This window comes from Orbicella franksi, chromosome 15, assembly GCF_964199315.1.
Source record: "Orbicella franksi chromosome 15, jaOrbFran1.1, whole genome shotgun sequence".
NCBI classification, from domain to species: domain Eukaryota; kingdom Metazoa; phylum Cnidaria; class Anthozoa; order Scleractinia; family Merulinidae; genus Orbicella; species Orbicella franksi.
Genome location: NC_138159.1, coordinates 18,327,025 through 18,397,846, shown reverse-complemented (window position 1 = coordinate 18,397,846; position 70,822 = coordinate 18,327,025). Strand labels below are relative to the sequence as shown.

Here is a 70,822-nt window from a genome sequence, read left to right as displayed (position 1 = left end):
AGGAGTTCCTGTCGCGGAAAGGATTCGTCCATCGTGACCTAGCGGCGAGAAATGTTCTCGTTTGTGAAGGCAAGCTAGTGAAAATAGCCGACTTTGGTTTGCCGCGTAAAGTCTATGTTGCCAGAAAACTGCCAATGAAATGGTTGTCACCGGAAGTCATTCACGATCAAGTGTTCACGACAGAGAGCGACGTGTAAGTTTTAAAATATCACGTGAGGGAGTCGTCGAGATTCCTAATCAGCAGGTGCAGTCAAACCCAATGGATCATTTCCGAGTTACCTTGTGTTTCCCTTTCGAAACCAAATCCTCGTTTTAAGTCTTTTATGTGAAAATAAGTTTGATTTAAAATGAAAACGAATCTGTAGCAGAACACAACTTCATATGAATGGTTTCGCATGATCACTCGTTTTGACACAGAGGCAAAAGGCAAATCTGAAATGGCCTATTAAGTCAAAGGTTGAATGAGGATTGCATGATTTAGGTGCCCAAATAAGATTAATTAAGGTAATTCCTCTGAAATAAAAGTGACAACAGATTTTTGTTCAACCTTTGTCCACTGAATATTTGTCATATGATAACTCCAATTTTGAAATGAAAAAGGGGGGTGCCCCTGCTCATTAAGGAGCAGTGAGGCATTGAAAATGCCTCATTTTGGCATTACTTAATGCTTATTATAAGAACGCATTCCCAGTAATTGTAACATCTTTGTGAGCCCGGACTCATAAGAACACGCATTAAACTACAGTCAATACATTGTGTCGGACACAAATAAACGTTTTAAGATTGATTCAGACAGAAAGTTAAATCCTTGGTTAAAAATTTGAACCAAATTTCTTGACGTGGTTACCGACTGCCAAATAGAAAAGACCACCGTGTATCTGCCATTTTTCTTATTTATTCAATTTATAGCAATAGAAATTAGATCAGTCTTTCCTCACGCAAAGCTTATGATCAGTTGATTACAATGAGTGGAAAAAAATTGGGGTGCCCGTGCTCGTTGGTGAGCTAGAGCCATTTTTCAACTGACAGAGCTCAATATCAAGGCAAATCCGTCATGTTTTCAATGTGCGTGTGCACGAGCGCGCGCTAATGACGCCATAAATTATGCGCGGTAAGGATGCGCAATGCAAATGTGAGGAATTACATTAAAGGCGTTTTACCTACTCGCGGTTGCAGTTAATTATGTTTGTGGTAATTTGGTAACAAAATTAATTCGAGATGTTTTAGGCTTCACAGTCTTGAGGAAGATGTGGAACTAATTCCATTTTATTATCATTCGCTTTTTTTTATTTGCTATTGTTCAGAATGACAATGATATTGCGGTTCAGAAGGAGCCCAGGAGCTCCTGGGTTGGTCAGGATAGAAAATATATTCAGGAAAATTTTCGAAGTTAGGCAAGCTACTAAGCTTGATCGATGGCTCAGTCTTTTCCTACCTCCTTTTAGGTATTTACAAATGTCTATGTTATTTATCTCAACAGATGGGCGTATGGTATTCTACTTTGGGAGATTTTCACAATCGGTGCGTGCATCATGTCCACTTAATTTGACTAGCCATTGTGTTATATACGCAATCTCCTTTGGCTTCATAGCTAAGTTAGTAGAGTAACACACCTGCGATCGTGGCAAGAATCAGTTCATCACTCCATGTTCCTCTCGACTCCAGTTCAGAGGGCTATAAGTAATTATATCACTTCATTTATGCTCACGTGTCAAGCATATTCAGTAAACTAACCTGCATGACCTGATATATAAAGAGTAAATTAACGCACGATTAGACTATAGCAACCAGTGCAATAAGCTTCATCTTACATTGGGATAGTTTCCAATTTTCCAAGCCTGCCACTCAAACTGCCGGGAACAGTTGTAATCCAAGCTTGCTAGAGGCTAACCAGTTGCATATGTACAAGCATGACGGAGGAATTGAAATCGGTGCTATCGATCACAAATGTAGCTAGTGGAAAGGAGAGTGGACTTGGGGTCGGGACCTCTGGGCTATAATACTACCACCGCTCTAAACGACATGCTCTCGCTGCCCCATAAACTGATCTTCTTCTTTGATCTCCTTCTTTCTTTGTATCTAGGCGAGGTGCCATATCCTAACATTACTGACGAAAACCTCTCGGGGGTTCTCAAAGCGGGATACAGAATGGATCAACCACAGATGTGCTCGGATGAGATGTAAGCTTCCTTTCTATGTAACACCGTTTTTTTCATGAAATGATAACTGACACCTGCTACTCTTTTTCCCAGGTATGAACTGATGCGACAGTGTTGGAAACAAAAATCCGCTGAAAGGCCTTCATTCACTGTCATCCGGGAACAACTTCAACGGATGATGTTACACCATTGTCCTGATTTGGATATGGCTGACGCAAGGTATAGTTACGCACCCTGCTATGACGCTGACAGTGACAAAGAAATGGAGCTGGAAAGCACTTTGTAACTTACATGTTGATTTTCATGCACGATTTTGTGGCATGCTGAAAAGTCGGCATTTGTACGTTTCTCAGCTGTAAAAGTAAATTCATAACTTGCTCTGTAAGATGATATGATTTTTGCTGGCTATGATGTCAAAACATACGCCATATTGGATTTGCCATCTTAGATTTCACCACTTTCCAATGTAGTCAAGAAAATGATTGAATAGAATGTAAAAAGAGACATCTATAGCCTTATTTTATTTCATAATTTTCATCCGTTACAAATGAATATTCATCTACTTTGAATTGATCAAAGAACTTTACTCATATAAAGTAACAGCAACGATTGGTATATGTTCTTCTTATTGTTATTGTCTCCAGAAATTATCGTGGGCTCTAGCGTTTCTCACTGGAGTTGCTGCCTTTATAACAATTAAAAACCAGCTAATAAATCAGGCTTTATCATATTAAACTTGAACTGAACTGAGCTAAACTGTAATTTCATTGTTTTTTCTATACACTTACGATTGCTCTCTCCCGAACTTAGTTCCGGAACTAAGTTTATGTTAAAGGGAAAGAATGACAAAAAGTAATGATAATTTACAACAAAGTAACAAAAGATACAAATTAACAATAGAAAAACTTAAGGTAATCGAAAAGAAAGTAACAGTGTAATGCGCACATACATAAGTAATGAAAATACAATTATTAATAAACTTTGTTAATTTGGAAAATTTATGTGTCAGTTGGGAGATTTCAGTATAAGCTAATATAGTTATCTTCACATTGAGTAACACATCAAGGTGTAGTTCCTTTATTTTATTTCGGAATTTAGATCTGATTAGTAATTTCACGGAAAGTGGGATGGAATTCCAGACTGAGACGCCAATAGGCCCCTTGCACGATCCGATCACATGGTACAAAATCACACATGCTGGGACGCATCTTGCATAGTGGGACTCCCAAAACAAAGCAACTCGTACCAGTTCACCTTGACCTGCCCTTGGTTTGGAAGTCCCACTGTGCAACTTGCGTCCCAGCATGTCTGATTTTGTACCATGTGACCAGATCGTGACGGGCCAATATCCTAGCAAGGCACTTGTGACTGCTGAGACTGTCTTTGAGCTCTTTGCGGCCATGTTTTTGCGAACACGGTCAGATAAACTTGTACACGGTATTATTATATGGCTGTGTCTCACAAGGACTGGGAACTACCGAGTTCACGAATTTGATTGGCTGAAATCGGTATTGAAAGCGGTCTAGATTTTCCCATCCAGACCAACATCTAAAGTTGCAAACTAAAATGCAAAAATATTGACTATTTTCTTGTAACAACATTTATTTATGGAAGTGCCAAAAAAGCTGATGGGAAAAAAAAGAAAAGAGGACGAGCAAACTTTGGCAGAATTTCAATCTCTTTTTAGAGTCTCTTTAGAGAGAAACCAACTAGCCTGCGAGCGCAGACGTATTTCCGGCTGTCACTTGGTTCCGCCGAAAAAAAACGTCTGCAAACCCGAGCCAGGAACGATTTCTGTGACGTAGGAATTTTAAGCCAATCACAGTTTAGCTCAAGTAGCCCCAGGACTACTGCGCGAGGTATTCGCTGTGAGGAGCACTCGAGTTTCATTCTATCATGGAATCTAATTGGCCAAGGAGAAACAAAAGTCATTACGTCACAGAAATCGTTTTCTGGTTCGGCTTCGCAGACGTTATTTTCGGCGGAACCAAGTGACAGCCGGGAAAACGCCTGCGTTCGCAGGCTAGAAACCAACCAGCCAAACATCAAAGTCGAAATACCCCATCACGAAGGCGTAAGGCAACACACAAAATCCCAGAAACCCAGAGATATTTCTGTGGCCTTTAACACTGTTCACAATTCCAGTTTCTTTCTCAGTGTCGCTTGGATTAAGTAGTTTCACTCAGTTCTCGACTTCTCGAAAACAAGACTGTACTGAACATCCGTTCAATTGAAATATGCCAAATAAACAGACTCAAACTTCTCGCTTCCAAGCTTGTGTTTAATATGTACCAAGTTCCATGAGAATCCTGTTTTTTTCTCCTGTAAAAGATACCAATTCGTACACAACACAGTATCTCCCTGCTTCATATAGCTGGTTTTCACATGACGTCACTAAAACTCGAACTACAAAACTGTTGATCTTCCTGAGATTTTACTTAAATGATGTAGCTGAAAACTAATATTCATACAAATTTTCGCTCCGAATGGGTTCTTGGTTTTGTGATACACTACGCTTCAACTTCTACGCTTTTGCGTGACGCTGCATTTACATGACGGCCTAGAGAGCTGTCATGATGGGGAACTTGGCTATCTGAACGGTTCATGTCTTATTATTTTAATGCTTTAGAGTTCTTCGAGGGATAAATTCACGCTTTTGTAGCAAAACTCAGTGACAGATGTTTCTGTTGGTTTCCGGCCGCCATGTTGGTGCCCATACGGATGAGCACCAGCATGGCGCCTCCATACAAATCTCTATAAATTTGGGTAAAAAATTTCTCCGCATATCTCGCATAAGAAAAATTGCTGTGACCAGAATTTTTGCGAGAGACTTTGCATATTTACCATCTTTCATTTCCAAGATTCTGGACTTTATCTATTGACCGGTTTTGATTTTTATTTTGATCTATTTTGAATTGCGTGACACTGAAAACCAGCAATTGTTTTCGGCTTAGTACCCTAAAAGGCATTACAAAAGCTCCCGCTTTGGACCGTTTGAGGCTGAACATCCTAAGGGCTACTAAATCCTCATTTTTTAACCCCTAAAAGGTACGACGGGCATCCCCGCCCCGGGGGGGGGGGGGGGCGTGGACAGGGAATCCAAACTGCTCCTTGCTCGCCTCGTGTAGGCAGGGTGTTTTCTCTCTATGTCTGCGTGAAAAAATGGAAACTATAGTCAAACCTGCGCAAACACCTCTCCATAAAGGGCCACCTCTCTGCAACGGCCACATTTTTCGTTCCGGCGGACGGTCACTCTCATTAGGGAGCTTAAGCAACCACGACGACGGCGCGAAGGACGACGCCTAGTAAAAAATGAATTTATATTTTACCCGCGAAATTCGCAATTGTCTAGATCTGCTCGGTAGGCCAATGGCTCTAACAACATGTTTAAGCTAAATATGCAACGACGGCGTTCAGTTCTAAATGGAAACACCAAAACTTAGCCGTCTTCGTCCACGTTCCGTAGACGACGCAGAACTTGGTCATTTCACGTTGTTGTTTTGCAAAGGACGTCAAAGAAATATACAAAGATTTAAAACGCACGTGCACAGCTATTGTTCAGCTCATTAAACCTTTTGTTTTGTGGCGTTCTTGTTGCCGTCGTCGTCGTGGTTTGCTTAAGCTCCCTAATATTTTAATCTCTCTACAACGGCCACCTCTCCACAACAGCAACAGCCACTAAAACGCGTCCCAACTGCCAAAAAAGCCTCGTCACAACGGCCAGTTAATCAACAACTGACGAACAGTGTCTACAAAACCTCATTTTTTATTGGACATGGTCACGAAACTTGATCCATACCGCACGTCTTTGGTCTCTATTTCTGTTTGGTTTCTGGCCTATTGATATAGATTTGATTGTGTTACAAATTTACATGTTACACTAAGCCTTTTTTTGAGATAAAAATGTTGAAACCCAAGAAAATAACGGTGTCATATTTCACCCACACTGATACCGCTCCATAACGGTGACTTTCCTCTGTCCCCAAGGTGGCCGTTGTAGAAAGTTTCGACTTTATTACCGTTAATAGAAAAACACACCCTTCCTATTGAACTTTAAAATACAGGTATATTGCTCGTGTTTTTGGTATAGAAATGCACCAAGGACATGACTGGGATGGAAAAAGAAGGCCTAGGAGGCATTAGTCTTAAATGGGTACGTGTTGAGAATTTACGTACATATTCACTCCTGTTACCGGTTCTTTTTTAAACCTATATAAACTATACAGTCGAACCTCCACTGACGGTCACCTCTCCACAGTGGACTCCTCTCTACAACAGACACAATTTTTTTTTTGTCCCGGTGGACAGTCCATACATTCGCTCTTATTTTTGTCTCTGAAATGCGCAAAATAATGTTACAATACATGATGCCTAACTATTTTATACCGCCTAATTATGGGTGGAAAGCTCGCTAAGTCAATAATTGTAAATTCCCAAGTTAAAAAAAAGGAAAAGTTTAGCTCTTCTGAGTGTCCGATTTTTGGAAAGCGCCCATATTGTTGTCTGTATAGTTTAGCGGAAAGCAACAGGTGTGAATATGTATGTAAACTCACTCCGCGTATCTAAGATCTGATGCCCTCTAGGCCTCCTTTGTCCTTTTTGTATCCCAGCCCTATCACCGTGCATTTCTAATCAAAAAGCACGGACGACAAACATGTATTTTAAAGGTGAAGAGGAAAGGTGTTTGCACAACTTTTGTGAACGCGGTAATACTTTCCATTAATCTACGTAGACATGTCGTGATAGCAGGACCCGCACACGGCTCTGTGATTCGTCGAGTTCTGTCCTCTTGAGGAATTAAACAAACCCCCCCTTCCCCCTACATCCTTCAATTTCGTCCAAAAATGTTTATTTAGGCTGACAGTGCGAACCACGTTACTTGCACGAGCAAACAGTTTCACTCGCCGCCATCTTCACCCACTTAGCAAGTGGCCGTTTGTCACGCAATCCACATTTGCCGGATGGTCTGAACTGGGACCACCAAACAAAGTCAAGTACTAACTCAACTAACGCCATGACAGTTATTCGGACTGGCCAACAGAACGGCGAAGTCTTGAGCGAAGTCTGGAAACTTTGTAAAAAAGAAATCTGGACAGCGTAGTGCGATTGATGAAGAAGCCTTTGTGGTTTTCTGTCTTGCTGCTTACGTTTTGTAAGTGGCCGCGGACGACTGTTGGAACACTGACTCCAAGAAAAATGATGTCGGGTAAGAAATACAAAGGTTGAATTATCTTGCCGTGTTATACCACAACGTTTCGACAGTTGATCATGAGGTTTCGCCAACTGCTCGCGCTTTGTTATCGGCATTACCTGGTCTCAGACCAGCATTTCAAAAAATGCTGCGATGAGACGGTTTTTTTTTAAAGTGAAGTGTACCTGTTTTACATTAAATGGTTGTGTTCGAATATTTACGCCAAACACGATGATGCAACTGTAATCGATTGTTTACTCAAACTTCACGTTTCAAAATGGTTTTTTTTTACTTGAAGTCAAGTTCGGCATAAAACTGCCGATATTGAACGAATAATGTGTGGTACAGTTGTAATCTTCAAAAAGAAACATACAGTAGGCGGAAGGAAAATCAGTTTCGGGCGATATGCACGTGCCGGTGATCGAAATAAATTTGCATAACATTGCAATGTACCAAAAGCAGCGTCTAGTTTCATTTAACTGCAAATGTTTGCGAAAGTTAATCATGTTGTCAATCTAAAAGGAAAAAGAAAACAGATTACAGGTATCCTTATTGACGAAAATTTAGGTTTCCATTCGCTCATTTTTGTTCTTGACGAAGGCAGCTGGCCAAGTTCCATGTTGGTTTCGCGAATGACGAATTTACAAAAATTTACCACACGTTTATGTCTCTCGACGAGTCAGTTTTTTCGGGCCGCGGTAGAGACTTTCACACAACATAACATAGAGTATGGGCTTTCAGAAAATTCTAGTTTCAACTTCAAATTCAATGTACCAGTGGGCTTTTGATGGTATTGAAATTAGCTAAAATTAGCTCTTTCGCTCACGAGCTTCGATGAAGGTACTTGTATCGGCCTAAAATATTATTACACTTAGAGCTTTTGCTAATCAAATTAATGCTTTAGAAACAGCAAGACAAGCACTATGAGCTACCCAAATTATATTGATAGATATCATCGCGTTGATCTGTACGAGCGAAAAGAAAATGCACAATTTTCGGCCATTTTCGGCGGCGTCAGGCAGCTAAAATGGCGATTTTCGAACTTTCCTCGATTTCGAAAAAACTAAAGCGCTTCAGGACCTTTGAATGGTATTTTCGAAAACAACTCACTATAAACGTTATTTGGGCAAAATATGAAGAAATCCGAAATTTCGCGACTGTCATGTCATTCTCGGTATTTACAGGAATTGGCTCTTAAGATCCCAGGGTAGGCGCGATGGCGGTAAAGACCACATAAATTGTAGATAAATTGACGGTACTACCTTGGGCTGTCACCTTGTAGTGGTGGTGAGGCTTGGGTGTCTCAATGACCCTAAGAGCTGTGTCGGCTGGGACTCTAGTCCCTGGCAGTTTTAACCATGCCGGATTGGTCGAGGGGTAGAGACCAGACAAAGAACAGCCCTTGGTCCTCCAGGTTGGGGGTTGGGCGGTGGGTCAATCACCCGCCCCCTTAAAACAAAGCAGATTACAGAAACCTTAAAACACTCGAAGGCAACCTTCTCTTGGGGCCAATGTGGTACCTTGCTTAGGTAGGCAAAGTATGACGCCCTTGAGCCAAAGCCGAGAGGATGCTCAGGAGCTGAACAAACCACTAATGACCCCAAGGACTCAGATTAGAATAGGGAACTGGAATGTGAGAACAATGAATACTGCAGGAAAGTCCGCACAAGTTGCAAGAGTGATGAATCAGATGAAGATCCAAATTATGGGAATAAGTGAGTGCCGATGGACAAAGAAAAAAAAAAAAACCTCAGTGAGGGCGTGCGAAAGAGAAGATGGAAATTCATCGGTCACATCATGAGGAAAGAACCAAATAATGACTGCAGAACTGCATTAACCTGGACCCCAGGAGGGCGGTGAAAACGGGGTAGACCAAAGACAACATGGAGGAGGACAGCAGAGAGAGAAAGGGAAAAAGCTGGATGGAAGAACTGGAGTGAGGTACAAATCGCAGCGGCTGACAGAGCTGGTTGGCGAGATTGTGTTGAGGACTTATGTGCCACATGACACGAAGAAGATAGGTAACAGGTAACAGGTAACCCTCGGTAGAGAGAATATTGACCCTGGACCAAAGCCTGTTCCGCGGCCCTGTCCAATCAAGACATCACGAGCTGTTGTGCTAAGTAGCGGACTTGGAAATGCTTGTATAAAACGCTCGTATTCAGCGTAATAATCGGGGCTTTTTGGAAATGAAACATTTGCGGCAAGGGTGCAAGGACATTAGATCGTAAACTGTGGGTGAATAAAATGCCCGCCGGATGGATTTTCTGTGCGCAAACCGCTTTTGCGTGGACAACGGTCGAATTCGTAGTGTGCAGCCTTGGCCCCGTCTTATGAAGGGAATAACAGTGATAGCAAGTAAGCCACTAATCTTACGTGTAAAATGTTGATCTTTCGGAATATTTAGCGTTCTAGTTGGACCATTTTTCGTTCTCCATACAATCCCTTATAAAGCGTTTAAATTCTCAACGGCTCCTCGCGTAGCCTAACACCGTGTCAGTTCAGACGAACCAGGAATCTTTCCGCCCTGGACTCACACAACGCGCGCGTGACGCTTTCATGAATAAATACGTACGCGTCCGAGAATTGATTTATGTTTCGCTTTTCTCGAGACGTGAACTTGGGACGCCTGTGTAAAGACAAGACCCAGATTCCAAAGCAAAACTACTACAATTATTAGTTGAGTAAGGCGCGACGGAGCTTTGGTGACGAAGTTTTGACCTTAAAATTACGGTGATTCCACGGGCATTTTTCCTCGTTTGCAGTGGTAACAATGCCTCATATCGAAAAATCCAGGAGTGACAGGAGTTGCTGGTGGTACAAAAATGGGTTGAAATAAAATTCCTTGGAAATTGATTCAGTGTTGTCGGTTTCATTGAAGGGGCGTAATAAACTGAAAATTAACAGCATTGAATATTAAAGCACGATAGTCTTACTCTTGCCTCGTTATCGAATTTCATTTATTCTGAGTCACTTGGAGAGTAAATTAGGCCACGACAGCTGCCACTTTCATTGGACGAGCGCAAAACAAAAACTGTATTTTAACGTAAGTTTGTATGACGAACAATAGTTATTAACATTTTTTCAGAGTATTGATTATGTTTCAGTGCTCTCTACTTAGGAAATGTTACCACAAGGAGGGGGGGGGGGGTGAATAGGGGTACATAAATCCTCCGATCCACCAACATTTTCGTTCAAACCCGAGATCGCATTTTTTGAAAACTTTCTGTGGCGTAACTTCACCGCAACAGTAGTATGTAAGACTATTTTTCCCTCCCGCTTTTGGGGTATGTGCGTCCCTTGTTCTGAACTAGACCGGAGGACATTGCAATATTTTGGAAATTATGGGACGATAACTCAAGTCCTAATCTTAAGACAATGGATAACTGATCTAACAGATTTGTCACTTGGTTTTGTGTGAGAAAGAAACAGGAGTGTAACAGTTCATCGGTACATAAACTGTTAAATGTGAATGCCATTGTGAAGTTCGCAAAAATTGTAAAGAATTCCACATACTGGATAAGGATCACACAATTCCAATAACAACGTCAAATCCGAGTTTAAATAATGAGTTTCGTTCGAAAAAAGAAATAAAGTCAATGAAACTTGAACGTACCGACCAAAGATCTATGATCAAAACTTCGTCGAGGATCCATGATCTGAACTTCAAGAGATGTATAGTCCGGAATCCGCGCTGAAATTCACAGCTGATCCACGATCCGCCGTATTTTAGAAATCCGCGAATCCGCTCAATTTATCGCGTAAGTCCGCAATCCGTGCGCTTTTAAAGGCCAAATCTGTCGATCGGCCAACCTATTCACCCCCTCCACAAGATAGTCATACGCTACAAAATTTTAATTGGTAGTTTGCGAAATGTTGTTAGTCACTTTAACACATGGTACTAAAAAAAGTTTGCGAAATGTTAATTTGCACGTTGACAAATATATATATAGCTTGGTACTTTTCCAAATGGCCCTCTGAGGTGCTTCGCGAAATGGTATTTCATGTTACTTTGCGACGTGTCACTTTATACTCCATGAAATATTCCTTGATAAAGTGGCGGATCTTCGTGTGGTGTTCATTGTTTTCACTATGGGCTGACTTTGGTCGGCATATTTCCTAAAAAACAAGACTTGTTTTGTCTGGAAAAGACACCGCAAGCCTTGTTTTGGAAACAACAACGGCTGAGAAACGTACAGAATGCCAACTTGTCATCATATCCAAAACACTTACATGCAAATCAGCATGTAAGTTACAAAGTAGTACTTTCCATTTGCGTTTCTTTGTCACTGTCAGCGTCATAAAGGGGTGTGTAACTATAGAGTGCGTCAGCCATATCCAAATAAGGACAATGCTGTAACATCATCCGTTCAAGTTGTTCCTGGACGACAGTGAATGAAGGCCTTTCAGCGGGATTTTCTTTCCAACACTGTTGCATCAGGTCATACCTGAGAAAAATAGTGGCAGGTGTCAGTTATCATTTCATGAGAAGAACGGTGCGAGATAAAAAGAACGCTTACATTTCATCCGAGCACATTTGTGGTTTTTCCATTCTGTATCCAGATTTCAGAGCCTCAAAAAGTGCATAATTACTAATGGTAGGATATGGCGTCCCACCTAGATACAAAGAAAGAAAAGATCAGTTTATGGGGCAGCGAGATATCGATAGCATGTTGTTGAGGGCGTTGATAGCGTTGTAATTCGGAGATTCCGAACTCAAGTCCGCTCCCCTTCCACTAGCTACATTTGTGATTGGTAGCCCCGATTTCAATTCCCGGTCATGTTTGTAGATATCTAGTGAGTGGCAGTCCTGGAAACTAGCTTGCTTATTGTAGATCAAAGGTAAGTTCATTGATCATTATAATCACACATTAATATGTCTAATGGCTGGTTTTCACATGACGTCACTAAAATTCGAACTACAAAACTGTTGATCTTCCTGAGATTTTACTTGAATGATGTATAAGAGCAGCTGAAAACTAATATTCATACAAATTTTCGCTCCGAATGGGTTCTTGGTTTTGTGATACACTACGTTTGAATTTCTAGGCTTTTGCGTGACGCGGCATTTACATGACGGCCTAGAGAGCTGTCATGATGGTTAAAAAGGTGACTCATTTCGGGGAACTTGGCTATCTGAACAGTTCATGTCTTAGAAAAAGTATTATTTTAATGTTTTAGAGTTCCTCGAGGGATCAATTCACGCTTTTGTAGCAAAATTCAGTGAAGATGTTTCTCTTGGTTTCCGGCCGCCATCTTGGTGCCCACACGGATGGGCACCAGCATGGCGTCTCCATACAAATCTCTATAAATTTGGGAAAAAAATTTCTCCGCATATCTCGCATAAGAAAAATTGCTGTGACCAGAATTTTGCCGAGAGTCTTTGCATATTTACCTTCTTTCATTTCCCAGATTCTGGACTTTATCTATTAACTGGTTTTGATTTTGATTTTGATCTATTTTGAATTGCAGCAATATGTTATTTTAAAGTAGTTCTACATCCATAGCGATACATGTATAGCGGGTCTTGGAGGAGGGGTGAGTAATATGCCCGACAAGTGATGCAGAAGTGAGATCATTCATAGCCTCTCTAAACTACAGCCAGGTGGAACATGAAGTGATGAACTGATCCAAGCAGTTGTGTTTATTTAAGAAATAGAAAACATGTACGGCTTTTCTATCGAGTTATAGAAATACTCGTGGAAGTTTGGGAGAACAAGAAAAGCTTTGGGAACACAAGCTAATTGGCGAGTGTTTCCACAGATTTTTGAGTTCTCCCAAACTTCCACGAGTGTTCTATTAAACAATTACATTATGAGATCGAGATTTCTATCGCGTGATAGTTGCGGGGGCCGCCCGAGCCAACTACAAAGTAAACAAATTGTGTTTCTTTTTACGTCGAGGAATTTTTTAAAAGAAATAAAAAAGCATACTCTTTGTGTTTCCATCAAGTTTGAGTATAAATCCACTAGCGTTCTATGACGAATGCTGTTCTCTGATTGGCTACGCTACTCAGAATCTATTCTGTTGTAGATAGTGAGTAGCGTAGCAGTTTGCGCTGGTTAACAAAATGACGGCCACTTATTTGCGTTTTGGAAGTGTTTGTGAGGAGGATTTAGATAAAGTTTTGAATGACTAGTAGATTTATACTAAAACAAGTAGATTACTTGCTCTCGATTTCTATCACGTGCTAGAAATCTCGATCTCATAATCTTATTGTTAAATAGAAACACGATTTTAAACCAATCAGCGCGCGTATTTTCTTTGGGCTATTTTCTAAGTAGTATAGTCTTGCATGCGCAAGTGCAACGAAACCTAAACAACTTGTGAATTCTGAAACTCATGATTTTAGGCCAACTTAACAAGGAATTCAATGTATGTATGTATGTCTGTATGTATGTCAAAAGTACATAGATTCTAAAAAGGCGATTCGAAAGAAAGAGATGCTACGCACCAATTGTTAAAATCTCCCAAAGTAGAATACCATACGCCCACCTGTTGAGATAAATGAGATAAACCTTATCAGATGCCCAGTTATTGGTTATTCCCTGAAGGGAATTTTCCATCCCGAGCCAAATATTCATTGTCACGTGACGCAATAGAAAAGAACGGAAGCTCAGACTTTATATGACGCTATATCAGTGACAAATTAACTATTTAATTGACATGTTGGTCAACACTTTGTAACGTCACTTTTGAACTGTGAGCGAATTTTTTACTTTCCCACTACGTTTGTCGTCAAAAAATTTCAAAACAGTAATTGTAGCGGCTAAAAACGCTAGAATATCTTTGATTAGGGCTGCTCCAAATCAGCAAACTCCGAATGTAGCGACTCAGACTTGGATTTGAGTAAAACCGTTGATAAGGAACCTCACCGACTCCCCTCACCTGATACTTTTAAACTTACACGTCACTCTCTGCCGTGAACACTTGATCATGAATGGCCTCTGGTGACATCCATTTGATTGGCAGTTTTCTGGTCTTTGTAGCATGGTACACTTTCTCGGCGTACACGTTACGCGACAATCCAAAGTCAGCTATCTTGACTAGCTTGCCTTCACAAACGAGAACATTTCTCGCCGCCAGGTCACGATGAACGAATCCTTTACGTGACAAAAACTCCTATGTAAAATAGGAAAGGGAAGTTTTGATCACTGCAACAGAAGTTGTTAATGAAAAGGAAAGCAATAATCTGTGAAAAATGCCATCAAAGCATTAATCTTAATATTACAAATTGCAAACATATTGGCCAGTCTCACAGTATGCACGTAACACAGCTCGTACCATTCCCTTCCCTATCTGCCATGCGAACGTCATTAGGTCAGCGGGTGTGAGAGTATCATCGTCATGTAAGTCGTCAGTATCATTGTTGTTACTCTGATGAGAAATATATGTACATCTGTTATTGTCGCTGGTGCACTGAAAAGTAAATAGGACTTATTTAAAGTGATATGACATGAAGTAATTTTATTTGCTTCATGAAATCTTCACGAAATCCTAATTTAGAAATCGAAAAATAAAATTGGATATCGTTGCTTTTTCACAGCATTTTAGCCGTCTGAAAACGGAAAATTTCACTTCCTGTTGGTCAGGAACCCCGTTAGGTGGAGGCTTACGGCTGTCGAAAAGGGTAAAGTTTGACTAGCGGTTACTATGGTAAAGTCAAATGACGTGAAGGTAGTTGAAAGTTCGGCGAGGGTGAGAAAAAAAAAAGCTTTTCAAAATTCTGAAAGAATCTCTGGGAGGCTTATATTTTCGGGGGTTAAACTGCAGCCTACCAGCGAATTTTGAGCGTCAACCTGAAAGTTCTGAAAGGAGACAAATTCAAACCACCTCCTTCTAATCAAATGCATGAGATCAAAACTAATCTACCAGCAGAATGGTACTCTTATTAAGAGTAAGTTCTGAGAATCCAGTGCTATTCACAAAGCGAGAAGGAGTTGAATTCGGCACTACCGAACACGAATCCAAGTAGTAGGAGGGACTGGAGGATTTGCACTCCAGTCCACTACTGGTTACCTCAGTCTCTCTTCTTACATGGAACAAAGAGTGCAACTAATAATTACTTCATGTAAGGTCCCTTCGTTTATGACTCCTTCGGTTTGATGTCGAGGCGCTGCATCTTCCGTCTCTTCAAAAGCTTGTTTGATCTAAAATGTAAAACAAAGCAGCGGAGAGACTTTTATGTTTTTCAGGCGCTCTGTTCTGCACGAGTCTTTAGTCTCACAATGCCTCTCTCCATTTAAAAGTATTGTGGCTACTGAAGAGTTATATGGGCTTGGGCAACGTTATACAAAGAGCTATGACCGGAATGTAGGGGTACCTTGCTGCTGGCGCAAATCTGGGCGGGGGGCTGGTAATGCTTCTACTTAGCTTGCTTATGCTGCCGAAGATTAGGTAAGCAGGAGAAGCTTCAGTATGGTGGAGTAAGGTCCTTAACTTTTGTTTTACAGTCAACGTTATTTCATGGTTTTCTACGTTATACGGTCGAGGCGTTTTCTTGAAATTCACAGCTATAATATTTTGGCTTATAACGAGCGCAGAAAAACGAATTGTTTATGACATCTTGACACTTTTTTCGTAAAAAACTATAAGTAAATAACTAGCTGGGAACGACAGCACAAAGCAATTCGAAGAAGCAAAAAATAGTCTGAGGGACCGGAATTATTTTTCTGCACCCGTTCAACTGTCCCTGAACATTCGAATTTGCTCGTGTTTCCAAATTTTATAGAGAATAAAGTCAAACCTCTCTTGGACACAGAACAAAGTGGCCGTTGTAGAGAGATGGCCTTTAGTTGAGGTTGCACTGTATTGAATTAAATCAATAAACAGTACAGTTTGTGTAAGTAGACCGGTTTTCTAAAACTTACTGACCAAACTAAAAGGGAGGTAAGATTTTTAATTATCTCACATCACCTGCTCTCTTCTTCTTCGGAGGTAGTGAAGTAAGTCCCCATTCTTTGCAAACTCCACTACAAGGAACATGGGACTTGTCATAGTACAGCAGGCCAATAAGTTCAATATGTTCAGGTGATACCCGATTTGTTTCATGAGCTGTATTTCCTCTAGGAATTCTTGCATTTGTTCTTCTGTGGCACCATCTAGTACGGCAAAAATAAAAAAGAATTTTTCACTTCAAGTTTTAAACATAATCGTCACAAATACATGGGCGAGCATCAATTAAAACTGAAACATTAAACAGGATCCCAATTTTGCGCCTATTTCCTGAGATTGCCAAAATGGTTAACTCAAAATATATCACTCATTGCCACTTTATATTTTGCCCATGCCAAGACTTTGAAAGGTCGTTTTGAGAACCTTATCTATATTTATAGGTTATAGAACGCTGGCGTAACCAAATCATACTTTGTAACATTTTCACAGCAACGGTCAGGCCCATCTTCATTTGCTGCTGCTCCTTATCCGTCTTGCTCTGCGAAGGTTTCCTTCCTTTTCCAACCTCCATAGTTTCTTTTAAAAGCCTGCCACTGTATACTTTCCCAAAAGCTCCTTCTCCGATAATCTTATCCAGGGAAATGTCATCAAAAAGCACTTCAAACGGATCAGAGAGTTCTGAATTGGATCTGAAAACATGTATATAAGAATCAAGAGCTCGAGCTTTCAACATAGGAAGTACTTAAGATGGCTAAGAGTAATCATTTATCGGCTAACGCACCCTAGTTTGTATGGTTTTATTCATTCTGCGAAATTTCTCCGAAATTTCCTGCTGTGGAAATACCGGTCTGACAGATTTCCCTGAAACACGAGCTCCAACTAAGGCAAAATATCTATTACCAGTTTGCTAATTTTTTAACAAAATTCCACGGAATAAAACGCCCGAAAATTCACGATAAGCGTTTTTAATTTTGTTGTCATGTTGACGTCATCGATATCGACTCCTCTTGAGCGTGCACAAAATGATAAAGCAGTTCTATTTAAGATAGTATTAATTTTTCTGTACAGTACTTTCTTGATGTTTCTTTGGTTATTTGGCACAAGAATAGGGAATGTAAAATATTTATTTTGCAATTTTTTGTTAATTAATATCTATTGGTATTACTTTTTGTGGTCTAGACCGCAGCATTAAACTTTTTATTGTGTTGCAGCAAGTTTATAGGTCACACAAGTGACCTAAACGTTGCCTACCCTCCTAGTTTTTCCTTGAATAAAACACACGTATTATTAGTTAGAGCCGACCGAGAGTATTCTTTCTAAGTTATACTCACCGACTCTTTCTACAATATCTAAAAGCAAACCATAGTACTGCACTTAAAGATAGCAGAACCAAAAGCGAGCTGCCCGCAATCTTCGCTACCAGTGGCAAAGATGATTCTCCAGCGTTCTGACCATAATAGGTCTGATTGTTGTGAGGAAGATTACTTCCTGAAGAGTCTGAATTCAATAAAGAGCGAAATATGACAACACCATGCATTACTGGAAAAGTTATAAATTTACAAAGTATGTAAATAACATGTAATTAACATGTAAATTATCAAAAAGAGACTGTGAAGAATAATTTACATGATTTTTTCCCTTTTGCATGTTTTGGAGTTTCCATGTAAAAAAACATGTAAATATTTCAGGTGAAACATGAAAATGATGGAGAAAACACTGTAAATTTTTCAAAGCAAAGGGCTAAGATCATGTAAATCACATGTAAACTGTCCCTGCAAATACTGTAAATGGCCTGTATATTTCTTGTGATTTAACCTGGAAAGCCGTAAATAACATGTAAATTTAATAGAGAGAGTTTGCCAAATTACTGTAAATAACATATAAATAAAAAAGGGAGGTTGTAAACAACGTGTAAATAAAAAAAGGGAGGCTGTAAATAACATGAAAATTGAAAAAAGGAGCCTGTAAATAACGTGTAAATCGAAAAAGGGAGCCTGTAAATTACATTTAAATCGAAAAGGGAGATAACTAATTTATTTATTTGACAAAGATATTTTATGCCATTTTTTTTCTTTTAAACTTGAATCAATCTATTTCAAACTTGCTGTTATCATTATTGTTATTATTATTTCAGCGCCGCTTGTGAATTACATTAGAAGCAGTAAACTCATAGCAATATTTCATAAATTATGAATATTCCTTAATGGTAAAGAACACTAATGGTACAAAGTCTGATATAATGATCTCGATGATTAAAAGAAAAAAATTCGACAAACGCTATAGCTTATATCAATTCTTGATAGCCTACAGAAAAGGCTACATAGAAGGCTACAGAAAAGGATACAGAAAAGGGCATTTAGATTGGGATACATTCAACAAGTAACGCCGATCTAACAGATCGTTAAAGAAAGGGATTTGAGGCTGTGGAATAGTCTGGTGGGTACTCCCTCGTATCCCTTGCAGGATGTTCTCCGACCACGTAAGAACAGCACCCTATGCGGTAGGTCCCATCCTTACCAAGTCGACTCATGCACTGTAAATAGATGTCTCTTTGATTTCAAATAGATTGTATTGTAAGTTTTTAGTATATTGGGACAGTTCTTTACTCTATACGTACTTTGTAAGTTTTAATGTCTGTCTAAAACTATGTTACATTTATATATTGATCTCTTGCCTTTACGTCTTAACAACATTCTGACAACCACTTTAAATAACACTTTACGGTGGAACCTCTCCCCTCACGGACACATTTATAGTAAAGGCATTCAGTTCTGCCTCTTTGTTGCCCGTATAAAAGAGGTTTGAGTGTATTCTTAAGGCACAAAGCCACCTTAGAAACTCACTTCCATAATGAAAAGCAAGGAACATACTAGAGCATCAGGATAAGCCGAAATCATTTTAAGGAAAACTATTTAAAAAAAAAGGCGTATACCTTTACATTTGTGAAAATTACAACTCTCTGTAGAGATATTTGTCCCAGGACAATACTTTCCGTTCCATTTAGGCGCTGGATTAGAGCATGTGCGAGCACGTGTCCTGTGTCCCCCTCCACACGTCACGCTGCATGGTTGCCATGACGACCACTGGCTCCAACTGCCATTCACTGATGATTAGACAAAATAATCCATAACATGAAACCCTTAGAAAGTGTATAAACTGTTGACTTTGTTAATTGGTTAAATATGCTCGGCCTATGCTCTGTAAACGGCGTTTTAAGACGTCGTTTCTGTATAAAAGAAAAGCTTTATAGTTTTTATTTAGTATTCCAATCCAATGAACTGGAGAAAACAAGAGCCCCATCAAGGCTGGTGCTTAATACCAGTTCACAGATTTTTAGAACTGACTGAAAGAAATATATTTAGATCAGTTAGTTTGGGACCCAAATGCTAATCATTCTACATAATTTAACATTAGTTAGTGTGAAGTGTGAAGTGACCAACTGGTAACTAACCCTCAACAAAGCGGTAAACAAATATGGTCCATCTATCTCCCACGCTATAATTCCATAAACAGTCGTCGGATTTTCCGTGTCTGTGGTAAGTCATGTCGCCATTCGCCCCACTCCAGCATTGGTGGCGATGTTCCACGCCAAAATACCAGAATCCAATCTCAAAGACTTCAGTAGCACACGCGTGAATTATGCTGGCGAATGAATTGGCCAAATCTGTCTCGTTGACAGAGTACTCTTGGACTAATATTGGTAGAGCGCGTGGATAATTGTCTTTGAAACAACCGACTGGTTCATACGGATGAAGCCCCGACGTATCTGTGTAAAAAGACCAGATCATCAATAATTAGAGAAGTCAGCCTAACCTGCATGGCTGGTGGTTCTTGCTGCGCATTTCACGAGAGGTTCGCAAGTCTCGACCGTTAAAAACAAGGTCTATTTCCCTTGGACTAACAAAAATATTTAACAAGGTTGTGTATTAATAGAGTCCCATTTATATTGCGAAGTTAAATGCCGCTCGTATACCTCCTTGCCGCTGTATTTCATTTTGCCATCTTGCAGGAATGGGGGCCTAGGGTTCACGGTCACATCGGTACAAACAATAAAACATCCTAAAAATCAAAAACTAACTCAGTTCTGAAATGAAAAGATTAAGCAAGGAACACACCGAGATCCAAAACAAGCTGGAATCATTTTTGGAAAAATCTTTCAAAAAAGGCATCTACCTATACATTTAAGCAAACTGCATCTCTCTGTGGAGACATTTTTTTTCCCAGGGCAATCATTTCCGTTCCATTTTCGCGCTGGATTAGAGCATGTGCGAGTACGTGTCCACTGTCCTCCTCTACACGTCACGCTGCATGGTCCCCATGACGACCACTGGCTCCAACTGCCATTCACTGATGATCAGATCGAGGGAACATTATTCATGGCATGAAAGAGTTGGAAAAACTTTTGAAGTTTTGAGTTTCTGTGACCTACCTTTACATTTGTGCAAATTGCAGCCCTCTGTGGAGATATTTGTCCCTGGGCAATCATTTCCGTTCCATTTTGGCGCTGGATTAGAGCATGTGCGAGTACGTGTCCTGTGTCCCCCTCCACACGTCACACTGCATGATTGCCATGACGACCACTGGCTCCAACTGCCATTCACTGATTATTAGGAGAAAGAATCCATGACATGAAATTAAGATTGAAAGGTCAATAAACTTTTGACGTTTAACGTTTTTGTGATCTACCTTTACATTTGTGAAAATTGCATCTCTCTGTGGAGATATTTGTCCCTGGGCAATCCTTTCCGTTCCATTTTGGCGCTGGATTGGAGCATGTGCGAAAGCGTGTCCTGTTTCCCGCTCCACACGTCACGCTGCATGATTGCCACGACGACCACTGGCTCCAACTGCCGTTCACTGCTGATTAGAAAAAAACATGACATGAAAGCTTTAGAAAAAATATGAACTGCTGAAGTTTTGAATTGTTTAAATTGATTGGCTTATGCTCTAATAGTTCGTTTTAAGATGGCCATGGATGGCGTTTCTGTACAAAAAGACTTCACAGTTCACGACAAAGAGATTTATGGTTTCTATGCAGTATTTCAACCCAGTGGACTGGAGCAGCCGGAGACTAATCTAGGCAGGTACTTAATACCAGTTTACGTACAAATTTTTAGAACTTGAAACTCTTTACCTGAAATAGGTTAAATACAGAAAGTTTAATTTTTGGCCATACCGGTAAAAGAAATGGAGAACCTAATCTCAGGTGCCAAGGAAAGAAAATATCTTGTCAAAATTCAGCAATAATTTGAAAGCATGAAAATTCTATATCATTTAACAAACCAGCAACATTTCTTCGCCTATGATGTTAACTAGTGTTTTAAACCTTGATGTACAGAAGCATGAGAACCATTATAAAGCATTTTCTTACGCAGCCATAACACAAGTTCTCGACTCTCAGACTTGTCAGGAAACTAAATTCCCAGCGAAGTGATGAACTGGTAACTAACCTTTAACAAAGCGGTAAACAAATATGGTCCATACAGATCCCACGCCATGATCCCATAAACAACTGTTTGATCGCCCATGTATATTGTAAGTTAAGCTACCGTTCACTCCACTCCAGCATTCGTGGCGAAATTCCACGCCAAAATACCAGAAGCCTTTCTCATACACCTTAGTAGCACACTTCTGAATTATGGCTGCGAGGGAATTGGGCAAATCTGTCTCGTTGACACGGTACCATTCGAGTAATTCTGGTAGAGCGCGTGGATCTCTTTCATCCTTGAAACAACCGACTGGTTCATACGACTGCAGCACCGTCGGGTCTGTGTAGAAAAGACCAAATAATCATCTACAACAGAAGAGAAGCTGTAAGGAAGCAACCTGCATGGCTTGTGGTTCTTGCTGCACATTGCATGAGAATTTCTTAAGTCTTCAGCTCTCCATTTATCATTCAATTGCAGCATTCATTAGTGCTCGTTTACCGCTTGGCAGCTATGTTGTATTTTGAAAACACGCGAGAAAGAACCCGGGCAAACAGGATATCATGGCCAAAAACTGTACAAACAGCAGCGGAGTGCCGGAAGCCGGATCTTGGTTTAGATCAGGATCAGCAGTGTAAAATAAAGCATAAAACCAATTGAAAGCCTGACTGGCCGGACGGCTGAAAAGGTTAAATATAAATTTAATGCCCAATATTTCGGTTAGACAGGGGTAACCTTCAGGGGCTATACTGAAGCTAAGTAGATATGTATAGAACGGTTGCAAAATCTGAAATGATACTTAAGCAACTATGTGACAAGATTGGTTGACAAAAATAGAGAGAAAAAGATAGAATAAATTTCGTCACGCCTGTTTAACCCAGAGGGTTCAGGACTCTTGCCCTTGGGGATCAAAAATGCTTCTCTTGCTTTTCGAATAGCGTCCCTATTTGAGTTGATTGGTTCGAGAGGAACGAGCTCTATGTTGACCAAAGAATGGGAAGGAAGGGTAAATTGATCCGAAGTGCGGTGGGTTGATCAATGTGTCGTTGTGTGATGGCTTTTTTGTTCCTCTCGATCTCCAAGGGTAAGACCCCTGAACCTTCTGGGTTAAACAGGAGTGACGAAATTTAATCCATTTATTTTTTTATGTATCCGCTTTAGTACACGTTTCCTTTTTCTCTACTTTTGTCAACCAATCATGTCACATATTTCCTTTAGTATCATTTCAAATTTGTAACCGTTTTATCCATATCTACTTCAGGGTAGCCCCTGAATAAGGTTAGTCCTGTCTAACCGAAATATTGGGCATTAAATTTAAGAGTGATTTTCTGAGAGTGTCGAGAATCGGAAGACAGTCACGAAAAATCGATTTTCTTTTATTTCGCCAAAACATACCTTTGGGTGAACTTATTCATGGAAAAATAGTTTAAAGTTCCAACGATTTATTTTACGGCCAAAATTTAAGAAAGTTCGAAATTTGCATATAATGGCGGTTTTCGCGGCTTAAAAAGTTCAGAATTTCACGCTTCTTTACGAGAACAGTGGGAGCGTAAAAACAATCCTATGAAAACAAAACTTGGCACAAATATTATTTCATTCTTATACTTTAAAATCGTGTAACAAGTTTCTTGAAGTTTTGTTTGTAGCTTTGTAACGAAGGGTATTTTTTACAGCCGCCATTTGTGTCTCTTGGCAAGGAACAAATAAAGGCAACTTTGACTAGTATAAATGGCCTCTGGTATATATCATTTGGTCAAAATATCTACATTTTAGGAAACCTTGGTTATCGTTTTTTTCACCCGAAAAGTTATAGGTCTGGGAATTAAAATGTTCTCCGTCAGTAAAATAAAATGTTACGGCATGTAAGCGAGTTCAATTTTATGCAAATCACAAGGTTATTCTTTGGAAGTCAAGGGTTTAAAATAGGAAACAACGACTCACCGTTACTTACGTTCCTTCTGCTGCTATAGAAAAGATTTTAACTTCCCAGTGTCTGTGTGAGCTGTTCTGTAAAATATTTCCAGTAAAACAGCGAGCATAAACGGCCGGCCATAAAATTCGACAAGGTCGACAATGTTTATATTTGAGACGAGACACTGAGTGGCACACACAGTCCTTGGCTGTTTTCATCGTCTTGCTTAGTCGAGAGTCCTTTAAAAATATGATAGAATATACGCTTCAAACCGTAGCAAATTAATTTCTCACATATCCATATACCTCATGTCGACTCACGAGTAAATAAATCAGTCCCCGTACATTGAATTAACAACTCGACTGACCTCTGAGGTCAGGAGGTCACCTGATATGTCATTATGTTACTTTTCCCCGGTTTCACATTACACGCATAACGCCGTATTTAAGGACGCTCGCGCGAAAATTTTCCAGTCGAAAGAAATGTGTCAGAAATGCGACAAAAAAATGGGGGTCACCGACTTCGTTTCAGAGATAAAGCGTGAAGAAAACTACCTGATTTTGAAAATTCAGCATGGTCTACAGGGGTTTATAGTTAAAAATATCGAATGTGAGTCAAAGGAGGCAAACGATCTTACTGGATAGCACCACTGCCTGTGGTTTTTAAAGCAGCGACTAACCGGGTCAGATCTCCAGACATCGTCAGTTACACGGACTAATAAGTGGTGATAAATAATGCCCTTGGCAGTGAATGCGTTATTTAGAGGCACGAAAGGAACGAGCTGAGTACGCGGATCTCACGCGAAAAAAAATAAGCTTTGCTCTCGCTGCTCGTATATCACCAGCCTTTGCTAACGGCACAGCCTGTGTTTCTGTGTTTTAGTCATTTCAGTCACTTATGACGCTCAATTTTGCTGTTATAATTAGGTTTTAAAAGTAGCGCTAATCCACCCCCACCTCACCCACAGGAAAAGTAATTTTAAAAGTCGATCGTGACGGCTAATACTCCCGAAAGAAGAATGCAATCTGAATTTGTATTGAGAAGCACTAGCCTGCGAGCAGGCACATATTGCAGAAGAGAAAGTAGGAACGCAAAAAGGGAATTTGAAGTGCCACCCAAGCCTGTTCGCCTTAAAAGAAATAAGAATCTACCTGGACATACTTAAAAAAGCCATATTACCATTAAAACGGTTAACTCTGTGCTGCTGTAACTGAGGATCATTTAATTTTTCACACAAAATGTCATGCTGCTCCTGACAGACTTCGTAATAACTTTATAAGGAAGTGAACATGTTTGATTTGTATTAACAAGCGCAACTTAAAACCATTAAGAGTACAACTTCAACAAGTAAATAATAAATGTCTTACACTTTTTTGACGCCTTCAACGACACAGGCAAATATTGAACCTCCTCAAGATATGTTTTACAAGTTTTACAGTGATCAAATGAGAAGGAATGTCTTCAAATATGGCCGGGATAGGAAATTGAACAGTAAATTTGGAAAGAAAATGTTAAGCCTATATAACAGAAATTTCAGATTAGAAAAATAAAAGAATGAAACAAATGTAAATAAGCCTTTATTTTCATGGAGTAGGTTTGTCACTTTTGCTAAGCGACACGAAGCGTTACTGAAAGCAGGTAGTCTGCGGCTCGAATAAATAATATGCAGAATTTAAAACATTATTATCTGCGGCGGTCCAGCTTTTCCTGCAGATAAACGGTTTCTTATTTTTGAGTATTTATCTTTGCGCACATTTAGATGTGTGCCAAATGTTATTAAGTGCAAAACTATAAATCACGTCGACATCAAAGAGATCAATCTAGTGTTGAAATTATGTCAGGGTATCATGCATCTAGGAACGATATCTGAGAAGCTAACAATTATGTCAAAAAGCTGCTTTTTCAATTTTCTTTTTAAATCGAAATGTCTTTAAAGAGATTTTGAATAACGTAATTCAACTAAATACCGTGATGTTCAATACGGCGTTACGCGTGTAATGTGAAACCGGGGAAAAGTAACATAATGACATATCAGGTGACCTCCTGACCTCAGAGGTCAGTCGAGTTGTTAATTCAATGTACGGGGACTGAGGTATTTACTCGTGAGTCGACATGAGGCATATGGATGTGAAAAACTAATTTGCTACGGTTTGAAGCGAATATTCCATCATATATTTAAAGGACTTTCGACTAAGCAAGACGATGAAAACAGCCAACACTGTGTGTGCCACTCAGTGTCTCATCTTAAATATAAACATTGTCGACCTTGTCGAATTTTATGGCCGGCCGTTTATGCTCGCTGTTTTACTGGAAATATTTTACAGAACAGCTCACAAGGACACTGGGAAGTTGAAATCTTTTCTATAGCAGCAGAAGGAACGTAAGTAACGGTGAGTCGTTGTTTCTGTTTTAAACCGTTGACTTCCAAAGAATAACCTTGTGATTTGCATAAAATTGAACTCGCTTACATGCCGTAACATTTTATTTTACTGACGGAGAACATTTTAATTCCCAGAACTATAACTTTTCGGGTGAAAAAAACAATAACCAAGGTTTCCTAAAATGTAGATATTTTGACCAAATGATATATACCAGAGGCCATTTATACTAGTCAAAGTTGGCCTTTATTTGTTCCTTGCCAAGAGACACAAATGGCGGCTATACAAATACTGTTCGTTACAAAGCTAAAAACAAAACTTCAAGAAACTTGTTGCACAGTTTTAAAGTATAAGAATGAAATAATATTTGTGCCAAGTTTTGTTTTCATAGGATTGTTTTTACGCTCCCGCTGTTTTCGTAAAGAAGCGTGAAATTCTGAACATTTTAAGCCGCGAAAACCGCCATTATATGCAAATTTCAAACTTTCTTAAATTTTGGCCGTAACATAAATCGTTGGAACTTTAAACTATTTTTCCATGAATAAGTTCACCCAAAGGTATGTTTTGGCGCGATAAAAGAAAATCGATTTTTCTTGACTCTCTTCCGATTCTCGACACTCTCAGAAAATCACTCTTAAAGTACCTATGAAGTAAAAAATAATTGCTGCTTATTTGAAAGGCTTTTCAAACTAAAGAAAAATGGAGTTTTCCTTTTTGAAATATCTTTTTTCGTTTTAGAGATATTTACGTTTTTGTAAGGGAAGTGATGACGTCATAGGTGGTTCCACTAAAACAGCACAACACTCAATCGAGAATAATTCTAGAAATATTAAAGCAGTGTTCTTTAAACTTGGCACAAGAAATGTACATCACAAAAGAAACATAATGACACCCGTCGCGCCATTGCCATGACAACAGTTATGCTGCTGGTTCTGTTTTAATTAAGACTTAAATTCCCAGATTTTATCTTAAACAAGGATCATCCACTCCCACCAATCTAATGGGAAGAGTCAAGACAATATGGGAACCATGTGTGTTCCGAGCAAGACCCTCTGTCCCACTTTAAAAGGTTGCAAATGGGTATATTTGATTTTTCACAGAAAGAGACTGGAGCTAAGAGTGTTGCCATGGCAACAACATAGTAGGTGTCATTCTGTTTCTTTTGTGGTGCACATTGCTGCTGCCAAGTTTGAAGAACACTACTTTAATATTTCTAGAGTTATTCTCGATTGAGTGTTGTGCTGTTTTAGAGGAACCACCTATGACGTCATCACTTTCCTCATTTGCATAAAACAAAAACGTGAATATCTCTAAAACGAACAAGATATTCCAAAGAGGAAAACGCCATTCTTCTTTACTTTGAAAAGCCTTTCACATAAGCAGGAATTATTTTTTACTTCATGGGCACTTTAATTACCCTTTTCAGCCGTGCGGTCAGCCTATCAATTGCTTTTTATGTCATGGTCATATCGGTACACTCATAAAACACAACTCATGCAGCCAATTCTTGGAGATACATCCAACTGCATTCAAGAAGCTGTTTCTTGACATTATAAAAGGTCCATAGTCCTGGCCTGTGCAAAATTAATTTCAGGAATAGCTGTCAAACTAAGCCGAGAAGGGTTGCCAAATCACTGATTTATGAACTCTGTGAGAGATCCTCTAGAACAATAAACACGACAACTGACGGTAAGTAGCTTAGGACTATAGAATTTTTAATATTTTGGCCCTGGCATTGTTGAATTTATTAGTATAAACATATACGAAAGGCCGTAAAATATTGGCTCTAAATTTTGAAGATAGTACTTGAAACCATGGTCTTTGAAACCATGGTAACGCTGCAGTATATTAACAGCATTAGCTTTGCTTTGCAACCAACATTACCTCGTAAAAAATTTGTCAATTTAATTTCGGTTGGGTACTTCTTGATATTAAGCCTGTAAAAAAGGGCGAGTTTCCGTTGTAAAAAAGAAACATATCCTAATCAGGGATGTATTTTTCGATGCTTAAATTTAAAACATGCACAAATATTATCATCTTTAATGTTAAAGGTTTCCTGAAAAGGGTGTACCTGGAATATGTTTCTGAGTGAGCGATTGAGAAAAGATACAGAACTGACCAAAAAAAAGTGTTTGATATAAACTTTCGTTATATTTAGTTGTATTTTGAGTGTTAGCAGATCAATAAAACCGACATCTTACATGTTAGGATATTATTTTTATCCACACGCGTGATCTCATTTTTTTCCCTTAGCACTTAAATGTGCTGGTGTATGATCGAAACATCTTCGGATGTTCTTCGGAAGTACTTGGCGATCCATCCCCGGCAATCTTCGGAACTTTTGGTAAAATTTCCGGAAACGTGCGTCTTGCCTTCGGACTACTTTTGGAGAATCTTCGGAAATTTTCGCAAAGTGGTGGGAAATCTTCGGAAAATTGCTAAAAACGCCATTATGTATTATGATAGTTTTATATTATAAAAAGAAAATTACATGGACGCTTGGAGATAGGAAATTTCTCTTCCCATGTTGAAAACACTCGAAAAGAACTTTTGTATATCTCCGAGCGGCTATATAATATCCTTTAATTATAAGGCCAAAATTTCAATAGCGTTGTTGCTTTCAAAACGATACTTTTGAAAATACGTACTTGACTGTGAGGTTTTGCTCTGCGAGATGCCTTCGTTCGGCCAAGCTTGTAGTATTACGATTCCGATGAACATCAATTCGCAATGAAAGATTGCGTTGGAAACGATTCCTTGCTTGGAAAGTTCTCGGGAAAGAATCCTCATTGCGATGACTCTGAGGAGAAAAACAGTCGTTGCAGTAATTGTTACAGCAAACCTGAACAAACTTTCTCCAATTCTCTGTTAAACAGCTGATGTTGGGATAACATTTCATTCAATCAACAATAATGAAATATGCTAGTCAGTTGTTTATTTAACCGACTACAAGATGTTGTATCGAGGACTTTAAGAAGACTAAGTCAGTCATTTTTCAAGAGCGGAAACATAAGATAAGAAAATGCAATAATCTAATCGGATGAAATTTTTAATGTGGCGTCCTGCAGACTCTTACAAAGTTGAAACAGTTTGAAGAACCAGACAAATTCAGCTGTGCTACCCACGGATACCTAGTTTCTCATATCTTTGAGGGGAAATTGCAATGTGATTTTTCAGTTGGTCTTTTGCTCAGATCCTATGAGACTTGGTCCCAAGTGGAAAATAATGCAGTTTTGGCCTTGGTTGTGGACGAAAAAGATCTAATTAATCTTCATGCGATCACGATTTATTTTGGTTGGAGATCAATATTTAGGTATGTCACTGGACAACCACTCTATCACTAAGAGAAACAATCAGAAAGATAGTAGATGCTTTAATTTTAAAGAGGGTCGTACAGGAGGGTCTCTAGCACGGTCCACGAGCGGAAAAAAAGCAAGCAATAGCGAATCACGGATCACGGATACCAAAATTTAATTTCCCGAATCACGAAAAGAAGCAAGAAAGGTACCTTTTTTAATAACCTGCTCTTACGCTAGAAAGATCGTTTGAAGACAGCAAAATGGTGAAAGGCAATGTAAAGACTCCTTACTGCAAATTGCATACCTAAATAACTTTCTAACCATTCGGAGGACTTTCGTCTTAAAATCACGAAGAATAGAGTGGTTAAATCACGAATATAGGTCAGTAATTCAAGTTCTTCACGGGTCTCGCAAAAACCTACAGGTCACGGATCGCGAAAAATGATATAATTTCTTAATTTCACGTTTCACGGAAAATAAAATTAGCTTACCACTCTTCATAGGAATACCCCTGTAAGACCCTTTTTGAACGAATTACGTGTGTAATCTTCTATAATATTCAACGTTACGTGAGAAAATTTTCATTTTCAATGTTCTTGAGTGAGCGACAGTGGAATAAGAAAACAGAACTAACACACACAAAAAACCAAAAGGTTTGATATGAACTTTGCTATGGCCAAAATTTCAGCATCATTGTTGCTTTCAAAAGGGTATCTTATGATTATTCGTACTTAACTGTGAGATGCCTTCATTCGGCCAAGCTTGTAGTATTACAATTCCAATGAACTGACATTATAATACACAATGAAAACTTGCATTGAAAATGATTCCTCGCTTGAAATGCCCTCGGGAAAGAATCCTCATCGGATGACTCTATGTATAGCAAAAATAAAACATGTAGTCGCAATAATAATTACAGCGAACCTAAAACAAAGTTTCTGCAATTCGCTGTTTAATCAATAAGTGATATTGGGTTATTTTTCTGTTGACGCCATCCAACAAGATCGGAAATACAAGAAACCGAATTCAATAATCCGTCAATAAGGCTATTTAATGTTGTTAATTAAGGGCAGACTCAAACAAAGTTGAAACTGGTTGCAAGCGGTAACCCGGTTCACATATCTTTAATGGGAATTGAAATGTGATTTTTGTAGTGAAATTTTCGCTCCGGTCTTGTGAGACGTGGTCTCAAGTGGAAAGTAAAACTGTATATCGGCCTTGGTTATGGAGGAAAATAGCTAATTACTGTTCATGTGGTCACGGTTTATAATGGCAAAAACTACTTAACTAAAATACATCTAGCACATACACTTATTATCGCCCACGTATTATATTGTGCCCACAGTTATCATCGGACTGCTCAGTTATTAACGAATTCAACACATGAACACAACCAAAATGTATACTAAGTAGGCATCAATTCCCAACGACGATGACTATAAATACAGCTTATTACATGTCAGAGAGCCTGATATCGTTTTTATTCACGAGTTTTAAATGCCATATCGGACATATCGCGTATGAACAAGTCTTCGAGCTAGTGTGCCACATGGCATTGAACTGAACGAGTGAATAAAACGATGCAAATCTCTGAACATGTTATAATTTGTTTATCACATATCCGAAAAAGTAGGACAGCAGAACTTAGTTTGATGAATCCGTTCCTCGTGTGCAAACTTCCTCTGGAAAGAGCAAAAGTATACGCAACTTTATTATAAGTGTCAACAAAGAGGAAACTTGGATAAAAAGCTAACTGGATAAATAAGGGAGAAAAAAGCACATAATGGTTGACGATGCTAAAACTGAAAACTCAAAACTGAAGGACAAACAAGATAAACAGTAAACCTCACCGCTAATTCTGGGTTAGCTTTAATCAAGTCCACTTAACCCTTACCCTAAACCCTAAGTATTTTAAGCAAAATGCCACTAATCAAGTCACTAACAGCATCTAAATTCATTCATCTAATAACCCCACTTCCTACTCCAAATGACTTTTTGATCAAATTAAAGAATTGGAAACACTCCTCTGCTCCTTTATTTGGGTGGAAAAGTTGATAAAATAGCAAAGAAACATTTATTAATGATATAGAAGATGGGGAAACAAGGATTACCGATATTGGATCGTTCGCTAAGGCTCTAAAAGTTTCCTAGATTAAAAAAAGTATTGGACGTAAATTATCAGGGAGACAGGAAAACGCTCTTGTTTTCCGATGGCCTGACTGGAAAGAAGTTTATCAGTCTTGGCTAGCTATTTTGTGGAAAATACTTTCTGCAGGAATGTTTTTGATTCATTGGCAGAGTATGTTCGTGAACTTGTAGAAGCCAGCGACTTCTTGTCACAGCGATGGTGGAATAAATCTGTGTTTTATGGGTCGTGGTAGATAAGATAATCTGTTCTACGTCAATGACTTCTTAGATGAATCGAGGTTTTTCATGTTACCAACCAAATTGATTAATAAGTTTAATTTAAAGTGTACCTCCTTACAAGCCTATTGTATTACGTGAACCCAAAGTCATGGAAATCAGAGACGAGAGAGTTTGGTAAACTACCACCTGTGGTCAAATATCAAAACGTAGAGGGACCATTTAAAACAAAAATGGTGCGCAGATTAACTTTTCATACCTTGTGAAAATCGGTTGCCGTACAGCCAACTAAGGTGGAGCCTAAATGGAATAAACATCTTCCGGTCCGCCCCCGGTCGGAGATTGTACTACCTATTTCAGTATCGCTTTCTTATGCCTAAGTGCAAGTAAGCTAAGGAGCTTTCAATATAAGATATTCCATAGACTATTGGCTGAAATCTGTTGTTAATGAAAATGGGCATTAAGGATCACGATAAGCGCTTTTTTTTTGTGATAACAAACCTGAAACCATAGAGCACCTGTTTTGGTATTTTGACCAGATATTCGCTTTCTGGAGCGCCTCACTAATTGGATTTGGAAGGTGACAGTAATTGAAATAGAGTTTTCTCTCGGGCTATTCAAACTGTGTGCCTTGTAAAAATGCGATTTATTCTATTATTTTATTAGTTACGTTTTTCATATGAAAATGTAAAATGCTTTTGGGGTTTGGGTTAGGTTAGATTACGCAATATTGCTGGCGTGCCTTAAGTTTCCCTATAATATTGAAAAAATTGCATGTAACTTTTCTTATCAGGATAAAATCATAAGCAAGTTGAAACTGACGCATAAATTAATTTGTCAATGGATGGTGTAATGTACGTAATGTGGAGATGCAAGTTTAGTACTATTATGTCTAAATGTACACTGTAAGTATTATTTTTGTAAAGTTGCTTTTAAAGCAATACCGTAGGCAAAACATAAATAAACACGATCGCTCCGCGACCGTATTAGGAAAAACTATTTATAAGTGAAGACAGTCGAACACACTGACATAATTTATGATCCTTTTTTGCATTTCTTATAATTGATTGCAATACAATTCTTGTAATCTTTGATTTGAGAAGTTATTGGTGCATATCGGGACGTGACTAGCTATATGTTGATACCTTAAGAAAAATTTATATAATGGATTTCGTTTAGCAGTAACATTTTAGTCGGTGGCAGTTTTAGGAAGGGGAATGAGGTCCGCTAGGTCTACCAGGAAGTTTTTAAAATAATGTTTTAACGTGTCACCCTTGGCTTGAAATCGCCAGTCCCATAAACATTTTATGGAAATAGTTTTGTCCAAATTTCGCGAACCTTGTTTGGAGGGAAGATTTGAATACGACGGGAGTTCACATACTTAACAAACTTTATTTCTTCACAATTTACATTTAAAAATAAAATTTCAGCTTTTTAAGAGTGAATGCCTATAAAAATGGACCTAAATCGCCTATCAATGGCACAAGTCGAAAGATGGATTTCGCTTGTATTTTGCCCATAGCTAGGTCCTAGTAAGAATAGAAACGGACCATAGTTAGTTTCTGCTAATACAGCTTTCTTTGATAGAAATATGCCAAAAACGATTTCCACCCGATTGGGCTCAAAATCTACTTCCGGTTTTGCTGAATTTTACGAATATTTGATTGCTTCGGGCTCCGCAGAACAGCTACTTGAGAATTTTTCAATGGATTTTATATTCAGTTCAGGTCTTCGTGGTATGACTGAGGGAAAAATACAATAAATCAAAGTTAGTTTTGAGCCCAAAAAGAGATGAAACTGACACGCAAAATTTTACAATGTGTCGCAAGGGAATTATTGCATAAAAACATCGCCATATTTTTCTATGGGCTATAACTTTAAATATCATAAAGACACTTTCTACGGGTTAAATATACAGTCACCTGTTAGGATATCAAAAAATATCTCTGGGCAAATGGTTTCAAGTCGCCCGCCTTGGCCTGTGTTTCTCATAGATTTTGCCCAAAACCCGCCGTTGGAATGTAAACAATTGCGTGACGCGGATAGCCACTCTCGAGTAAATATTCATTTCCAGCAATCCGATGAAAGCAATTTTTGAAACGTGTGAATAAAATAATGGAATTTTTTGTTGTTGTTGTTTAAGTTAGCATAAATATATATTTTTTTTCATTTGCATTGCAACACCCACGATATCCCCGATAAAGAACGTTACTACAGTACTCCGTGAAATGATTTTAACACTTGTTTATTTTATTGATTTCACTGATAACTTACAATACAGTGGCAGTTTTAAAGATACACTTAACCAATCCTCTATGGTTTATGGCAATTTAATCGTTGACTGACAAATAAAGTCAAGTGGAAATACCATAAATTCTATAAACTACTAACTGCGTGACGGCATCTCAGCTCTTCTAGCTGTGTAGAAAATTTGTACCTACACAATATGCTCAAACTCAGCTAGAAAACCCGGAATTTCTTGAATTTAATTAGCCGAGGAAGAAATTGCGTTCAAGTTTCAATCATACTGGGAAAAAATCCATCTTTTCTACTTTGGTTGTTTGATCAATTAACTGAAATTTGCAGATCATAACACCGGTAGACAAATAAACATTACAGTGGTCGATCCAGGACAAGGTTTACACTAAAGGAGGTTTTTAGATTCGTAAATGTTCCCGGATTCATCAATTTTAGAGTATTCGGATTAGTAGGGGTTTACAGTGAAAGGATATTCAGATTCTTAGCCTCCGAAAATAAGGCTAGGGGTAGGTTGAGACAGTCTGAAGTTTTCTTTCAACTCGCTGACCACGGTACTGTTGCCCATTATCTCAGGTCCCTCCAGGTATTTATTCTGGTTTTTACTTAATATCTAGAACCGTCGAGGTTTTCGATCGTGCCATCGTCGTCATCTGCGCAGTAAAGTATAAATTGGGTTTCTGAGGAATATGGCATTACCCATTATAAAAGTGATTACCTACACCTGAAACAGCACGAGGTAATCACCCAGCGACCGTCATCAAATGGCCATCAATGTGCCTACGACTCGACTACGACTGGATCATGTAATCCGCCATTTTCGTTCCACCGCAAACTCAACAGATCACAGGCGGAAAAATATCCGGATTCGAGAGAAAATCTTTTACACGACAAAACTCTCCGGACTCAAAAGTTTTCGGATTCAAAGTTCCCACATTAAATTCCGAATTCAAAATCTCCGGAGACACGACCAAACCGGGGAGTTTTTATTTCGGATTCGTCCACTTTTGTGTAAACTGCAAAATCAATCCGGCACTAAAACGTTCCGGATTCATCACGAATCCAGAACAATTTCCTCTAGTGTAAACCTACAATCCTGGCCATAAATTGTTGGAACACCTGCCCTTTTTGCGCGCTAAAATCCACGATTTCAACTACGTCCTTAACGTTTTAGAACAAAAGATAAATAGAAATGAATAGAAGCAAGTTCAATTGACCTCCCTCCCCCTAGCAATGTTGCAAGAAAATGAAGCTATTCTGAAGACTAGATCGGATGTGGGAAAAAAGGAAAAAGGGACAATAGAAAGTGGTTAGACAGTTGTGTTAGAACCGAACGCGATTGCTGAAAAATCGTTATTATTGGAATAAGACGCGAATATCTATCTTATCGTCTCTTTAGTTCGAGAATACTGTTCTAGGAGGCGAACAATTCTTGAAACGTGGCTATTCTGAAGCTATTGTCAAGGATTTTTTTTCTTCAAGATTTTTATCAACGTTGACAGGGGGAGGGGGGTAGGCGGGCTCGCGCGGTTTTGGTCTTAAGAGAGGCTGCCTGTGAAGTCATCTGCCGTAACTGTCCCAACACTTTTGACCAGGATTGTGATCTTAAATGAACAGCGAACATCCATCTTGTTTTGTTCGCGGAAGTCGGTCACGGAAGAGCGAATTTCAACGAAATATATATATAATTTGATTAAGCAATTAGCCAAAAATAGGTTGGCCGCCTAAACAGTTTAGGGTTTAGCCTAACTCTAACCTTAAATTTTAAGACTGAAGGAAAAAAGAAAAAAAAAGCATTGAGCATTTCAGTTGTTTGAAACAGAAGCATTCGCGCACAATGAACTATATGTATAGTACGTGCGTAACCTGGAAAGCAATCCGTCCAGCACAGTAATTGTTCAAATTAACAGCTTACCGAGACACTCGCACTGTTGATGCCTCTTATCTATGATTTAAACTTTTAGGATTTGTTTACTTTACTTTTTCCGACTTTTTAGCAGGAGAAAAGGCACTAAATGTGCTGGTACAAATAACAATGTTTAACCGAAAATCGATCCGTCGAAATCAACAAATACAAATTTAATCACTGTAGCGTTCCTTCAGATCACGTAAGGCTACAAACCAACAATATCAACTTGTCATTACGCTTAACAAATGAACTTAGAACGATTTTCTTTCAAGAACTCATTCTTGTAATTAAAATGATCAAAGAAAGAACGACAGCTTAAAACGACATAGCAGTAACACCCGAACTCCAAGTAAATTGCTTTCAATTGGCGTTTTTAATTAACGAAATTTCCAAAGCGATGACTTTCAAAATACTTAAGTTAAAAGCGGTCCATTATGTTTTTCTTTTTTCACCCAAATGTTCTAAGATAGCCATCTGCGGTTTGTTGGAAACGAATTATGTATTCAGGGTGACCGCCCGCGTCACGCAATTGTTCACCTTCTCACGGCGGTTCAGGGAAAAATTTATGAGAAACACAGGCCAAGGCGGGCGACTTAAAACCATTTGCCCAGAGATGTTTTTTGATTTTCAAACAGGTGGATGTACAGTTAACCCGTAGAAAGTGTTTTTATGGTATTTAAAGTTATAGCCCATAGAAAAATATGGCGATATTTTAGTGCTATAATTCGTTTGCAACACATCGTAACATTTTGCGTTTCTGTTCGATCTCGTTTCGGGTTCAAACGAAACCTCGATTTATTTTACTTTTCACTCAGTCATACCATGAAGACCTGAGCTGAATGTAAAGACCATTGAAAGATTCTCAAGTAGCTGCTGTGCGACGCGCAAAGCAATCAAATTTTCAGAAAATTTAGCATAACAGGAAGTAGATTTTGAGCTCAATCGGGGCCAAATCGTTTTTCGGAAATTTCTCCCTAAAAACGCTACATTAGCAGAAAATAACTTTGGTGCGTTTGTTTACTAGCTAGGGCCAATCTATGGGCAAAAAATGAGCAAAATCGAGTTTTCGACTTGTGCCGTTGTTTGGTCCATAGTTATGGGCACTGGCTCTTAATGTTTACAATGTACCTTTTCGGTTGAAAAATATTAAAGTCAGAGTATCGCGGCCAAGTAAACCATACAGCTTTCGAGTTGGCCCCAATATTTACAAAATTGGTTAACTTTGGGAATAGGCGAGGAACCACAAAAGAGCGGGGAAAATAATAAATTAATAGACATAGTAAATCCCCCCACAGAGAACCAATCTGACAGGTTTTCATCTACAGTGACACTGGACTGAAACTGTTGGTAATACAACCCCATGAGTGTGACTATCGTTGGGGAATCTTCCACAGGATGTCGCTATGCACGCGGTTAAAAACTTTCAGGAAGTCGATGAAATTGGATGTACAAATGGGTGTTCCACTTGATGCATTGCTCGATGATGTTCCTAAGAGCGAATATACTAATCTATCTACATGGCTAAGAAGTTTTGTTTCAGATTCTATAAATTCTCATTCTACCCACGAGGGTACAATATTAGCTTGGTAAACTTGATAGCGATATTTTGATGAATCATGTGAAAACCAATCTGATTCTCAGTTTGTTCAAGTAGTAGTGTGATTAGTTAAAAAGTCCAGATGATCTAATGAGGAGGCACGCTCTCCAAGGGTGATCTCGTGAGCTAGTAAGTTCACGGTGGATTACACAGAGATTCATATCAGCTACCTCAACATCCATAAAGATAAGAAGATCATTTCTTATACTAGTCCATCTAGATTAAGAAAGCTCATACTAAGCTGCGTTTATTGAGACTTGAGGCAACTAATTTTCGCCTTGGCTTCATCTAGCTCTTTTGAGCCACTTGAGCTCCATTCCGTAGAAGGCCAGTGATCGAGCTCGAGCAATGACCATTGATGACTTATATTAATGGTGCGATTCTTTTGGAGGAATCGCTCGTCAAGTAATCAGCCTAATTTCAACAAACATCGATCGCTCAAGCTTATGTCGATTTGCATGTCGATTTTGTATTTTGTAGATCGGATGTGTTTGTTAGCGGACTCAAATTTATCGGACAAAGTACAAAACAAAGATGGCGTCTAGTTCCCAGTGCTCCTCGGTTTGAAGGGATACATCTTGCTTGCTTGCCACTTCAGTCAGGTATGATAGAGTGATAGGTGATATCGATGATAATTTATCATAAGGGATATCATTTCACTGCATCAAAATGATATCGTTACTCTTCACGGTTTGCATTTTCCAATCAAATATATCTTTATAAATGGCTTACAACAATCGGGTTGTACTGCACGGTTATATTTAAGATTTTATATTAATTTTAAGGCAAACGAAAATTCACAGGAGTTTGAAGGAAAAAGGGGGCACAAGAGCCGGAAGCGTGTTTAAAGAAGTTTATTCTGTTTTTGCGAAATAAGGTTGAACTTGTTGTGAACGATCATCTCCATTTGGCGGTCATCAAAAAAAATCTGAAGAAAACTACACATATTCTACTACCAGGTCAGTCGGTAATATTTTGCTTACAATTTTGCTCGTTATTTTTTTATTTACTGATTTATCTTTTTTGCCTTTAGTGGCAACTTTATTGCTAAAACCTAGGTAACATCAGATACACAGTATACTGAGAACAAAAAGTAAGTTACAATAATAACACTTACAGTGTACATTTAAAACATAATTCTATTATACTTACATCTCTGAATTACTTACATTACATCATCTATTGACAATTTTTTTTTTTTCATCAGTTTCCACTTGGTTATGATGCTATTCTGATGAAAAAAGTTACATGCAAATTTTTCGATATTATAGTGAAACTTAAGGTAGCTCTGTACGCCAGCAAAATCGGTTTAACCAAATTAAACCTAACCCTAAACCCTAACCCTAATACCATTTTACATTTATATCTGAAAAACTTGACTAATAAAAGAATAGAATCAATCGCATTCGTACAAGGGCGTACAGTTTGTAAAGCCCAAGAGAAGGGGTTCAAGGGAAAACTCTGCTTCAATTACTGTCACCTCCCAAATCCAATTTGTAGAGCGCTCCGGGAGGGGAATATCCGGTCACAATGCCAAAACAGGTGCTCTGTGGTTTCAGGTTTGTTATCACAAAAAGCACTCATTACGATCCTTAATATCCATTTTCATTAACAATAGATTTGTTCCAATAGTCTATGGAATATCCTATATTGAAAGCTTTTTAGCATACTGATTTCTATGAACTTTGAATTGCGCACATAATACCATAAGCTTGTAAGAAGGCACACTATAAATTAAACTTATTAATTAATTTGGTTAGTGACATGAAAAAACCGGATTCATCTACGAGGCCATTGCATTTTGTTTTTCTTACATTTCCGCCCTCGAGTTAGATGCAAAGCGCATCAACAGAAAATAACCCAATATCACCTATTAATTAAATAGCGTATTGCAGGAACTTTGTCTTTGGTTTGCTGTAACTATTTTTGTGACGACTTCATGTTTTATTGTTCTCCATAGTGCCATCGCGATGAAAATCCTTTCCCGAGAACATTTCAAGCGGGGAACCGTTTCAAACTCAATTTTTCATTGTGGATTAATGTTCATCGGAATCATAATACTACAAGCTTGGCCGAATGAAGGCATCTCACAGTCAGGTACGTATAATCATAAGATACTATTTTGCAAGCAACAATAATGTTGAAATTGTGGCCGTTGAAAGGTTCATTTCAAACGTTTTTGTTTCAGTTCTGTCTCTTTCAGTTCAGGCGCTGCTTACTTAGAAACTTTGTCCGTGAAAGCATTTTCACGAAAACTCTAACTTTAAAGATGAGAAATTCGTTTAAAATTAAATCGTCAAAAAACATATCCCGTTCTGTGATCTGTATTTTTTCTACGGCAGAAAGTCGCCTTTTTCACAGGCTTCGAAAGCATCAAAAGAAATTTAATCGATAAATCTTTCACGAAGCGATGTTGGCCTGAACGCAAAGCTAGTGCTGTCAACATTACCATAGTTTTAAAGAGAGCACAGATCGGTTTCAAGTACTGTCTCTTATTGTTCTGAAGGATCTTTCATAGAGTTCATAAATCAGTGATGCGGCAACCCTTCTTGCATTAGTGTGACAAATATTCGTCGAATTAAGCGCATTGCGGAGGGCTCTGGACTGTTTGGTAAGTCAATAAACAGCTTGTTGCATGTAGGTGGGTGTATCTCTCCAAGAATTGGCTGCAAAAACTGTGGTGATTGTACCAATATGGCCATAACAGTTGATTTGCCAGGGCGCCCCTTTTTGCGCCTTGGCAAAATACGAAATAACGGCCAAGCGGTAAACGAGCGATAATTAATGCCGCAAGATAAATGGCGATCTGGAAACTTAAGAACTTCTCATGCAATATAAAGCAAGAACCACAAGCCATGCAGGTTGCCTTTTTACAGCTTCTCTTCTCTACTAAATTATTATCTGGTCTTTTCTACACAGATACAATGGTGTATGAACCAGTCGGCTGTTTCAATGATAAAAAGGATCCACGCGCTCTACCAAGATTTGTCAAACGGTACTCTGTCAACGAGACAGATTTGGCCAATTCACTCGCATCCATAATTCAGAAGTGTGCTACTGAAGCCCATAAGAAAGGCTTCTGGTACTTTGGCGTGGAATATCGCCACGAGTGCTGGAGTGGAGTGAACGGTAACATGACCTACAACATACATGGGCCAACCGGCAAATGTTTGCTGAATTATGGCGTGGGAGGTGCCTGGACCATATTTGTTTACCGCTTTGTTGAAGGTTAGTTACCAGTTGATCACTTTACAGGCAATTTAGCTCTCTGAAAAGAAGTCTGAGAGTTTCGGAACTTGTGTCATGGATGCGTAAGAGCATACCGTATTTATGATGGTTCCCGTGCTTCTGCACATGAATATTTAAAACATTAGTTCATAAGTAAAGAAATGTTGCTGTTTTGTCAAAGTATCAAAGATATTTCGCGCACATCGCCAAAATGGAACGGAGAGAATTGCCCTGGGTCAAATATCTCCACAGAGAGCCGTAATTTGCACAAATGTAAAGGTAGATCACAAAACCCCAAAAGTCAACAGTTTATACACTTCATAAAGCTGTCATGTCATGGATTGTTTCTTTTAATCATCAGTGAATGGCTGTTGGAGCCAGTGGTCCTCATGGAATCCATGCAGTGTGACATGTGGAAGGGGACACAGGATACGTACTCGCACATGCTCTAATCCAGCGCCAAAATGGAACGGAAAGGACTGTCCCGGGACAAACATCTACACAGAGAGCTGCAATTTGCACCAATGTAAAGGTAGCTAGATGTCCTTATTTGAAAGGTTTCTCCTCAAAATGATTCCACCTTTTTTTGATGCTCCCCTTGCTTTTCATTCTGGAGCTGAGTTACTCTTTGATTTTTAGGATGTTTTATAATTGCATTAATATGGCCATGGCCGCATCTTATTTGCCTGGGCGCCCCTCCGCTTCTAGCGTGATGACAAAATAAAACACAGCAGCGAAGAGGTACACGAACAACAATTTATGCCGCAAGATAAATGGGATGATGGAGAACTTCTCGTGGAATACTCAGCAAGAACGGCCAGCTATGTAGGTTGTTAATTTATAGCTTGACTAATTCTCTACTAAATGATTAACTGGTCTTTGCTATACAGATACAAAAGTACTGCCTCCGTATGAACCAGTCGGTTGTTTCAAAGATAAAAGTTATCCGCGCGCTCTTCCAAGATTAATCAAAATCTACCATGTTAACCAGACAGGCTTGGCCAAGTCACTCGCAGCCATAATTCAGAAGTGTGCTACTAAAGTCTACAAGAAAGGCTTGCGGTATTTTGGCGTGGAATATCGCGACGAGTGTTGGAGTGGACTGAACGGTAGTATGACTTACAACAGACATGGGCGATCCGACAATTGTTTATGGAATTATTACGTGGGAGATGTATGGACCATATTTGTTTACCGCTTTGTTGAAGGTAAGTTACCAGTTGATCACTTCACAGGGAATTTGGCTCTCTGGCAAGAAGTCTGAGAGTCTGGGAACTTGTCATGGATGCGTAAGAGCATACCGTATAATGGTTCCCATGCTTCTGCACATGAAGATTAAAACGCTGTTTCATAGGTTAAGTTAGCTTGTATTGTTGATCGATCAGAAAAATTCTAATAAGAATTTTCTTGAGATCTGATTTAAAACAAATTTAAACCCTTACATTTAGCTAACTAATAATTATGTAGGATGATTAGCGTTTGGTTCCTCATCCAACTGTTCTAAATGTTAGTTTCCATTAGGTCTGAACATTTGTTATCTGGTATTGAGCACCTGCCTCGACAAAGCCCTTGGCTTCTCCAGTCCATTGGATTTTATTACCATACACCTTTTTTGTCGTGAACCGTGAAGTTTTTTTTTTGTAGAAAGACACCGTTTTCCAACGCCGTTTCAGAGCATAAGCCGCTCAAGTTTTATCAGTTCAAAACTTCAGTAGTTTATACACTTTTTAAAGCTTTCCCATCATGGACGGTTTCTCCTAATCATCAGTGAATGGTAGCTGGAACCAGTGGTCGTCATGGCAACCATGCAGTGTGACGTGTGTGTTAAAATAAACCAACCGAGCCACAACTATCTAGGACTTTTTAATCTAAACTGAACACACTACTCGTGTACATCGTCATATAGGATCAAAAACCTAGTCGAACAACAACAACATGGCGGGAACTTGAAGCGTGCATTAAAGAGAATCAACCAATCAGCTTCTGTTGTAACGCATACATTATCATAAATATTTCAACACTCCCACTTGATAATATGCTGTTACAATAACAAAATAAAAATAAAAAACTTGATGTCACATTCACAAGTCACGCACGCCTAACAAGTTTCTGAGTTTTTCGAAGGTACATTTCGGGAGTCCCTTCGTCATGATGTCCGCTGTCATGTCCTCTGAAGGACAATAAATCACTCTGATCTCATTAGAAAGAACTCTTTCACGAACAAAATGATGACAAATGTCAATGTGCTTTGTTCTGTTATGGAATTTGGCATTCTTTGCCAGTTCAATGGCACCCTGATTGTCTTCATAGATAGTAGTTGGAGCATCCATCTGTCTCCCAAGATCTTTCATTAGACAGCGTAGCCATACAGCTTCTTGTGTAGCTGAACTTAAAGCAACATATTCAGCTTCAGTTGAGGACTTGGCAACTGTCTGTTGTTTCCTGCTTGACCAGCTGACAGTTCCACTTCCTATTTGAAACACATAGCCTGATGCTGACCTGCGAGTGTCAACATCTCCTGCCCAGTCTGCATCACTGTAACCAAATAATTCTGGTTTCTCTTCTTGAGCAGTAAATTTTAGACCATACTTCAAAGTTCCTTTGAGGTATCTTAGAACACGTTTCACACCCATCCAGTGATCCTTACTTGGCTTTGACATATACTGGGATAGGACACTAACTGCAGCAGCAATATCTGGTCTTGTCGCTGTTGATATGTAAGTCAGACATCCAATTGCCTGTTGGTAGGTCTGAACATCAAAAGGCTCATCACTTGGTGATAACTGCTGAAACTTTCTACCAGGCTCAAGTGGAGTAGAAACAGGTTTGCAGTTTTCCATTCCAAATTTCTTGAGGACTTTGTCCAGGTAGTTGGGTTGACTTACTGTCAATGTTCTGGACTCTCTGTCACGGTTGATTGACATACCAAGGAGATAGTGGATCTCACCCAGATCAGTCATCTCAAACCTTTCACACAGTGCAGCTTTCTCCGCTTTCAGCAATGCAGGGTTATTTGAGATTGGAATGATGTCATCAACATACACACCCATGATCACAAAACTGATGTGACCATCAGCCTCTTTCACTGATTTCACATAAATGCATCCATCAGCATTGCTCTTGCGATAGCCAACAGATTTCATATACTCATCAAGAGTAGTGTTCCAACAACGAGCTGACTGTTTAAGTCCATAAATGCTCTTCAGCTTGCAAACATGGTTTGGTCTGTCAGGATCAACAAATCCTTCCGGTTGAGACATGTAAATGTCACAGTCCAATGAGCCATTCAGAAAGGCAGTTTTTACATCCATTTGATGTATTTCCAAATCATGTGCATTAGCTAACGCAAGCAACGATCTCACTGAAGTGTATCTGGCCACTGGTGAGAACACTTCGTCATAGTCGACGCCTTTCACTTGAGAATATCCTTGTGCAACAAGTCTAGCTTTGAAACGGTCTACACCACCATCTTCGTCACGCTTGACTTTCAGGATCCAGCGAGATCCCACAATGTTCTTTCCTTCAGGTGGAGGTACTAGATCCCATGTATCATTCTTTAATAAAGAAGAGTACTCTGATTCCATAGCTTCTCTCCATTGGACACACTGTTCACCATTCAATGCTTCTTGAACTGTCTTCGGCTCATCAATCTCTGAATCAACTAGTAGGCAATCTTCATCACAGAATTTGCTTGGCATTCTTCGCTCTCTTACTGGTGGGAGGTTTCGAACTTCTTCCATGAAAACATCTTCATATGTTCTTCGCACTGGTGCTTCTTCATTTGGTACTCCCACTGGTTTAACTATCTGTGGAACTGCAGGCTCAACATTTTCTGGAACTGCAGGCTCAACATTTTCTGGATCTGCAGGTTCTTCAGGTACGGAATGCTGGGTAACTCTTTCACTTTCTTGGTCTGTGTCCGGGAATATGCTTCTCATGTCTGCTTGGACTGCATCCTTCGGTTTGATCTCATCAAAATGATCAAAGTTCTGTTCAAAGAATTGAACATCTCGGCTCACAACAAACTTCTTCTTCTCTAAATCATAAAGTTTGTACCCTTTGACACCAGGAGGATATCCAACGAAAATTGATTTACGAGCTTTAGCATCTAGCTTTCTCCGCTGACCATCTGGAACATGCACGTAACTCACACAGCCAAAGACTCTCAGATGAGAAATGTCTGGTCTCCTACCAAACAAACGCTCAAATGGGGTTTCATTCTTCAATGCTGTTGTGGGGCTTCGGTTGTGAAGGTAAACTGCTGTACTGCAGGCTTCAGCCCAGAAGTCCAATGGTAACTTAGCTTGGTAGAGCATCGATCTTGCTCTCTCCATAATTGTGCGATTCATACGCTCAGCAACTCCATTTTGCTGCGGACAGTATGGAACAGTGAACTCGCGTGAAATTCCTTTCTCACCACAGAATTTCGCAAAATTGTTCAAGGTGTACTCTCCTCCATTGTCACTTCTCAGGACCTTAACATCATCCTCTGCCAAAATGTTCAGTTTCATAATCTGCTGACCAGTATGTTTCTCAACGGAATTGACATATTCCTTGAACTTTGAAAGTACTTCACTCTTGGATTTGATGAAGTAAGCAGTCGTGTACCGTGAATAATCATCTGTGAATGTTAGCATGTATCTACTGCCACCCTTTGATTCCACTTGCATTGGGCCACATACATCACTGTGTACAATCTCATATGGTCTGGTTGCCCTGTGTTGGCTCTGTTTAGGAAAGGGCTTCTTCTGCATTTTGCCAAGTACACATGCTTCACATTCTTTCTGGGGCTGGGTTTCTATCTCACATTTCAGGCCATCAACCATTTCTTTCTTCACTAACTGATTCACATAGGTGTAGTTTAGATGACCCAATCTACAGTGCCAAACTTCAAGTGATTGTGCACTGTCAGTTTTTGAAACTTGAGCGTACTCGATGGTATTGACTGTGTACAGCTTGTCAGACAATAAATGACCAATGACAAATTCCTTACTGTCTTTCAATATCAAACATTTGTCCTTATCAAAGCGAATTTCTGCTCCCATCAATGCCATTGCGGGTACTGAAAGTAGGTTCTTGGTCAATTTTGGTACAAACAACACTTTGTGCAAGTCTAGAACGACATCATGAGAACTGTTTACTGTTGGAAGTCTTACCTTCCCTTCACCGAGAGCATGAATCATTGTGCTGTCTCCAAGATAAATATTCTTTGGTTGTTGGTACTCAACAAAGTTCTCCAAAATGCTTCTGTCGTTTGTCATATGCTTTGTCGCTGCCGAGTCAATGAACCATTCATCTGACCGATTCATCGTACTTGAAATCAGTGCAACTCCTTCGAGTTCGGCCATATTTGAACTTTCTCTTCTGCTGTCATACTGTTTGTTATTGTACGGACAGTTCTTCACAATATGTCCATCCTGGTTACATTTAAAGCATGTGATTCCTTTGTGTTTTTCTCGTTCATCGCGGTGAGGCTGAGAACCTTTAATGGGATTGGAAATCGGAAAACGTGCACCACGACCGCCACTGGCACCACGGCTTCCACCACGTGCTTGATGTCTTCCTCGGTTGAAATTTCTTCCTCTATTGACAAAAAGCGCATTGTCGGCCGCTTCTTTGTTCTCATTCTTTTCCGCCCTCTTCATATATTCTTCGATCAGTAATCCTTTGACGTTCTCCCAGTCGAGATCATCTGCATTTCTTGCGTTTAAACTCGTCAGGAAATTATCGTACGACTCGGGTAAACTTCCTAACACCACGATGGCGAATTTCTTCGAAGAGATTTCCTCATTCATTTCGCGCAACTGCTCAGCGAGGGAAGTCATGTGGGTTAAATGTTGCATCAAATCTGCATCTTCTTTCATGCTAGCCGCGTAAAATTTACGATTTATACGGACAATCTGTGTGACCGATACAAACTCGAACTGCTTCTGCAATATTTTCCATGCTTCGAGTGGGTTAGTCACCGAAGAAATGTGAATTTGCAGACCTTTTTCCACGTTTAATGCAATCAGAGAATAGGCTTTGTCGGATCGTAACCGAAAGGCATTCTTCACAGCCGCTGTTGCAGTTTCTGCTGGGGGAGTTTCTTGACCTTCTTGTGTAAATCCCCATAGACCACGCTCCATTAAAACGAGCTTTATGTTGTACTTCCATGATTGGTAATTCTTCCCGTTCAGCTTTTCAATCTTTATAGTTTCCGACATCGATGTCATGTTCTACGGCAAAACAGCGTTAAATAACAACAACTCCACGTCCTGGGCCCATAACCTGTTAAAATAAACCAACCGAGCCACAACTATCCAGGACTTTTTAATCTAAACTGAACACACTACTCGTGTACATCGTCATATAGGATCAAAAACCTAGTCGAACAACAACAACATGGCGGGAACTTGAAGCGTGCATTAAAGAGAATCAACCAATCAGCTTCTATTGTAACGCATACATTATCATAAATATTTCAACAGTGTGGAGGGGGAAACAGGACACGTATTCGCACATGCTCTAATCCATGGCCAAAATGGAACGAAAAGGATTGCCCTGGGACAAATAACTCTACAGAAAGCTGCAATTTGCAAAAATGTAAAGGTAGTTGCCTTTTTGAAAGATTTTTCCTTAAAATGATTTCGGCTTATTTTGGTGCTCTAGTATTTTCCTTGCTTTTCATTTCGGAGCTGAGTTAGTTTTTGATTGTTAAGGTTCCTTGATACGGACATTCAGTAGTGAAGGTTCAGAGCTGAGTGTCTGCATTATGGAGGTGTCCGGGAGGAGAGGTTCCTTAGTAAAGTATTATCTAAAATCCTTGTCAGAACGTTTTTAAGACGTAAAGGAAAGAAATGAAGAATTGATACAAACTATAGCGTTTGTCGAAGGTTTCGTATAATCATTGTTATCATTATGTTAGATTTCGTATCATTCTTGTTGTATATCGTATATATATTGTGTATATATTAATATTGTATATATCGACAAATTACAAATTAAGATAGAGACTACATGAATTTGTATCGAACACTCACACGATTGTGTGAAACCACTTCTATTTTTCTTTGTTCATCGACAGTATTAAATATTGTTTTGAGCATCCAAAGTAGTTTACTAGGGGCGTTGAAATGATAATAATGATAACAATTTTTGAAGACTGGGTCATGTTTAAAAAGTAAAAAAAGTACACAAATTGAGGTAAATTATTCGTGGCAAAAAAAAAAAACATTTTTTGTATGGTGTCGTCGTATTTCGTTCTTTATTGTATTCAGCTTCTACAGGAGGTAATATTCTTCACAACAATGGGACTTATCATGGTCATAGCACTGGGGAATCTTCTTTGCTTCTGGTAGCGAAGATCGTGGGCAGCTCACTTTTGGCTTTGCTTTGCCTAAGTGGAGTATTATGGTTTGCTTTAAGATATCTTAGAAAGAGAAGGTAAGCATGAAGAACACTCTTTGTCTGCCTTGGATTATAATGCGCGTGGTTATAAACTAAGAAAAAGTTGAAAAAGCTAATAAATTAGGACGGGGCTATTGAATCTAATGAATGATTTTTTCAAGGATAGGACTGAAAACAGTCGCGAAGGACACTTGAGCCGAGGTATAAATTTGTTTCACCACAATAAATAGAATAAGGTTGTGGTCTAGACCACAAAAAGTAATAATGATAAGAATTAATTAACAATAAGCAAATAAATAAATAAATAAATAAATAAATATTGTCCCACCTCATGCCACATAACCAAAATAACTGCAAGAAAGAATTCTGCAGAAAATGTCCTATAATTCCTTGATTATGCATTGTGAGTAGTTTCTTTGTTAAATTAAGGTCAAGCATTTAATCTTATAGACATGTTTTCAGATCCAATTCAAAATTCTTTGATCCGTGGGAAGTCCGTTTTGATGACATTTCCTTGGATAATATCATTGGGGAAGGAGCGTTTGGAGCAGTGTACAGGGCTGCGCTTTTAAAACAACCTTTGGAGGTCGGAAATGGAAGGAAATCTTCGCAGCTGACCGTTGCTGTGAAAATGTTGCAGAGTACGATTTGCTTATGTCAACGTTTTATAACCTATAAATATAGCTGTTTATAGTTTTCTATTCTTGTCTAAAAAGAGGTCAGTTTGTTATATTCGCGTACAATTAAAGACGGATTCACACTGTATGATTATTTGTGCAAAACTAAACATCTTGCAGTCTATACATGTACTATGTTATCTAAACTTTATGAGCTCAGCTACTGGTTTAATAATCGTCTGAGAGATGTGTTTCCAGAGGCCCTTATAAGCTTGAAAAAGGGCTGGGAAATCTGGCGGGAAACGCATTGGTGTTTGTTTTTTCCTTCATTCCTATTGGCTCAAACGATCTACAGTCTCTGTGGTTACAGCATGGTGGATGAAGGTCTTCAAAAAGCCACTTAAAGTCTTAACATAGCAAAATGAAATCTAAGTCAGAAATAGAGACACTTAGAGTTAATCATTTTGGTAATTTCATGAAATAAGCGCAAATTTATGTGCTTGTTGACAAGTACTTTTTGTTTTTGCTCTACTAGATGGTGCCACAAAAGAACAAATGAAAAAATTCATAGAGAAAATGCAGCTCATGAAACAAATCGGTTATCATCCGAACATAGTGAATTTATTGGCCTCCTGTACTATGACAAATCCCATGTTCCTTGTAGTAGAGTTTGCAAAGAACGGAGATTTACTTCAACACCTCAGAAAAAGAAGAGAGCAGGTACAATATCATAATTGGTTTTAAAAAACCTACTCACCAAAACTTTGTATTGTTCTAATTCAATATTCTCTAAGTTCAAAAAATTTGAAAAAGCAAGCCAATTAATAGAACCATATATATGGCTCCTTGAACGGGTACTTGCTTCTGCAAGTTGTTTTTTGCTTTGCTTGTATAAATTATATCTGGCTGTTTGATCATAGATTTTTAAGGAAAACGTGAGAAGATTTGATAAACAATTTCTTTCCCCAAGCTCGTTAAATACCAAAATGTCATAATTAATAATATTAAGAAGACTTCTTGCCTGTATGATATTGAAAGGTTGCCCTAGCTTGTACAATTTGTTAGTACCCATTAATACTTTTACGTGGAGAGAGACATTCCGAAACTACGGGCTCTTGCCTAAGAGATCCCCTCACACACCAAAGAGTTTACTACTGCTTTGTTTTGCTTTTTAGATGAAACAAACTTTTGAATCGACGGGAGAAGCAGCACCCCAGCACTTAAGATATCAAAACATGGGAGTCATAAACGAAGGAGGCTTATATGACGTAATGTACACGTTTTTCTTTGCTCTATTTTCATTCGTTTTGCGCCCTTTGTTCCATGCAAAAAATAGAGACTGAGATAACCAGTAGTGGTCTGAAGTACAAATCTTCCGCTCCCTTCGACTAGATAAATTTATTTTCTGTAATGATAACTCTTTCATCAAGTTATTCTAAATGAAAGGCATCACGGATCAGGGATAACCTCTTACTAACCGAGCGCGAGCGCCTTACCGGGGAATACTGGTCAGAGGTCGTGGTAGTATGGACTGAGCGCACCGAGTTCTGTACAAAAATGACCGAGGACCAATATTACCCAATAGGGCTCGAGCAAGCTAGTATGTTATTAGTAGGTGGTTTATTATATGGCACTGAATCTGCCGGCTTTCGAAGGCAAAAATTAAAGGTTTTTATGACCCTTTCCATGGAAACAGTCTGCATGAAAAAAGCCTGACCAAGAAAGAACCAATCAGAAAGCTCGGATTTTACCTATAGATTTTGTTGCCATAAATAACGTTTGTTAATGTTTGAGATCGATTTCTAACCGTGTGCTGAGACTCCACTACATTGATTCCTGGATTCAAAATCCTTTCCAATTATTTTCACTGAAACTCACCTGACTGAAATTTTCCGGTTGTGCAATAACTGGAAGTTTTCTTCAGTTGAACTTTTTTTGCCAGTGTTTATTTAGAAGCAGTTGTTGAAATTTATCTCCCCTAAGGATTTTCAGAATGCCGCTCAATGTTTACAGCCGGAAGGATTACTGCTGAAAGCTGTGGAGGCTAATTAATCGTTAAATAAGTGTTATTACGTTTCAGTGCAAAAGCGACGAAAACAGATACGCAGCAATAGCTCATGGGAGTATCAAGAGTGATCCTGACAACTTGCATGACGATGATACCCTCACACCCGCTGACCTACCGACGTTCGCATTGCAGATAGCGAAGGGAATGGTACGAGCTGGATTACGTTTATAATGTAGAGATTGCCCAATATGTTTGCAATTTGCAATATTAAGATTGATACTTTGACGACCTTTTTAACATCTTGCTGTTTTTGCCAGATAAAAATGCTGCTTTTCATCGACAACCTCAGTGGCAGTGATCAAAATTTCCTTTTCTCCTTTTACATAGGAGTTCCTGTCGCGGAAAGGATTCGTCCATCGTGACCTAGCGGCGAGAAATGTTCTCGTTTGTGAAGGCAAGCTAGTGAAAATAGCCGACTTTGGTTTGCCGCGTAAAGTCTATGTTGCCAGAAAACTGCCAATGAAATGGTTGTCACCGGAAGTCATTCACGATCAAGTGTTCACGACAGAGAGCGACGTGTAAGTTTAAAATATCACGTGAGAGAGTCTTCGAGATTCCTAATCAGCGGCTGCAATCAAACCCAATGGATCATTTCCGAGTTACCTTGTGTTTCCCTTTCGAAAACAAATCCTCGTTTAAAGTCTTTTATGTGAAAATAAGTTGATTTAAAATGAAAACGAATCTGTAGCAGAACACAACTTCATATGAATGGTTTCGCATGATCACTCGTTTTGACACAGAGGCAAAAGGCAAATCTGAAATGGCCTATTAAGTCAAAGGTTGAATGAGGATTCCATGATTTAGGTTCCCAGATAAGATTAATTAAAGGTGTTTTACCTACTCCTCGCGGTTGCATTTAATTATGTTTGTGGTAATTTGGTAACAGAATTAATTCGAGATGTTTTAGGCTTCACAGTCTTGAGGAAGATGTGGAACTAATTCCATTTTATTATCATTCGCTTGTTTTTATTTGCTATTGTTCAGAATGACAATGATATTGCGGTTCAGAAGGAGCCCAGGAGCTCCTGGGTTGGTCAGGATAGAAAATATATTCAGGAAAATTTTCGAAGTTAGGCAAGCTACTAAGCTTGATCGATGGCTCAGTCTTTTCCTACCTCCTTTTAGGTATTTACAAATGTCTATGTTAATTATCTCAACAGATGGGCGTATGGTATTCTACTTTGGGAGATTTTCACAATCGGTGCGTGCATCATGTCCACTTAATTTGACTAGCCATTGTGTTATATACGCAATCTCCTTTGGCTTCATAGCTAAGTTAGTAGAGTAACACACCTGCGATCGTGGCAAGAATCAGTTCATCACTCCATGTTCCTCTCGACTCCAGTTCAGAGGGACTCTAAGTAATTATATCACTTCATTTATGCTCACGTGTCAAGCATATTCAGTAAACTAACCTGCATGACCTGATATATAAAGAGTAAATTAACGCACGATTAGACTATAGCAACCAGTGCAATAAGCTTCATCTTACATTGGGATAGTTTCCAATTTTCCAAGCCTGCCACTCAAACTGCCGGGAACAGTTGTAATCCAAGCTTGCTAGAGGCTAACCAGTTGCATATGTACAAGCATGACGGAGGAATTGAAATCGGTGATACCGATCACAAATGTAGCTAGTGGAAAGGAGAGTGGAATTGGGGTCGGGACCTCTGGGCTATAACACTACCACTGCTCTAAACGACGTGCTCTCGCTGCCCCATAAACTGATCTTCTTCTTTGATCTCCTTCTTTCTTTGTATCTAGGCGAGGTGCCATATCCTAACATTACTGACGAAAACCTCTCGGGGGTTCTTAAAGCGGGATACAGAATGGATCAACCACAGATGTGCTCGGATGAGATGTAAGCTTCCTTTCTATGTAACACCGTTTTTTTCATGAAATGATAACTGACACCTGCTACTCTTTTTCCAGGTATGAACTGATGCGACAGTGTTGGAAACAAAAATCCGCTGAAAGGCCTTCATTCACTGTCATCCGGGAACAACTTCAACGGATGATGTTACACCATTGTCCTGATTTGGATATGGCTGACGCAAGGTATAGTTACGCACCCTGCTATGACGCTGACAGTGACAAAGAAATGGAGCTGGAAAGCACTTTGTAACTTACATGTTGATTAGCATGCACGATTTTGTGGCATGTTGACAAGTCGGCATTTGTACGTTTCTCAGCTGTAAAAGTAAATTCATAACTTGCTCTGTAAGATGATATGATTTTTGCTGGCTATGATGTCAAAACATACGCCATATTGGATTTGCCATCTTAGATTTCACCACTTTCCAATGTAGTCAAGAAAATGATTGAATAGAATGTAAAAAGAGACATCTATAGCCTTATTTTATTTCATAATTTTCATCCGTTACAAATAAATATTCATCCACTTTGAATTGATCAAAGACCTTTACTCTTATAAAGTAACAGCAACGATTGGTATATGTTCTTCTTATTGTTATTGTCTCCAGAAATTATCGTAGGCTCTAGCGTTTCTCCCTGGAGTTGCTGCCTTTATAACAATTAAAAACCAGCTAATAAATCAGGCTTTATCATATTAAACTTGAACTGAACTGAGCTAAACTGTAATTTCATTGTTTTTTCTATACAGTTACGATTGCTCTCCCCCGAACTTAGTTCCAGAACTAAGTTTATGTTAAAGGGAAAGAATGACAAAAAGTAATGATAATTTACAACAAAGTAACAAAAGGTACAAATTAACAATAGAAAAACTTAAGGTAATCGAAAAGAAAGTAACAGTGTAATGCGCACATACATAAGTAATGAAAATACAATTATTAATAAACTTTGTTAATTTGGAAACTTTATGTGTCAGTTGGGAGATTTCAGTATAAGCTAATATAGTTATCTTCACATTGAGTAACACATCAAGGTGTAGTTCCTTTATTTTATTTCGGAATTTAGAGCTGATTAGTAATTTCACGGAAAGTGGGATGGAATTCCAGACTGAGACGCCAATAGGCCCCTTGCACGATCCGATCACATGGTACAAAATCACACATGCTGGGACGCATCTTGCATAGTGGGACTCCCAAAACAAAGCAACTCGTACCAGTTCACCTTGACCTGCCCTTGGTTTGGAAGTCCCACTGTGCAACTTGCGTCCCAGCATGTCTGATTTTGTACCATGTGACCAGATCGTGACGGGCCAATATCCTAGCAAGGCACTTGTGACTGCTGAGACTGTCTTTGAGCTCTTTGCGGCCATGTTTTTGCGAACACGGTCAGATAAACTTGTACACGGTATTATTATATGGCTGTGTCTCACAAGGACTGGGAACTACCGAGTTCACGAATTTGATTGGCTGAAATCGGTATTGAAAGCGGTCTAGATTTTCCCATCCAGACCAACATCTAAAGTTGCAAACTAAAATGCAAAAATATTGACTATTTTCTTGTAACAACATTTATTTATGGAAGTGCCAAAAAAGCTGATGGGAAAAAAAAGAAAAGAGGACGAGCAAACTTTGGCAGAATTTCAATCTCTTTTTAGAGTCTCTTTAGAGAGAAACCAACTAGCCTGCGAGCGCAGACGTATTTCCGGCTGTCACTTGGTTCCGCCGAAAAAAAACGTCTGCGGACCCGAGCTAGGAAACGATTTCTGTGACGTAGGAATTTTAAGCCAATCACAGTTTAGCTCAAGTAGCCCCAGGACTACTGCGCGAGGTATTCGCGGTGAGGAGCACTCGAGTTTCATTCTATCATGGAATCTAATTGGCCAAGGAGAAAAAAAAGTCATTACGTCATAGAAATCGTTTTCTGGTTCGGGTTCGCAGACGTTATTTTCGGCGGAACCAAGTGACAGCCGGGAAAACGCCTGCGTTCGCAGGCTAGAAACCAACCAGCCAAACATCAAAGTCGAAATACCCCGTCACGAAGGCATAAGGCAACAGACAAAATCTCAGAAACCCAGAGATATTTCTGTGGCCTTTAACACTGTTCACAATTCCAGTTTCTTTCTCAGTGTCGCTTGGATTAAGTAGTTTCACTCAGTTCTCGGCTTCTCGAAAACAACACTGTACTGAACATTCGTTAAATTGAAATATGTCAAATAAACAGACTCAAACTTCTCGCTTCCAAGCTTGTGTTTAATATGTACCAAGTTCCATGAGAATGCTTAAAACGATAAAAGGCGTCTCCGCTTTTACAAGCCCAATCGCTCGTTTAACAAATCTAATCCAGTCCAATCCCTGTTTTGTAATATGGCGCCGCGCCTGAAAAGCTCGAGGAAGTCTCGACATGGTTACATCAGCCACTCCAATCACGAAAAATAAGACTTTTTTCCTTCTCTGCTAACGTCGAAGGTCTCGCTGCTTTCCGTAATAGACAGAACTGATCGACGAAAAGACACAGAATTCACGAAACGTTTCCAAACGTTGCGAAAGACCGCGAAGCGACAGTCGAAGAGAGCACGATTTCCCAGACTGCTTACTTCAGCTGGGAAGGGAGAGGAACTGTGGGAAGGGAGCTGGGGGCAAAAAATTTACCGTGCGAATGGACCCCTCCCCCTCCCTCTAGGGTAGTTCTGTCAACGATTTGGAATATTTTGGCCGAAAAACAAAAATTGAAAATTGATCGCAATTTTCAATTTTTAGACCCCTCCAAAACAAAAAAAAAAACACAAGCTATGTCACAGACTGCAACATTGTCGGAGAAACAAAATTGCTCTTCAGTTCCATATTTCTCTTCATTGTTGACAGGGTCAATGTAAAAATATAAGTTCTGTTCCAAAAGGAAAAAAAAGTGAAATATTTTCGATTTGGCGCTTTCTTATTTTGTATGATAACAAATCATGAAAATCAAAAATTGACATCAATTTTCAATTTTTGATTTTAAACGAAAATTGAATGGACGAGCGACACACGGACCGCTTACAAAGGCTCGCAAAATCAAAAATACACAAACCAGGGCAAGAAGCACACAAGAAAAGGCACTACAATTATCCAGGACGTTTTTTTAAAAATTTCTTCTCATGTGTAATTCCATCAATGGCTTGTGGCGAAACTTGCCCACGTTTGATTTAGTTCTCGTGATGGCGGGTTAAAAAATAACCCGATAAATGGTAGAAAGTATCAACGAAAGGTTGTAAAATAGAAACATGGAACCAGCATGCGCATTCCTGATATAGCGTTGTAAACCATGAAAGTTTCAGAAAGGCTTGACAGAAAAGCTGGTAAACATACAATGACCCAAGAACTATACCAACGGATATTTTTGAACGAAGCCCCGTAACAATTGCCACATAGCGAAAACAGTAATTGATGGCTACAAAGCGTTCGATACTTTAAGAGAGGTGCAAGAATAGGAACTGTAAAGATGAGGTGGCTTTCGTTATGGTATCGGCAGAATTCAGTTGAAGATAAACTTTTTACGAAATAAATCTGTCCCTCGAACATACTAACATGTCTGTTCGCCAAACAGGCCAGCAAAATTTAATGTTGTATTTGTTTAGCAATCTGGGTCTTGCCTTCACCAGAATTAATAGGCCTACTGTAGGACCTTAAGTCGCGGTGAATTTGGGCGACTTTGGAGGATTTAACCCAATTTAGACAAATTTGGCAGGAAAAAGCATTAATAAGAAATACGGCGACTTCGATTCCACTTGAGTGATATAAACCTAAACTTAGCAACAGTCTGTCCACATTCTTTAAATTATCTAAAAAATATCTTCCGACAAACCAATATTGTAATAATCATTTCGTTTACTTTTGTATTCACATTAAGTCACCCTAACCTCAAGTATAAAGATTTGAAACAATTTTTGATAAAAAAAATTATTCGATAGAATTACCATAACAGTTGTTTTTATGTTATAACAAATATAATAAATTATAACAATAACTTCTATCAAGGTAGCATGAATGTTAGTGAAGATATCCCAATAAAACCAACATCAAACAAAAATTCAAAGAATAAAAGAAGTACAGTATATTATATTCACCGCGAAAAAAACTTTAATTTTAGGAAAAGAGACATGATTCAGCTTGATTTTAATTCAAAAAAGACGGAAACAATTAAAGATTAGGAAGTGCGGGATTATTGCTGTCATGGCGAGGGCAATCCTCTCCACTTGGTTCTTTTGATTCCAACCCGTCTCGTTCATGGGACATATTATAACCAAGGATTTCGCTTTAGAATCAGTTACGTTCATGGCGAGTTTTTTTCAAAATACCTTCTTCAATACCTTTTCAATTTCAGACGCAAGGCAACGTTCTTTAGGAAATATGCCTGAAAATGTCACAGCCTGAGAAACCAACAGGTGCGACAACAACGTGCACGAGATGTTATTGAAGTACCGACTTCAATAAGCAATATTTCACAGAGTATAAAGTGGCATTTTGCAAAGTAACGTGAAGTACCATTTCGCATTCGCATTCGTATCTTAAAGTATTAATATTTCCCAAAGCCAACATACAAGGTAAGATTTCGAAAAGAATACTGAAGTAATATCTTTTGAAACTGGATTGTCCAATCAAATATCTCTTTATAAATGCCGTAGACCAATCGGGTTGCACGTCATATTTAAGCTGATATCAGCTTTAACCTGAGCACTTGCTTTCCACTTTTGGCGGTTTCAGCGGGATTTTTTTCCAGTTTCTGAGATAAAATTGCTCGTTTTACTAAAGAAAATAGGAGGCACAAGAACTGGATGCGTGTTTACTGAACTTTATTCTGTCTGTGAGAAATAAACTTGAACTTGTTGTGAGCTATCATCTCCACTTGCAACTATCGAAAAAAATCTGAAGAAAAACCACAGATATTCTACTATCAGGTAAGCCGGTAACATTTTTCTTGCAATTTTGCTGTTTATTTTTTATTAATTAATTTACTTTTTTGCCTTTAGAGGCAGCTTTATTGCTAACACCTAGGATACATCAGATTCAGAGTATACTACAAAATCGTAATTACAAAAATAATTCTTACAGGGTAGTACATTTGAGACATAATTCTACTATATCACGGCTATAAACAAATCACTTTTTTCATCGGCCGGTACTTTCATACTGAATTATTTTCCATATGAGTCCGCATCCAACAAGACCGGAGCGATAATGTCACTTCAAAACTCACATTGCAATTCCCCCTTTGGATATTTCAAGTCATGGACAAATTTACACTTTTTGCTTTTTCGCACACGCCAGACGCGAATGCAACTTCACCTGCCTAACCTCGCCCCCCACCCGCCATACAGTGTTGAAAACTACTACTTGCAATTTGTTCTGATTTTCAACATTGTATTGGGTGAGGAGGGGGAAGAACAACGCGTTTTTGAAAGGAAAGCGGCGCTTTTTTCAAACTTCAGTAGTAAAACACAGATAATTCGTTAAATTACTTAAGTGTCCCGAGGACTTTTGTCCACGATTGTAGGTTGCCACAGCAATACCGCTGAATTTGTCTGGAACCCAGTTTCATCTTTGTGTGGCATGAAATTTTCGTGGGATCTAATTTTCGCGAATTTCTCGGATTTTTCACCGATCCGAGAAAATTAAACTCAGTGAAAACAGACTCCCGCCCAAAAAATTTCTGCGAAAATTTACTCCTTCCATTTACATCGCTGAATTACAATAAAATTGGTTGCAAACAGTGTAACGACCATATGGCTTCCGTTTTTGTTATTTTCAAGAACCCTACATGAAATCCGCGAAAGATCATCACCAGGAGTAAAGTCTAAAATTCAAATTTGCGAAAATTTGTTCCGCGAGACTCGAAAAATACAAAATCCACAAAATTAAACTCCCACGAAAATTTCATGCCACATGGTAGATGAAAAGCGCGTCGAAAAAAAAACTAACACAAAATCGCCTGTAAATTAATCAGCAAATTGCAGCAACTTTGTTTTAGGTTTGCTGTAACTATTTTGTGACGACTGCATGTTTTGTTTTTCTCCATAGAGCCATCTCAATGAGGATTCTTTCCCGAGAAAATTTCAAGCAAGGAATCGTTTTAAACACAATTTTTCGTTGCGGATTAATGCTCATCGGAATCGTAATACTACAAGCTTGGGTGAATGAAGGCATCTCACAGTCAGGTACGTATAATCATCAAAAGATATCATTTTGCAGGCAACAGTCATGTTCAAATTTCGGCCATATGAAATGTCTTATAAAACATATTTTGTGTCAGTTTTGTATCGTTATTCCATCGCTCACCCAGAAACATTATTCATGACAACATTTTCACGAAATATCGTTTAAAACTAAAGCATGGAGAAATAGATCCCTGACTAGGATATGTAACTTTTCTACAAGAGAAGGTTCCCATTTTTACAGGCTTAATAATATACATGAAAAATACCCATTGCTGATTGGCTAAGACTGAAAAGTTCAGTTTTCGTGTAACATAAGTGCAAATTTAAAACAGGACTGCAAATTTGTACGTAACACCGGTGCAAATTTGTAACACGAGTGTAAATTTGAAACAAGAGTGCAAAAATGTGAGACACGAGTGCAAATTTGTAACATAGGTGCAATTTTTGAACATGTGTGCAAATTTGTTACACGGGTTTAAATTTAAAACACGGGTGGAAATTTGAGACAGGAGTACAAATTTGTAACAAGAGTGCAAATTTGAAACACGAGTGAAAATTTGCAACACGGATGCCAATTTGTAACACGGGTGCAAATTTGAAACACGAGGGCAAATTTTTACCACGGGTGCAAATCTGAAACACGAGCACAAGTTTGTAACACGGTTGCAAAACTACATATGGGTTCTGATTGGCTCAAAAACAATAGAAACTAACGAGAGCCAATCAGATTAGAGCTGGTTCTATAGAAACGTATTGGCGGAACTTTTGAGATTAGATGAGGAACATGAACAATGGCGGGAGTTTTAACTGAAGAAGAAGAAGAAGAAGAGGTGCTATGGAAGGCAGAAAAATTATTCCAAAACTCCAGACGCTCTAATTTCTTCTATGTGGCCTTTAACGCAGTTCTTTGGTCTTGGATTTCTTGGATTTCCAACCACATATGTTCGCAGTTGGCGGTGAAAGGTGTCCGGTTGCTCTTTTCAAGCAGTTCGTCGAGCGAAGATGACTAAATTTGCGATGATGTGGTCCCTTCTACCTCAGTGTCAAACGGAATGAATGACAACTTATCTGTTGAAAAGTCAACCAATTGGCGAAACACCATAAGTGATATGGTTAAGACTATTGTGGAGGGTACTAGCCTTGAAGAAAATAAGAAAAAGTTCAGGAATCATAGCACAAGAAAAACAACAATCAGCAAGCTGAAGAAAGAAACGCTGAACGCGCAGACATCGTCAGAGTCACAGGACACAGAAGCGTTAAGTCCCCCGACGACTGCGATGAAGCCACGAAGCAGAGCAACGACAAACGCTGTAATCTGTTTCAGCAAATCACTCGAATGAACTTCAGATAAAAGCGCGCTGTCAAAATTTCACTTAATTGGCTTGATTTTCTGTCTTCCTTTTTTTTAATTGCTACAAAAAGTCAGTCTTTGAAAAATTTTCTTGTGCTTCTTTACACCAAATTACACTCGAAATCATGTCGATAAATCTTTCACGAAGGAATGTTGGCGTCAATGCAGAGCTAGTGCTGTTGACGTTACGACGGTTTCAACTATTGTCTTCCAAGTTTAGAGCTAATATGATTATTATTAAGCTAATATAGAGCTAATATTATTATCAAGTCCTTCCTTTACTAAATGATTCAACAACCATGCCAAGAATTTTAACAGTTCTACTCCTAAGCTGTTGAAGTCATTAATCGTGTTTATTGTTCTAGAGGATGTCTCAGAGAATTTATAAATCAGTGATGCCGCAACCCTTCAGATCTTGCCTAATGTGACTGATATTCATCAAATAAATTTTGTGCAGGGCGCTGGACTGTTCGTTAAGTAAGCTGAACAGTTTGTTGCATGCAGGTGGTTGTATCTCTCCAAGAATTGACTGCATTAGCTGCGTTTTATAATTGTACCGATATGGCCGATATTGCCTGGGCGCCCCTTCTCGCACAAAAATAAAAAAAAAATAGCGGTCAAGCGCGGTAAATGAGTGACAAATAATGCCGCAAGATAAATATGGAATTTAGCAAAGTGTAAGTCAGTTTTGGTATTGTGTTGTAAATTGTACGTTTTGTAACGTAAGTATTCTGTAATGTAATATATACAGAGTAAGTAAATTTAAAAAAAATGAGATAAATAGGGAACAAGAGACTTGAGAACATCTCACTGCATACATGTATACAGCAAGAACCACAAGCTATAAAGATTGTTTATTTACAGCTTGACATCTCTTCTCATTGCTTATCTGGTCTTTTCTACAAACAGATAAAACGGCATTACCTCCGTATGAACCAGTCGGTTGTTTCAAAGATAGAGAACGCCGACGTGCATTTCCAAAATTAGTCGTTAAGTACCCTGGCATGATCAAGGGCAATGATGATTTGGCCAATTCACTCGCAGACATAATTCACATGTGTGCTACTGAAGTGTATAAGAATGGCTTCTGGTATTTTGGTGTTGAATATCAACATGAGTGCTGGAGTGGGGCGAACGGTAGTACGACTTACAGTAGAAATGGACCATCCGAGAAATGTTTGTTTAATCATAGTGTGGGAACTGCATGGACCGTATTTGTTTACCGCTTTGTTGAAGGTTAGTTACTAGTTGATCGCTTCACAGGGTATTCAGCTTCTTAACACCTGACAGTTCTTAGAGTCTAGGAACTGCTTGTAGTGTCGTGATGCAATGTAATGGTTCCCAGGCTTGTGTACATGAGAAGTGAACTAAAAATTTTTACTAGTTTTAGGTAGTGAAGAAAAACTGCCGTTTCATTCATTATTGTAAACTTTTAACCAGACACTTACTTTTTTCGCCACCTGAGATTAGCTTTTGCATACTTTTTACCAGTTTAGCATGACCAGGAACCTTCTGGGTTCCGGGCATTTCAGTTTTGCTGTGATCATGACTCTTTGGGATGTTGTTGATCGATCTTGCAAAATGAATTATCAGATGACAGCTTTCTTGTGATCTGTTTTTAAACAAATTTAAGCCCTTAAATTTTATCCACTAATGTCCATGTCCAGCGTCTCCATTATCAGTGAAGTGACCTAATGTCAACTGATCTAAGATTCTTGTGATCTGTGTTTAAATTATATTTTTAAACTTAAGGGCTTAATACCCTTAAATTTTGCACACTAATATTATGTACGATGACCAGCATTCGGCCATCCTAAGTCGACTGATATGAATATTAATTTCCGTTAGTTCTAAAAATTTGTATTGATCCTTAATCAGACTGTTGGTTTCTCCTTCTCCCTGATTGGAATACTAAAGAAAACCACGGACCTTTTTGTCGTGATCCGTGAACACTCTATGCACAAAAGCCTTAATTACATCTTGATATGCCATTTTAGAACATGAGGCAATCATTTTTCTTTTTTTTTTTTTTTGCAATTCCGGCAGAACTTTCATTTCATGGATTGATTTTTCTAATCATCAGTGAATGGCAGCTGGAGCCAGTGGTCGTCATGGCAGCCATGCAGTGTGACGTGTGGAGGGGGAAACAAGACACGTGTTCGCACGTGCTCTAATCCAGCGCCAAAATGGAACGGAATGGATTGCCCTGGGACAAATATCCCCAAAGAGAGTTGCAATTTGCACAAATGTAAAGGTAGATGTGTTTATTTGAAATTTTTATTTTCCTTAAAGTGTATTTGACAAATATTTTTTATTTGCTTGATGGAATCTACTTGAAAATGAAATGGAAATCGAAAAAAAAGGGTTGGTTTTACGACCTAACTAGTTTCAGGCTTCCACCTCGCGCGGTTTCTGACCAACTGAAAGTTACGTTTTATGATTGTACATGGCTGAAACGTCATGAAGAATCAACGGCAGCAAATTTTTGTTGCTATTTCCATATAACAATCTCCTGTAGATTCCATCTCGCAAACAAAAAATACATCTTTCATATACCCTCAAAAGTAATGCTCGCTTACTTTGACGCTCCGGGCTAGTATGTTCCTTGCTCTTCATTTTGGAACTGAGTTAGTTTTTGGTGAGTTAGGTGGCTCTGAGTCTTAAGCATACACTCGAACCTGAAACTGAGAAAAAAAACTGAGAGGCTGTATTATGAAGGTGTGCGTGACGAGACTTTCCACCGTATATTATCTAAATGCTTGTCAAAGTCATGTTAATTAAGACGTGCACCCATGAAATGTGGTAGCTACAGCATTTGCCCTGCAATGTTTCTGTATAATTGTTGTCATGGTAACCAGTTCAGACCTTGTATGATTTATATGCGTTGGTTTTTGATCACAAAGGTATATTAATACGAAAATCAAATATTGTGGGCTTGCAAAATTATTTACGAGCGACAGTAAATTATCAATAATGATCGACAGCAATGAGTATGAAATAGAGTGGCTATCGTTCAGAAACACAACAAAATTATAGAAAATATTGTCGAAAATATTGTTGAAAATATTGTTCTTTATTGTATCCAGACTCTTTAGGAGGTAATCTTCTTCACAACAATGAGGCTTATTATGGTCAGAGCACTGGGGAATCTTCTTTGCTACTGGTAGCGAAGATTTTGGGCAGCTCCATTTTGGGTTTGCTTTGCTTAAGTGGAGTATTATGGTTTGCTTCAAAATATCTTAGAAAGCGGAGTCGGTGAGTATGAATAACAATCTTGGTCTGCTTTAGATGAGAATACACGTGGTTCAACTAAGAAGAAGTTAATAAGTTAGGTCACGGCTGTTTAATCTGACGAATGATTTATTCAAGGAAAGCACTAGAAACAATCACTTACGAAGGTCTCTTGAGCCGAGGTATAATGTTGTTTCAACACAATAAACAGTATAAGGCTGTCATTTAGACCACAAAAGGTAACAACGATAAATATTATTAACAAAAAAGCTAGAAAATATATATATTTTCCCATTTCATGCCACATAGCCAAAGAAACTGCAAGAAAGAATTCTACAGAAAATGTGCTATTATTTCTTGATTATGCATGCCTTGTGAGTAGTTTCTTTGTTGAAAGCTCAAGCTCTTGATTCTTCTATACATGTTGTCAGGACCACTTTAGAACTCTTGGATCCCTGGGAAGTCCTTTTTGATGACATTTCCTTGCATAGAATCATTGGAGAAGGAGCTTTTGGGAAGGTGTACAGTGGCGAGCTTCTAAAACAAACTATGGAGGTTGGAAAAGGAAGGAAGCCTTCGCAGCGTAGGAAGGACAAGGAACAGCAGCAAATGAAGAAGGGTCTGATTGTTGCTGTGAAAATGTTGCAAAGTACGATTTGCTTATGTCAAAACTCAACTTCTTTAACAACTTTGACATTTAACAAATCTTCACTCTCTATAATGATGCTCGATGCGTCGAAACATCGAATAACGTTAGTTTAAATACTTCTTGTTAAATGCTACAATAAGCGATTGACCATCCGATCAGCTTTTTATTCTCTTCTAAATAGGGAACAGTGCAGGTGCGAGTCCACCCTGTCTGACAATTAGAGCAAAAATAACAGTATCGAAACATCATGCAGTATAAACATGTACCGTGTTCTGTAAACTTTGTGAGTTCAATTACCGATTTAATAATTGTCCGAGAGATAGGTTTCCAGAAGCCCTTATAAGCTTGGAAAAGGGGCGGGAAAGTCTGGCGGAAAACACATTGATATTTGGTTTTCCTCATTCTTATTGGCTCAAATGATCTTCGTTCTGAGTGGTTAAAGCATAGTGAATAAGGCTCTTAAAACGAACATTTAAAGTCTTTATATGGGCAAAATGAAAAGTCGCAGAAAGTGATATATTTCGAGTTAACCATTGTGGTAATTTCATAAACTGGCGTAAAAATGTGATCGTGTTTATATTTTTCGTTTTAACTGCAGCTCGCACGGGTATATGTGAGGTATTATGTCTAAAATTGTAATGACAAATGCTTTTAATTTTGCTATCCTAGATGGCGCCACAGAAGAACAAATGCAAGATTTCCTTGAGGAAATACAGCTTATGAAACAAATTGGGTATCACCGGAACATATTGAATTTATTGGCCTGCTGTACTATGACAAGTCCTATGTTCCTTGTAGTGGAGTTTGCAAAGAACGGGGATTTACTTCACTACCTGAGGAAAAGAAGAGAGCAGGTGATGTGAGATAATTGACAATCTTACCTATAACTTTTAATTTGGTCAGTAAGTTTTAGAAAACCGGCCTACTATCAAAAACTGTGTATTGACTTAATTCAATACAGTCCAACCTCCACTATCGGCCATCTCCCTATAACGGCCACTTTCTCTGTCTTCAAGGTGGCGTTGTAGAGAGGTTTGACTGTATTCTCTAAGTTAAGACATTAGAAGCTCTGACGCCGTTGAACGGGAAGTTCCGATTCCTCAGACTATTTGTTTTGCTTCGAATTGTTTTGTTTTGGGCTGTCGTTTCCAGCCGGTTATCTACTCATAGCTTTCTATGAAAAACAGTTCGTTTTCCTGCACTCGTACGTTATAAACCAAACTACTTTAAATGTATAATATTACAATATAGTACATATATTATGTATAATTATATTATACATATATAAATATAATACTTTTACGTGGAGGGGGACATAATGAGAGTGACGACTCTTGCCGAGCATAATGTCTCACACACCATAGAGCTTTCTTCTACTTTGGGGTTTTTCATTTTTTTAGATAAAGCAAGCTTTTGAGGCGACGGGAGAGGCAGCGCCCCAACATTCAAGATATCAAAACATAGGAGTCATAAATGAAGGGAGCTTACATGAAGTAGTTATTGTTGTTTTATTCGCTTTGCACTCTTTGTGCCATGCAAGAGGAGAGACGGACCCGCCAGTAGTGGTCTGGGGTACAAATGCTCCAGCCCCTCCCCATTAGCTGGTTTTGTGTTCGGTAGTGCCGAATTCAACTCCTTCTTGCTTTGTAAATAGCCCTTAATTCTCAGAACCATACTCTGAATGTAAACATTGCGGATATTAACATGAGAATTAATGTTTGGCGACTGAAATTTCTAACTTCCCTTCTGCTGGAAAATTATTTTGATTTCATACATTTATTTAGAAGGAGTGGTTTGAAGATTCAGAACTTTCAGGCTGGCACTCAAAGTATGCAGGCAGTTGCAGTCAGTTTATGCTCGTTCTCACGAGATAAACGTGGCATGTACGAGTTCGAGCTACGAAAGCACTGACAAAGCACAATGACTACTGATTTAAAACAAACTATAAAGATCTCGTGTAGATTCCATCAAGCAAATAATAAAATTTCCGTCATATACTCTTTAATTTTCTTTTCAGTGCGCCAGCAATAAAAACAGATGCGCAACAATTGCTCACGGGAGCATCAAGAATGAAACTGACAACTTACAAGACGATGATACTCTCACACCCGCTGACCTAATGACGTTCGCATGGCAGATAGCGAAGGGAATGGTACGAGCTTCGAGACTGGCTTGATGTGTTTGGAATTTGTAATATTACGATTATACTTTGATGGCCTTTTCATATATCGATTGTTGTTTTCCTTTTCATTAACAACTACTGTTGCAGTGACTGAACATTCCCTTTCTTATTTTACATAGGAGTTTTTGTCACGTAAAGGATTCGTCCATCGTGACCTAGCGGCGAGAAATGTTCTCGTATGTGAAGGCAAGCTAGTGAAGGTAGCCGACTTTGGATTGTCGCGAATTGTGTACGCCGGGAGAGTGTACCATTCAACAAAGCCCAGAAAACTACCAGTCAAATGGATGTCACCGGAAGCAATTCATGATCAAGTGTTCACGGCAGAGAGTGACGTGTAAGTTTAAAAATATCAAAAAATGATAATAACTTTAAAAAAATACACAGGAGTCAGCGAGGTTCCTAATGGGCGGTTTTAATCAAATCGAAGTTAACCCCTACATACGGAGTTTGCTTATTTGGGTGTCTTAATTCAAATAGCGTAATATAGTTTAGCGTTTTTAGGTTACAGTTACCGTTTTGAAATAATTTGGCGAGAAAACTAGTACGAAAATAAATAAGTTTGCAGTGCTCACCACTTTTTAACGTGTTAACTAAGATTTTAATTAAATAAATAATTTGTCACTGATATAGCGTTTGATTAATAATGGTAATTGAACTGAGTGGAGTGCAATTTGGTCTGTAATCATACGCGTGATTTCAAAATCGAACGAGCGCGCAGCGCGAGTTCGATTTGAAATCACAAGTATGATTTCAGACCAAAATTGTACAACACGAAGTACAATTGCCACTTCATTAAATCCATTTTGAAATCTCACAATTTTATCGCCTTGAGTTTTAGATTTTTGGTGTATTGTTCCAGTAACCGGTTTGTTAAAAAAAAAAAGCGGAACCGGAAACGCCTTTACGTCTCATTTAGTATGCAAAACGATGTCATGTGACGAAAACTCATCCGAGCTCCATCCGAACATGACAAAGAAACAAGCAGTTTTGAAGTCAGAACGAAAATAATCTACTTCAGGTATAAAAGTTCAATTCTCGTCGCCTGAATCAATGATGGTAGGCCTTTCTTTTTTCCGTGGTTGAGGCTGAGACTTTTCATTGTCTTTAGAGAAGAAATTTGAAGGTGCGTCCTGCATAATTCTGCGATAGATTTCTTTTGAGTTGTGGAACTCCCTCGAGTGCACGATGCCCAGTGGATGGTACGTTTTTTTTCTTTCATACCGTTTAATGGCATGTTTTTGAGGGAATCCAGCTCGTTATCATCTCCGTTTCTTTTTGTGACCTCGGCGAAGGGCTCAATATTCAGGACCTTGTCAAGTTCTTGCGGCGCCATTTGTTTCAAGATATTTCCAAGATGGCGGGACTAGCACCAGCTTCATAAGACGTTCATTCATTCACAGTTTTGTGGAGCGGGGCGTATTTTGACTATGTTTATTCACAGCGACAGAGTTTAACTCATTTGTTGCTTCGTTTGAAACTACCGGAAACCTGGAAACATCTACCTTGTTGAGATGGCTCTGAATTTGTTGTTGTGTGGTATACGGATCTTGAGCAGATGTTGAAGAAAAATCGCCAAAATATTCGTCAAAATGGACACTGAAAGTTGGAAACTTCCATTAAAGTAGGTCTCCAGCCTGAAGGAGCTCATAATCGTCATTCAGAAACTGTAATTAATTAAATTCGTCAATTTTGGGGGGAAAAAACAACAATAACAACAAAGTTTTGGCAATAGTAGTTGCAAAATTCTCCACAAAATGGCTTTTTGCCTCTCACTTTCCTGAAATTTTATTGATTACTTTGAACCAATCTTGAAATCTGATTGGTTGTTTTGTTTCACTCTCCCATTCTCACTGGTTGAGAAAAAGATGCGATTTAGAGCAAAAACTAGTGCGATTTGTGAATAAATCGCACCACTGAGAGCCAATCAGATTGCAAGGATAACCAGTGATTTCAAAATGGATTTAATAAAGGCAATAACCAATAACTGGGAATGTGATAAAGTTTATAGCGGAGCTCGGGTGGCCCAAAGTGCCGCCAAGCGAAGCACCATACTCATACCAGGTAGGAACCCATGAATGACGTTGCGCAACATGGCGGTCATCACGGCTCCAGCTAGTAGGTCAACCGAGCCATGTAGCCTTGGTTTACAGTGTGTTTCATATGTTTAAAGAAATTACAAAACGGTTAACACAACGAAAAGAGTGGTTGATTTCTTGACCTATCGAAAAGACTAGTTCAGTTCAGTTCAGTTCAGTTCAGTCTTCACAACTTTTGCTAGACGTTTCTGACCGGACGATTCACTCTGAAGTGAATTACCAAAATGCGATAAGGGACTGGGAGCTTGCCGTCGCGTTTTCTGCTTCCGCGGCGAGATATTTTTATTAGGGGTTGTAAAGTCTTCCTGATTTGAAACAATGCTGTGAGACATTTTATAAATTTCTTTGTTCGAATTTCGCTTATCCGTCACTAAACAATTCAACTTGAGTTACATTGCCGCAGTTGTTGTAAACTGTAATTGTAAACAACTAGTTTTTTGTTAGCTTTCGCCGATAATCTCGCGTCTAAAAATAGCAAATCATATTTGTAAATAAGCTCACTGCCAATGCGAGGTTTGAAGTTTTCTTTCTGTTAGTAGGGAGAGCCGCTTCTTGGACTGCTAAAATTTCTTCTACTATTTCGATTCTCGGAAAAGCAAGAAAGGATTCGCTTTTTGATCTTCGCACGTGGTGATTTGCAAAGTGTTTACAGCGTATAGATATTTCCACGTTTTGTTTGTCCAATTTATTCGTTTTGGTGAAATGTTGATAAGTGAATTTCTATAAAGGTTATTAGTAAAAGACCAGTAAAGCTACGGGCGATAAAATGATTGCAAAGCCTTCGGCAAAAATTATATTCAAATTATGCTTTAGAGTGAATCGTATTAAACTTATTTGAACACCACACGTCTTTCAGAAAATTTGGACTTCGGCTTTTAAATGCATTTCTTCCATTTACCTTGAATGATAATCAATCTTAAACGAATTTCCTTAAGTATTTCTTTCTTTGGGTTAGCCTTCGTTGAGACATTATTTGCTATTTGATACTCGGATATAATCATATGGATACTGATATAAATCTCCTCATTTTGTTCAGTTTATTCGACTTGGTGAAATACTTAGCTTATTGATGAACTTCTTTAAAGGTTGTTGTGTCGAGAAGATGATTTGTATTTACATTATAAATCTGTATATTATGATAATATCTTAACAGGTGGGCGTATGGTATTCTACTTTGGGAGATTTTAACAATCGGTGAGTTACTTTCTTTTGACGAGCCATTTCGGAATCTATGTACTTTTAGCTTTCTTGTTAAGTTGGTAAAGCCGAGGGTTTCAGAAATCTACTAATCTTTTAGCTAGGCTCCTTCGAAATTGCGCATGCCAAATTATACTAATTTATAAACCGTGCTTGGATCAGTTCACCACTCCATGTTCCTCCTGGTTGTAGTTCAGAGTGGCTATGAATGATCTCACTTATGCATCATTTGTCAGGCATAACATTAATCTCACCTGCGAGACCCGCTGTATCGCTATGGATGTAAAACTTTACAATAACATATTAGATATATGAGTATAATAATCATTGAACTTACTTTTGATCAACAATGAGCAAGCTAGTTACCAGGACTGCCACTCAAACTGACGAAACAACAATTTCAAATACACACATTGAGGTTAAAACTCCCAGCTTGCAGGAGGCTAGCCAGTTGAATATCTACAAGCATGACCGAGGAAGTGAAATCAGTGCTAACGATCACAAATGTAGCTCGGGAAGAGGAGTAGACTTGAGTTCGTGATCTCCGGATTACAACGCAACCAGCGCCCTAAACAGCATGCTCTCGCTGCCCCATAAACTGATCTTTTTCTCTGATCTTCTTCTTCCTTTGTTTCTAGGTGGGACGCCTTATCCTACCATAAGTAATCATAAACTTTTTGGAGCTCTTAAAGCTGGATACAGAATGGATAAACCACAGATGTGCTCGGATGAAATGTAAACTTCCTTTTTAGCTAACCCCGTTCTTTTCATGAAATGATAACTAACACCTGACACTCTTTTTCTCAGATATGAACTGATGCGACAGTGTTGGATGGTGAATCCCGCTGAAAGACCATCGTTCCCTGTCATACGAGAACAACTTGAACGGATGATGTTACACCATTGTCCTTATTTGGATATGGCTGACGCAGAGTATAATTACGCACCCTGTTATGACGTTGACAGTGATAAAGAAACGGAACTGGAAAGTACTTTTTAATTTACATGCTGATTTGCATGTAAGACTTTTCGACATGGTGACAAGGCAGCACTCTGTACGTTTCTCAGCCGTTGTTGTTTCCAAAGTACGGCTTACGATATCTTTTCCAGACAAAACAAATCGTGTTCTTTACGAACTATGCCTAACAAGGTCAGCACGTATTGTAAGTAGAGTAAATATTGTATCGTAATGTAAGTAGAGAGTATTATATCCTCTTGTAACCAAAGTTGTAATAAAAAACAAACAAACAAACAAAAAAACAAGGGCAGCACGACAAATTAATAATAGCGAAAACAATAAATGACCACCCAAAGTTTCTTGAAGCACTCGCCTCTTCATCAAGGAACATCTCAGCGAGTATAAAAT

At 38.8% G+C, this 70,822-nt stretch overlaps 4 protein-coding genes across 5 annotated transcripts in view; 3 read left to right on the top strand and 1 right to left on the bottom strand.

The window, feature by feature from the left end:
• The window catches only part of LOC145469432 (uncharacterized), an 11,415-nt gene extending 8,319 nt beyond the window's left edge, over positions 1 to 3,096 (top strand). Inside the window, exons 12-15 of the mRNA XM_081453153.1 lie at positions 3 to 193; positions 1,481 to 1,521; positions 2,084 to 2,180; positions 2,253 to 3,096. Of these exons, the coding sequence (XP_081309279.1) occupies positions 3 to 193; positions 1,481 to 1,521; positions 2,084 to 2,180; positions 2,253 to 2,445 (522 nt within the window). The 3' untranslated portion in view covers positions 2,446 to 3,096. The remainder of the gene's footprint in view (positions 1 to 2; positions 194 to 1,480; positions 1,522 to 2,083; positions 2,181 to 2,252) is intronic.
• A 7,401-nt stretch (positions 3,097 to 10,497) lies between these two features.
• LOC145469448 (uncharacterized) lies at positions 10,498 to 28,797 on the bottom strand. The gene is made up of 15 exons (XM_081453169.1): positions 28,610 to 28,797; positions 21,696 to 22,013; positions 20,932 to 21,105; positions 20,675 to 20,845; positions 19,697 to 20,011; positions 19,178 to 19,348; positions 17,577 to 17,742; positions 16,717 to 16,934; positions 16,267 to 16,451; positions 15,417 to 15,500; positions 14,635 to 14,769; positions 14,258 to 14,472; positions 13,805 to 13,845; positions 11,871 to 11,967; positions 10,498 to 11,798 (listed from the first exon to the last, which is right to left on the bottom strand). Exons 1-15 carry the CDS (start codon positions 28,749 to 28,751, stop codon positions 11,603 to 11,605), a joined length of 2,628 nt encoding a protein of 875 aa, XP_081309295.1. The 5' UTR covers positions 28,752 to 28,797; the 3' UTR covers positions 10,498 to 11,602.
• A 9,426-nt stretch (positions 28,798 to 38,223) lies between these two features.
• On the top strand, positions 38,224 to 53,708 carry LOC145469434 (uncharacterized). 2 transcript variants are annotated; one of them, XM_081453155.1, is made up of 14 exons: positions 38,224 to 38,479; positions 39,347 to 39,483; positions 40,306 to 40,614; positions 40,976 to 41,146; positions 41,505 to 41,822; positions 47,874 to 48,039; positions 48,466 to 48,644; positions 49,156 to 49,340; positions 49,796 to 49,888; positions 50,701 to 50,835; positions 51,016 to 51,206; positions 51,849 to 51,889; positions 52,453 to 52,549; positions 52,621 to 53,708. In XM_081453155.1, the coding sequence occupies exons 2-14, from the start codon at positions 39,357 to 39,359 to the stop codon at positions 52,811 to 52,813; spliced, it is 2,205 nt and encodes a 734-aa protein (XP_081309281.1). In that variant the 5' UTR covers positions 38,224 to 38,479; positions 39,347 to 39,356; the 3' UTR covers positions 52,814 to 53,708. The 2 variants fall into 2 exon arrangements, with proteins under 2 accessions (XP_081309281.1, XP_081309280.1); XM_081453154.1 differs by having other exon boundaries at positions 38,224 to 38,945.
• Positions 53,709 to 57,444: 3,736 nt separating this feature from the next.
• On the top strand, positions 57,445 to 70,542 carry LOC145469275 (fibroblast growth factor receptor 3-like). The gene is made up of 13 exons (XM_081452958.1): positions 57,445 to 57,493; positions 58,614 to 58,750; positions 61,011 to 61,337; positions 62,185 to 62,363; positions 63,238 to 63,356; positions 63,764 to 63,981; positions 64,651 to 64,835; positions 65,382 to 65,474; positions 65,999 to 66,133; positions 66,283 to 66,497; positions 69,413 to 69,453; positions 70,095 to 70,191; positions 70,264 to 70,542. Exons 2-13 carry the CDS (start codon positions 58,624 to 58,626, stop codon positions 70,454 to 70,456), a joined length of 1,929 nt encoding a protein of 642 aa, XP_081309084.1. The 5' UTR covers positions 57,445 to 57,493; positions 58,614 to 58,623; the 3' UTR covers positions 70,457 to 70,542.
• The last annotated feature ends 280 nt before the right edge of the window (positions 70,543 to 70,822 follow it).

Coding starts and splice junctions, on each gene's coding strand:
- LOC145469448 (XM_081453169.1), bottom strand. CDS start 28,751: ATGAGGATTCTTTCCCGAGAACTTTCCAAGCAAGGAATCGTTTCCAAC. Junction 21,106..21,695: donor TGTTTACCGCTTTGTTAAAG/GTTAGTTACCAG, acceptor TTTTCTAATCAG/CAGTGAACGGCAGTTGGAGC. Junction 13,846..14,257: donor TTCACGGCAGAGAGTGACGT/GTAAGTTTAAAA, acceptor TTATCTCAACAG/GTGGGCGTATGGTATTCTAC.
- LOC145469434 (XM_081453154.1), top strand. CDS start 38,917: ATGCCAAAACAGGTGCTCTGTGGTTTCAG. Junction 48,040..48,465: donor AGATATCTTAGAAAGAGAAG/GTAAGCATGAAG, acceptor ACATGTTTTCAG/ATCCAATTCAAAATTCTTTG. Junction 49,889..50,700: donor ACGAAGGAGGCTTATATGAC/GTAATGTACACG, acceptor ATTACGTTTCAG/TGCAAAAGCGACGAAAACAG.
- LOC145469275 (XM_081452958.1), top strand. CDS start 58,624: ATGAGGATTCTTTCCCGAGAAAATTTCAAGCAAGGAATCGTTTTAAAC. Junction 61,338..62,184: donor TGTTTACCGCTTTGTTGAAG/GTTAGTTACTAG, acceptor TCTAATCATCAG/TGAATGGCAGCTGGAGCCAG. Junction 63,982..64,650: donor TGCTGTGAAAATGTTGCAAA/GTACGATTTGCT, acceptor TTGCTATCCTAG/ATGGCGCCACAGAAGAACAA.